Here is a 72,089-nt window from a genome sequence, read left to right as displayed (position 1 = left end):
TCAGAGATGGAAGTGGATCAACTGACTCAAAACTAGAACCCTAACCCTAACCCTAACCCTAACCCTAGAAACCCCATTCCCACATTGGGTACGGGGCCGGAACCCAAGAGGCTACCAATCATCAGCACCTATTCACACATAAACCAACACATACACTCAAGACTGAAAAGCGCATTTTCTAACACACAACAGGCCTTCCCCCCACTACAACCATTCCGACCGATCTCAGCATACAGGAGGAACCCCAATCTGAAGGATCTCCTAGTCAATGCAACATTTTCAAACAGGCCCTCTCCCCCAGTACCCACTGAAAGCCACTACTACAGACAACTGACAAACATACAGAACCCATACGCACACACCGATAGCCAAATCACACAACTGATGAACACACACAGCACTAACATAGTCTATGCAATCACCTGCGCATTATGCAGAAAAATCTATGTGGGGGAAACTGGATCGACAATTCTAACACGTCTCAAACAACATCTATATACAATCACCAATAATAAACTGTCCACACATTTAGTTACACACTTCCAAACACACCATATTATACACCTCAATATCACTGGGCTAGAAACTGTCTCTACCTGGACCATAGCCCAGAGAAAGGCCGCAGAATCCAAGTGGATAGCCAACCTTAGATCTCTGGCTCCACTTGGATTAAATGGCAAAATATAAGTAGGGAAACCATTCATACATCTCACATATTCACACACACAACCCTCCCAATAAACACCAGACTGGAAACAATAACAGAGATCACAATAGGCCAGTGCAACACAGGGTAAAAAACCACCAAAAAATAGAATTTATCATAACCCTAACCCCTAACCCCTGACCCTGACCCTAACCCCTAACCCTAATCAATCCCAACAGTTTCCTGTCTGAACCTTCCCCAATACTAACCTCTCCACACACCAGATACCTCTTACCCACCCCACTTGTCTCCAAAAATAGGGTTCCTTCAGAGCCCACTGTGAGACTCTCCCCTCTGCCTTCACCTAGACACTCTACCCCAACATCCCCAGCCACCCCCCCATTCTTGTACCAGCCAACTAGACATAATATGACAAACAGAAAAATGTATGACTGGAAAATAAAATCTCTCAAACCGATTGCCATCATTGGAGATTCAAACTTGAAAAGAATACCCTACCATCCGTACAAACACATCCAAATTGACAGTTATCCTGGAGCACAGTTCCACCACATTACTGGGGTATTGGCAAAATCTACCCCAAATCCTAACACCAAGGTGGTTGTGCTGTCTCTGGGCCTGAACAACAAAGATCAAACACAGAAACAAACACCCATAGGACAACTACAATCACTTCACAGTAAAGCAACAGTGATGTATCCCAATGCAACCATTTACTTCCCCATCATTAACTACTCTCCCCACCTGTCAGAGAAACAACAAACCATGTTGAAATATATTAATTCACACATCGCCACACACTACAACCCTCTACTAGAAATCCACCATTTAGATTTTCACACAGAGAAAGACAACATACACTGGACACCAGATACAGGGGCAAAAATACTCCAACATTGGATGGAACAGCTAAAATAGTGGGGAGGGTATGCCTATATCACAGCCCCCTCCACCAAGACACAAACATCCTTAATCTTTCATCCACATTTCACTTATCACCTTCTGAGACTCGGCTGCTGGAGAAGGGACTCACTTTTATCCCCACACCACTGCATTCTGACAATGGGGACCTCCAGAGGGACATCTACAGGTATCATAGAGCTCTGAAGCTTTTGGACCACTTTGATTATACATCTGATTACCAAACCCTACCATTCACAGCTCCATCCAGATGGGAACCAAAATCACAGACAATATCAGCACCAATTAGGAAACTCATTAAAACCAACACACACATCATCAGAGAATTCCATACCGCCACCATAACTTCACAACAGAATATCACAGTAGAAGAAAGACGAGCCATAGCTAAATTAAGGAAACACAAACATATAACCATAAAACCAGCAGACAAAGGCTCAAAGATAATTATTATGGACAACCAACAGTACCTCTTTGAAGCCCACCGCCAACTCTCTAACACACAACACTATACTTCTATCCCTGCTTCTACACAGATCCAGACACAAATAAAAATTAGACAGATAATATCAGATCTTTATAAAAATAAATACATTACATATAGACAAAAGGAATATCTAGATGGGCCAGACTTACCCAGACAGAGACTCTTCTATCTCCTCCCTAAGATACATCAAACACCAGATACCTGGACAGTCCCTTTTGAGGTCCCGAAGGGAAGACCTATTGTGTCGGACTGTGGGAGTGAGTCCTCGCCAGCAGCGGAGTTTATTGACTACTTCCTCAACCCCATTTCACAAAGGCACCCCAGCTACCTGAAGGACACATACCACTTCATAGACGCTCTTCACAACATTCCAGTCCCAGCAAATGCATACCTATTCACCATAGATATAGACTCTCTCTACACTAACATAGATATCTTGTCAGGTTTAACAGCGGTGAAATCTGCACTCCGGAGATACCCAGATCCAGACAGATCAGACTCACATCTCCTACAGCTTCTAGAACTTGGATTAAGAAACAATGACTTCACATTCAATAATAAACACTACTTACAGATTCATGGGACGGCGATGGGTAAAAAGTTTGCCCCAGCCTATGCTAATATTTATATGGCGGACTGGGAGTTGACAGCCTTAGATAAATGCCCATTGCGTCCCATGTTTTATAGACGATACCTGGATGATATCTTCGGAGTGTGGGAACATGATCTGTAACATTTCAAAACATTCATTGAAATACTCAATAACCATCATCCGACCATAACTGTTAAATATGTAATTCACCCACATACAATCAACTTCCTGGATACAACAATATTCTTTCCAGATACTGACACACACATATTCTCTTTACAAACAAAAGTATACTTTAAAGACACAGACACACATGCCTTACTTCACAAGTCCAGTTATCACCCAAAACATACATTCACTGGTATTGTAAAATCACAACTCATTCGATTCCATAGACTATGTACACAACAGAAAGACTTTCATCTAGCCACACAGACTCTTTTTAGTGCACTGAGGAAGAGGGGATATTCAAAGAGATCACTGAGGTACATTAAGGCTAATACACTGGCGGGCTTCCCCCAGAACAGATTGCCTGATCCTCCGTACCCCACCTCTAACACTAACCTTAACCTTAACCCAAACCTTAACCTTAACCCTAACCTTAACCCTAACCCTAACCTTAACCCTAACCTTAACCTTAACCTTCATAACGCTCCCATTAGAACTCTGGACCAGGTACTGACTCCTGACCTGGGCGAACAGCCCACGCCTATCCTTATCCCTTTCCCGATTCTGGGTCCGTATCCCTATCCCCCCATCCTATCCCTGTCCTCCACCCTCAGACCTTTCCCAGACCCCCTGTTCCCACTCCCCCAACAGACACAGAACCCCACATTATACCCATTATCAGCACCTTCTCTGACGTAAACAGACTCCTTCACTCCAGACTGAAAGCCGCTTTCACCCAAACACAACGCACATTTCCCCCACTTCAGGAATTCAGACCCATATCAGCTTTCCGCAGAAACCCCAATTTAAGGGATCTCTTAATTTTTGCAAAATTTTCCAATAAACCCACTCCTAAACTACCCATTGAACAACAGTATTATAGACAACTTTCACACATTCAAAATCCAAATGCACAAACCTCCAGTCCGATCTCACAACTCATGACCACTCAAAGCACTAATATTGTCTATGCCATAACATGCACACTATGCCATAACATTTATATAGGAGAAACCGGTCACACAGTCTTGACACGCCTGGAACAGCACCTCTATACAATTGGAAAAAACATATTACAAACACACCTGGTCCAACATTTTCAAACCCACCCAACAACCTCCCTCCGCATTACCGGTCTGGAGATGAAATCCACCTGGACCACAGGCCAGAGGAAAGCGGCCGAATCCAGGTGGATTTCAAAACTTAATGCTTTGGCTCCACTGGGTATGAACATGAAAGAATAATAGAAAACACTAATAGTGGGAGGGGGTGGGGACCTAATTAAGGGGGCTGGAGGGGCCACTGGAACGAGGAGGAGGTTAAAATAATAAAAAAGAAGCATTTGATTGCTGAACCTGGTGGTGTCTATTTTTGTATTTTGTGCTGAATTTTATTATATTATACATTTTAACACGACAGGTGATTCCTTCATCTTATTTACCTGATTATTTATTCAACTATTTAAAAAATAAATGTTTTTTTCTTATCTAATTGATCTGGTATGCATGTTTTAATGTGATTTTATATGAAATTTGGTTTAAGGTTAAACCTTTTACTCCCAGGTTGTTTTTGGATGATTGTCCTCCTCCTACCTTTGAACTGTTGTGGGTGGCCCCTCGGAGCTCTCAGTCTCACATGTCCTCCCACTTTCTCCGGACCGGTAAAAGGTGCAATAGGCCCGTGCAACCTAAGGTTTGATACCAGTACAAACATAAACCCTCTTAAACCTAACCCTAACCCTAACCCCTAACCCTCTAACCCTAACCCTAACCCCTGACCCCAACCCTATTTTCCTCTGAAGAAGCACGAATTGTGCGAAACGTCAGGAATTTTTTCTTCCTAAATTTTAAACAATACTCCTTTTATCTTTTTACCCTCGAACAAAAAGGTTTTGACTATGTGAATCAGAAGAGGATTATTCTATCTCACTATTCTAAAATAACACAATTTTTCCTACAAACAAAGATAAGCACATGGACTTTTGGAGGCGTCGTGGGGATGGTATGGAAGAGCTCTTTTCCGTGTGAGATATCCATTTTTCTGGGTTGCAGGGATGGTAAGACAGGTGAACAAATTGGCGGCCTTTATTAAACCCTCCTCGCCTAACCAACAGACCCTGGCAAAGGTAAAACTTAATACCAGTAGGTGGATGGAGAATAATATGCATATCTTGAGGGAGCATTATGATGGGGGAATTGCCTTATGCATTCAGAATAGCTCAACTTACAATCAAGCAGCTCTAGATAAAGCGGTGATGTGGGCAAAGGCAAGATATAAACACAAATGTACATCTTCTTCAGTAAGTACCTTAAAAAACATGCTGCAAAAACCAATTGACCCACCGGCCTCTACTAAACTGATAACTTCTCATCAGGCCCATTCCAGTTATGCGGCTGCGGTGACCAGCAAGTCACCGACTGGGAGGGTCTCAATGGGAGCCCAGGCCCACAGGGACTCTGGAATAGGCAGGAATATCCCAGGGGGCCAGAGTGACACTTCGGTAAGGGACAATATGGTTAATAAACAGGCCTTCAGTAATCCTGTAGATAAACCAATAAACCATAGCCAGACTATCAACAGCAATACCACAGGGCTTGCTGGGGGTATACAGAGAAGGGAGGTGCAGGTAGAAGTTCATGTTGGGTCTACTTCTCCTTGCAGAGTGGTTCCCTCGACGAGCTCACCTACTAACCAACTATCTCCCCTCTTGTGGGAAACCTGTCTCACCTCTCGGGAATTAGGTCCTGCAAAGAATGGCGGGACTAGCTTCAGACTTACCCCAACAACCAGGAAGAGCACGGGGATACCGAATCCCCAAATTCAGCGACCAAGAAATAATTTGGCAGAACCTAAAGTCCCAGCCTTGACCCTTCCAGCAGAGGCGTTGGAGATTACTGTGAATAATGGAAATGGTCTAAAACTACCATTGAATAATGTGGCTGTTTTGATGGATGACATGGTTTTATCCAATTCTACTACAGGTTCACAGCAAGATGACCATCAGGGTAAGGTAGCAATGGCAAATGGAAAAGACACGGGTCCTGAGACAGAACCAATACTGGAACCTGTAAAAAAGGAAAAACTATTTTATCCCACCGTCATTCCAGAACTGAAAGGAAAATAAATGATTGGAGTATTGAGATTAAAAAGCCCGTGGTTTTTATTGGGATTCCAACCTTGTGCGCATTTCTAGTTTTACTGACACTAATACACAGATAGATAGTTTTCCGGGAGCAACCTTTAGACATATTGCAGGAGTGATAGGCAAGTTGGAGAAACAGCAAAACACACAGAAGGTTGTTCTATCAGTGGGTCTTGTTAACGGCTTGAACCAGCAGTACACCACTGCAGTCAAGCAGTTGCAACAGCTACTGAATAAAGCAGGTGAAGTTTTTCCTCATGCACAGGTTTATGTTCCTATCATACATTTTTCAGATGAGCTTCTATGGGAAAAGCAGGAGGTACTGAATCAATTGAACAAGTATATTCAGAAAAATTGTAGTGAACTATTGGATCTGAATAAACTTAGATTTCACACAGTGCAGGACGATCCAATACATTGGAGACCAGATACAGCTGTAAACATTTTTAACTACTGGCTAGACCAGTTAAACTATTAAGAGGGGAAGAGTGTATTGGTATTACTCCCCAGCACTCTAATGTACTTAACTTATCGACTACTTTTAGACTTACAGCGGCAGAACAGCAACTCCTGGAGAAGGGTCTTATGTTTATCCCGACACCCACTAAGATAGATCGCATGGAGCTCAGGAGGGATCTGCATACCTATCATAGAAAATTAAAATTACTTGATCATTTTAATTATAATACTGATAACCAAAGAATACCATTTATTGGTCCATCACACGGAGCCTAGGTTAGAGGGAGTGTCAAATACGATGCAGACTTTAATTCAAAGGGACTCTACCTCTTTTAGTACATTTAGGTTTTTTATGGCAGGGAAAGATAATCTTACAAAACAAGAACGTAAATCCTTAAAATCCTTAAGTAAGAATTCCAACATAGTTATAAAACCAGCGGATAAAGGATCAAAGATTGTTATATTGGATAAAACCCAGTATCTGATCGAGGCGAAAAGGCAATTGAGTAATTCTAAACATTATAGACCACTGACTCATTCATTGCAGCAGGAGACCCAGAGACAAATGAGGCAGATTATAGGAGAACTTTATGAGAATAATTACATTACAGACAAACAAATGTTTTACCTATTTGGACCAGATATCCCACGCCCCAGACAATTTTATTTGTTGCCTAAAATCCACAAATCTCCTGAGACTTGGACCATTCCTTCTGAGGTTCCATGTGGTAGGCCGATTGTATCGGACTGTGGTTCGAATCGTATAGAATAGCGGAGTATTTAGATTATTTTACAAATCCTCTGTCACGGAAACATCAAAGCTTCATTAAAGACACCTATGAATTTGTGACAAAATTGAAAGAAATTAGTGTGCCTCAGGAAACTGTTTTTTCAATTGATATTGACTCATTGTATACCAACATTGACACCAACTTGGGTCTTAGAGCGATCAAAAACATTTTCCATAAATATCCAGACCTAGATAGACCAGATGGGGCTTTACTACAATTATTGGAACTCAGTCTAACAAGAAATGACTTTGAATTTAATTCTAATTGGTTTCTTCAAATCCATGGTACAGCTATGGGGAAGAAGTTTGCCCCGGCCTATGCCTATATTTATATGGCAGAATGGGAACAATCAACCTTCCCCAAATGTACAAAGCTTCCAATTTTGTATTTACGGTATCTAGATTATATATTTGGGTTATGGACATACTCACTTTCGGATTTTATGGAATTTGTGAAGATTCTGAATACACATCATCCGTCAATTACGATTAAACACAATGTTCAGCCGGAACGAATAGAATTTTTGGACACCGAGGTATTTTTTGTAGAGGGGAGTGATAACCTGAAGCGATTAGCAACAAAGGTTTATTTTAAACCTACGGACACCCATTCCCTCTTGCATAAATCCAGTTTTCATCCAAAACACACCTAAAAAAAAGTCGCAGCTTATTAGATTTAATAGGATTTGTACACAGGGAAACCATGTTAAGGAGGCTCTCAGACCCAGAGGATACTCAAAACGTTTCCTCCGCACTATAAGAGCAGAGGTGAACAATATGTTTGTAACGGAACCTATATATGGGGGGACTAGTAATGAGGGATGTATTATTCCATTTGTCACCACATATTCACAGTCTTCTATGAGGTTTAACTCCATAGTGAAGGATCATTTTGAGCAGACGAGGGAGGAGGTGGAGATTCTACAACAGTTCAGAGTAATATCAGCATATCGGTGAAATAAAAATGTGAAAGATGTGCTGGTACACTCTGGTTTCAGGGAGAAGCCGGGGCGGAGTGGATCACATTTTAGACAGGTAAAATACATTCAGAATAAATGGTCGGGTCTAGGGGCCCCAGTATGGGAGGTATTTCAATTGAAGACCACCAACATTGTATATGGAATTGAATGTCTACAATGTGGAAAATTGTATATTGGAGAAACTAGGAACTCCTTAGAAGCCAGACTCAAACAACATCTCTATCATATAAGTAAGGAGTCGGTTAAAACCACACTATACATCCACTTTAGATCTCATCCAGTAGCTCAGTTAAGAATAGCAGGGTTGGAATCTAACCAGGGGTGGTCGCTAAAACACAGACAGATCAAGGAGCAGTGTTGGATAAAAAAATTGGGTACTTGTAATCCTACAGGCCTCAATGAAAAGTATTAGAGACCTAAACTTTTCTAACCCTGATCTGAACACTAACCTGAACTATCCTAACCCCAGTTTACTCTAACTATAACCTCAACCCTAATCCAAAAATTAACCTTAACCTTGACTATAACCTTAATCCTAACCTTAACCCTGACCTGAACCTAAATCTCAACCTTAACCGGAGCAATCTCAATTCTAGCTCTAACTTTAATCCCAATCCTAAACCTAACCTTAACTTTGATCATAACCCTAACCCCAGTCTCAAATTTAACCACAAGCCTAATCCCTTGGTTTACCCTAACTATAACCTTAACCTTGATGGTAACCTTAATCCTAAACCAAACCCTGACCTTAACCTGAACCCTAACCTTAACCTCACCTTTAACTGGAGCAATCTCAACCCTAGCTCTAGGGTTAGGGTTAGGGTTAAAAAAGACCCTAATGATTTATGCTATACAACGTTTGACATGTTTGAACGAACGGAAATATATTTTTTCCCCTCGTTCATGACGAGAAGTCCGGCTGGCTTACATCATGTGCTAACGAGACGGAGATTTTTGGACATAAATGATGAGCTTTTTTGAACAAAACTACATTCGTTATGGACCTGTGATACCTGGAAGTGACATCTGATGAAGAGAATCAAAGGTAATGGATTATTTACATAGTATTTTCGATTTTAGATCTCCCCAACATGACGTCTAGTCTGTATCGCAACGCGTATTTTTCTGGGCGCAGTGCTCAGATTATTGCAAAGTGTGATTTCCCAGTAAGGTTATTTTTAAATCTGGCAAGTTGATTGCGTTCAAGAGATGTAAATCTATAATTCTTTAAATGACAATATAATATTTTACCAATGTTTTCTAATTTTAATTATTTAATTTGTGACGCTGACTTGACTGCCGGTTATTGGAGGGAAACGATTTCCTCAACATCAATGCCATAGTAAAACGCTGTTTTTGGATATAAATATGAACTTGATAGAACTAAAAATGCATGCATTGTCTAACATAATGTCCTAGGAGTGTCATCTGATGGAGATTGTAAAAGGTTAGTGCATCATTTTAGCTGGTTTTATGGTTTTGGTGACCCTGTCTTTGACTTGACAAAACATTACACACAACTCTTGTAAATGTACTGTCCTAACATACTCTAAATTTATGCTTTCGCCGTAAAACCTTTTTGAAATCGTAAAACGTGGTTAGATTAAGGAGATGTTTATCTTTCAAATGGTGTAAAATAGTTGTATTTTTGAAAAATTTGAATTTTGACATTTATTTGGATTCAAATTTGCCGCTCTTGAAATGCACCTGCTGTTGATGGAGTGCACCACGGGTGGCACGCTAGCGTCCCACCTAGCCCCAAGAGGTTAACCTGGATTGTAACCTTAATCCTAACCTGAACCCTGACCTTAACCTGAATCCTAACCTTAACCTCACTTTTAATTGGAGCAATCCTAACCCGAACCCTGACCTTAACCTGAACCCTAACCTTAACCTCACCTTTAACTGGAGCAATCCCAACCCTAGCTCTAACCTTATCCCCAATCCTAAACCTAACCTTAACCTTGATCATAACCTTAACCCTAACGCCAGCTTCAAACTTAACTCTAACCCTAAGCCTAACCCCTTGGTTTACCCTAACTATAACCCTAACCCTAACTTTGATTGTAACTCTGATCCTTACTCGAACCCTAACCTTAACCTCACCTGAAACTGGAGCAATCCCAACCCTAGCTTTAACCTTAACCCCAATCCTAAACCTAACCTCAACCCGGATAATAACCTCAGTCCTAATCCTAACCCCAATTACAATCCTAACCTTAACCCCACCTCAATCCCTGAACCTTGACCCCGATACCAACCCTAATTTGAACTCAAGCCTCAAATCTAACCTTAACCCTAAGCCTAACCCCCTGGGACTCAAAAAGTGGATATCAGGAATCCCACAGGCCTGAAACAAAAGTATGAGAGACTAATTTTAACCTTGACACTGACAATCTTAATCGGTACTTTAAATTATAACCCTGGCTCCATAAAGGTGTATTCTGAGGAGCCTGGGGATTAGAAAGTATGTATTGTTTGGGTAGTCTGGGGGTTTATCCTCTTAGAGGAAAATGTTACTCTTATCTGTTCTTTTTCAGGTATAAACCATAACATCTTCCTTTGGGGTATATCTCCCAATTTCCTGTAGGATTATGATGTATCAATAGGAGAAATAGAATTAGAGAACATGTGCCCGTGTATTTGGTCCTCCTGAAGGGCAATTTTCTCTTAAACCTAACCCTAACCCTAACCCAACCCTAACCCTAACCCTTATATCCTTTTATCTAACCCTAATCCTTACACCCCCTTATCTAACCCTAACCCTTATACCCCCTTATCTAACCCTAACCTTTATACCCCCTTATCTAACCCTAACCCTTATACTTCCTTATCCAACCCTAACCTTTATAAGCCCTTATCTAACTCTAACCCTTATACCCCTCATCTAACCCTAACCCCTACATCCCCTCATCTAACCCTTATATCCCCTCATCTAATCCTTATACCCCTTTATTTAACCCTAATCTTTATACCCCCTTATTTAACCCCAACTCTTATACCCCTTTATCTAAGCCTAACGTTTATACTCCCGTATCTAACCCCAATCCTCATACCCCCTTATCTAACCCTTATACCCCCTTATCTAACCCTTATATCCCCTGTCTGGCCCTAACTCTTGGAGCTGGCGTGCCGAACTCCAACCTCTGGACTTTTATGCCCATCCTAATTTCAGGCTTATTGTCTTGACCTTGGTTTTTGGCCTCTATCCCTTTGGGATTGCATTTCGGGTTGTGAACCCAGGTTTTATTTTCCGGGTAATCTTTTTATCAATCTTTTTTTCCTTTTTCCCCCTTTTTTTCCCCCCTCCCTCCCCCCCTTTTTTTCTCCCTCCTCTGTTTTTAGTAATTAAGGTATTTCATACTATGGTTTTACCATTTATTTAACGTTTTGCCTGTGCCAGTGCATATCAGATTCGTCTGTTTTTTTTCAAACCTAACCTAGCCCGCGCCTGGCATTTTATACATTATTTGGGTTTTATAAAACTTCTTAGACCTGATTGTTTTAGTGTGTTTGTTGTTTTAATTTGTTTGGAGTAGCTCACAACGATTGAACACCCACCCCAATTTGGACTGTTGATTGGAAGAGAATGAGCAGATTGATGGAGGACCAAGTAATTGACATGTTTTGGGAAGGATGTTAAAGTTTCCCAGACTAACACAGGTGTCAGTGACTACTCATTAACTGGTTTGTCGAGCAGGGCACAATGATGGAACATTAACCCTGATTAGGACTGTGGATTGGAGGAGAATGGGAAGATTGACGCAGGACTGGGCAAAACACATGTCTTTGGAGGTATGGATCCGCCCTCTCAGCTCCCTATATTAACACAGGTGTTAGTGACTACTCATTACCTCTGATGAAAGCGATTCAGCTGAAACGTCAGGTCTTTGTTTGTTCCTTGTTTTTAATTTTTTGAAAGTTCCCTTAATGGGCTCTTAAACTGTTTCAATTCCTTTTTTGGACTGAAGGATTTAAACAAAAAATTGTTTTGGAACCCTCTTTTGAACTTTTTTTGGTTCACCGACTGTTTGAATGCAACTATAATACCATTGATTCTAGCATACGACGGCATCTTGGACTACAAAACTCACTCGAGAGGAAGCTCCAGCCAGAACAAGAGGCTTGGAAAGAGACTAAGGTGAAAGAGATTTTTTTTCTTACCTCTAAATAGGGCTGATTAAATGGACAAAACTATTCCGGCCAGTGAACCAATACCAAAGAATTCTTTGGTAGGACAATATTAAGGGACTTTCAGGATTTTAAATTGTTTTTATGTTTTGTCTTTTAAAATGTTGTGATTTGTATCTTTTAAACCCCCCTTCTTTTCCCCCCTTTTTCCCTTCCCTAAACCCTCCCCCCTTTTTTTGTTTTTAACCTTTAAAAACGACTGTGGTGTGGTGGAGACTTAGTTGGGGAATATAGTGTATTAAAGCCCCCCCCTCCCTTCCTTTCTTGGTAGGAGAAATTGATGCTTCCCAGGAGAAATCGGTTTCAGCCTTTGGCCAAGCCGATAGCCCTGGGGGGGAATATACCTACTGTAGGTCTAGATAGCCCCAAAACCTCCCTTGATCTTAAACTAACGAAACAGTACTTGAAATTGTTGCAGGCCATTCACCATGCAGAAATTCTAGCAGAATTGCAAATGAAAAGGTCTTTCCCGCCTGGCATGATGAAGCAGGTGGTGAGACTTACGGCTTTTATCAAGCCTTCCTCACCCAATCCCACCGTTTTGGAGCTGGTAAGAGAGAATACGGACCACTGGATGGACACTAATATGTGCATCTTAGTGGACCACTATGATTCAGTTCTGGCAGCAGGGCTACAGGAGGTAGGGAGATTTGATACTAACTCCTTTGATCGAGCTGTTGCTTGGGCAAGGGTAAGATATAGACGTAAGTTTACCGAGTCCTCAGTGGCAACATTACAGGCTATGCTCCCAAAGGCAAATGCTAGCGAGGTAGTAGGCCCAGGCAAATTGACTATGGAGGCCTTTCCGCCCTTGTCGGGTGTCCTGTCTCCAGCCCCCAGTAATGTGGTAGGAGTGGGAAATGGTAGTGGAGCAAGTGGCTTAGTTAAGGGTGGGGTAAAAAATAGACTAAAGAGGAGAAACCCTAGGATGCCCTCAAGTATACCAGCCTTAGAGCTGGATTTAGGCCCCCGGGGGGGAAAACTATCTTGGTTATGGCTGAAACATATTCCCCTAGACCCCAAGCATTGGCTGGAGATCCATTAACAATAGAGTTGGTCCCAGGGGGGGTGGATATTGGGAAACACACACAGGTGAGGCAGGCTCTTGTTAATGGCCCTGAGAGGTTCTTATATAGCAATGTTGTCCTACAATGCAGTAATACTATTGCCTCTTTGCTTGACTCTGGCCAGGAGGGACCTGGAGCTGGAGGGGAGCGGGACCCGTGTGAGGTTGCGATTGGGAACCGAGAGGGGGGGGGAACAGATGATGATAAGTGACGACAAAATGGAACTTTTCCTGAATACGTCCTTGTCTGAGCCCCCAGGGCGGTCCCAATTTACCGCCGCTCCGGTTTCCCCGCTGTTACTCCCTTCGGGGACTTCTCCTCTTGGCCGAGGTAAGAGTTAAACAGTGGGACTTATACCAGCTGAAGCTTACACAGGAGTTTCCTCCCCTACCCCGGTGATTAATTTACCTGTTAGGAGGACGGGATCAATTAGCCTTGAACCAGTTAGGCACCCAAATTCTACCGGGAAAATTTTGGAATGGGAACTTACAATTAGAAAACCAATTGTTATAATTGGAGACTCCAATATTTCACAGATACCTGGGTTTACCGATTCTAGAGTGCAAACAGATAGCTTCCCTGGCGCTACGTTCCACCATCTAAAAGGAGTAGTAGAAAAACTAGAACAACATCCAACAGTGGAGAAGGTGGTGTTATCAGGAGGACTAAACAACTGCCTGTTGAAACAGCTGGCGTTGACCTCCTGGAAGCAACTACAACAACTGCTGAAAGTGGCAGAAAGTAAATTTCCTAATGCTAAACTCTATGTGCCCATTATTAACTACTCAGACTGGAAAAACAGCAACAGTCACTCTTGGATCAACTTAATTTGAAGGATCCTAGAGCAATGTAATTATTTACCTGAGATTAGTAAACTTAGGTTTCACACATTGCCACGGGACCCAGTACATTGGACATCTGAAACAGGAAATACCATCTTAAACTTTTGGTTGGATAATTTAAACATGTAAGGGGAGAACAGTGCTTTAATACAGCTCCACATTCAAATATTACTAATCTCTCGCACTCATATATGCTTTCTGAGATAGAAATGTATTGGAACGGGGATTGTCTTTTATCCCCACTCCCGGAATTTTAGACCGGATGGAGCTTCGTAGGGACCTACACACATATCATAGGAGGCTGAAATTGTTGGATCATTTTAATTATGATACTGACATTGCTTTTGTACCGTTTACAGATCCCTCGGTTTGGGAACCCAGAATAAAATCGATATCTCCATCCATTCAAACATTGATTAGGAAGGATCTCGAGGCATTTAGGCGCTTCCGACCGGGGCCGGTAACTGGGGGGAATATGACGCTATTGGAGTCAGACACTATTAAATTGTTGGGGTCAAACCGGAATATAGTTATTAAACCTGCAGATAAAGGATCACAGATTGTAATCATGGACAGAGTACAGTACTTATTGGAGGCCAACAGACAACTGAATAACCCGAAAGATTATGTCGCATTAGATCACTCTATTCAATCTGAGACTCAAAACATGATTAAGATGATATTGTTGGAATTGCTCGAAAAAAAGTGTATCATTCCAAAGCAATATACCTACCTTCTGGGCCCAGATGTACCAAGACCGCGACAATTCTATCTCCTCCCAAAAATCCATAAACCTTTGGAGGAGTGGTCAGTGCCCTTTCAGATTCCCAGTGGCCGCCCAATTGTTAGTGACTGTGGATCGGAATCATATCGAATTGCCGAATATATTGATTATTTCATCAATCCGCTATCACAGAAGCATGCTTCCTATGTAAAAGACACATATGATTTTGTTGGTAAACTTAAAGGTCTTGAACTACCATTGGGGCGTTTTATTTTCAATAGATATCAGCTCACTATATACAAATATTGATACCCCTTTGGGACTGCGGGCAGTTAAACAGGCCTTTGATAGGTTTCCTGACCCCCAGCGCCTGGATAAAGAAATCTTAGATTTGTTGGAGTTGAGTTTATTGAGGAATGATTTTAATTTTAATGATAAGTTTTATCTTCAGGTCCATGGCACGGCCATGGGTAAGAAGTTTGCCCCAGCCTTTGCCAACTTATATATGTGTTTTTGGGAAGAGACAGTGTTTTTTAAGTGTAAGACCCTCCCATCTTTGTATCTCAGGTATTTGGATGACATCTTTGGGATCTGGGTGAATTCTATGAGGGAGTTTGAGTGTTTCTTAGAATCCCTAAATACACATCATCCTGCAATTACAATATCCCACAATATACAAAGAGAAAAACTAAAGTTTTTAGACACTCAGATTTTCTTTGTACCTTCGGAGGGGCAGACTAAATCATTGGCTACTAAAGTCTTCTTTAAGGAGACAGATAGGCATGCTTTGTTACATAAGGCAAGTTATCATCCAAAACATACCTTCAGAGGGATAATTAAATCCCAGTTGATCCGGTTCAACAGAATTTGTACATTGGGTGAGCATGTGGAGGAGGCAACAACCATTCTTTTTGGAGCTTTGGGGCCACGGGGATATTCAAAACGTTTCCTCAGGGAGATAAAAGCAGAGGTAGGAAAATTATTTGGAAGGGAAGAGGGTTACAATAAAACAGCAGAAACACATAATCTGATACCATTTGTTGCTACATACTCTGGGAGTCTGGGTGGATTTAGCAGGACGTTGAGGTCTAACTTCCGGGAAGCGCAACAAGCGGTGGATGGGCTGTTAGATTGTAGAATAATCTCAGCATATAGGAAAAATAAAAACCTTGGGGATAAATTAGTCCACTCTGCCTTCCGGCTGAAAGAGGTACCTAATAAATTGGAAAAATATCTGGAGAGACCAAAATATATCACTAATGCCTTCTCAGGTTCGGGGTTCCCTATAAGACAGAGAATCGAATGGTCAATGGTAAACTTGATTTATGTAATTAAGTGCAAATTGTGCCAAAAGATTTATATAGGAGAAACCAAGAATGCACTACAGGCTAGACTAAAACAACACCTATACAATATGGCTAAAGGTAATAAGAGCACATTTTGGCCTACATGCAATTGATAATTTGAGTATCTTTGGTCTGGAGACAAATGGGGGCTGGTCTAGGAAACAACGACAGGGGATGGAAAGAATTTGGATTGGGCGCCTCCAAACAATAGATCCCAAGGGCCTGAATGAAAAATATTACATTTATTTACCTGATGGGAGGTGCCATCTCTGGTGGGGTTGGATGAGGTGGTTTTTTGGGGGGGACAGGATGGTGGGGGGCTGTGGGAGAACCGCTCAAGATAAATGTTCGTTTACTAAATAATTTAATTATTTATTTATTTTTATATATATCTTCGTGTGGCGTGGTTTTATCCTATTTCTTTGTATACCCCCATAGCACTTATTTTGAGTTGAAAGCACTTTGCATATTTAGTGGGGTATGTTTGTCTATTTATTTATGAAAGCACTTATTTTTATACTTAATTATGTCTCTTTTTAAATGTTTTATTTATGAATTTATATATATTTTTATATGCTTCTTCAGCACTTATGATGACACTTATTTTATTTATATACATTTTTCGTATTTTTTAGTGTGGCGTGGTTTTATTTTACTTTTTTCGCATACTTTGGAGCACTTATTTGAATTTGATAGCACTTATTTTTACACTCAGTGTGGGACGTGGATCCGTCTATTGTGGTCTTGCCTTTGTGTAGTAGCTCTTATTGTCTTGTATATGTATTTTTTACTTGTGTGTTTGTTGGGTGGTTCCCCTACTTTGGGATTCCTAGTTCTCGAAATCCTGATTCCCTATCCTAGACCCTTATATTTTACCCTAATTTTAAAATCCTAAATATCTACCCTAATTCCTAGATCCTCATGCCTAACCCTAATTTCTAGACCCTATATCTAACCCTGATCCTTGGGTTGATTTTAACTCTAACTCCAAGCCCCAGTTCTCAGGTCCCAACCCTAATTTTCCACTTTCACCTCAACCTCTGCACCTTTTTACCTAACCCTAACCCTAACCCCTACCCTAACCCTTATATCATTTTATCTAACCCTAATCCTTACACCCCCTTATCTAACCCTAACCCTTATACCCCCTTATCTAACCCTAACCTCAACCCTTTATATCCCTTTATTTAACCCTTACATCCCCTTATTTCTAACCCTAACCCTTAGACCCCCTTATCTAACCCTAACCTTTATACCTCCTTATCTAACCCTAACCTTTATACCCCCTTATCTAACCCTAACCCTTATACTTCCTTATCCAACCCTAACCTTTATAAGCCCTTATCTAACTCTAACCCTTATACCCCCTCATCTAACCCTAACCCCTACATCCCCTCATCTAACCCTTATATCCCCTCATCTAATCCTTATACCCCTTTATTTAACCCTAAACTTTATACCCCCTTATTTAGCCCCAACTCTTATACCCCTTTATCTAAGCCTAACGTTTATACTCCCGTATCTAACCCCAATCCTCATACCCCCTTATCTAACCCTAACCTTTATACCCCCTTATCTAACCCTTATATCCCCTGTCTGGCCCTAACCCTTGGAGCTGGCGTGCCGAACTCCAACCTCTGGACTTTTATGCCCATTCTAATTTCAGGCTTATTGTCTTGACCTTGGTTTTTGGCCTCTATCCCTTTGGGATTGCATTTGGGGTTGTGAACCCAGGTTTTATTTTCCGGGTAATCTTTTTATCAATCTTTTTTCCTTCCCCCCCCTTTTTTCCCCTCCCTCCCCCCTTTTTTTCTCCCTCCCCTGTTTTTAGTAATTAAGGTATTTCATACTATGGTTTTACCATTTATTTAACGTTTTGCCTGTGCCAGTGTAACCGATGCAAAATGGCTAGTTAGTTAGCGGTGGTGCGCGCTAATAGCATTTCAATCAGTGACGTCACTCGCTCTGAGACTTGAAGTAGGGTTTCCCCTTGCGTTGCAAGGGCCGTGGCCTTTGTGGCGCGATGGGTAACGATGCTTCGTGGGTGTCAGTTGTTGATGTGTGCAAGGGTCCCTGGTTTGAGCCTGGGTTGGGGCGAAGAGAGGGACGGAACCTACACTGTTACACCAGTGCATATCGGATTCGTCTGTTTTTTTCAACCCTAACCCTAACCCCCTTCTCTGACGTAAATAGACTCCTTCACTCTAGACTGAAAGCCGCTTTCACCAAAACACAACGCACACTTCCCCCACTTCAGGAATTTAGACCCATATCAGCTTTTCGCAGAAACCCCAACTTAAGGGATCTCTTAATTTTTGCAAAATTTTCCAATAAACCCACTCCTAAACTACCCATTGAACAACAGTATTATAGACCACTTCTACACATTCAAAATCCACATGCACAAACCTCCAGTCCTATCTCACAACTCATGACCACTCAAAGCACTAATATTGTCTATGCCATAACATGCACACTATGCCATAACATTTATATAGGAGAAACCGGTCACACAGTCTTGACACGCCTGAAACAGCACCTCTACACAATTGTAAAAAACATTTTACAAACACACCTGGTCCAACACTTTCAAACCCATCCAACCACCTCCCTCCGTATTACCGGTCTGGAGATGAAATCCACCTGGACCACAGGCCAGAGGAAAGCGGCCGAATCCAGGTGGATTTCAAAACTTAATACTTTGGCTCCACTGGGCATGAACATTAAGGAATGAGAGAAAACACTAATAGTGGGAGGGGGTGGGGAGCTAATTAAGAGGGCTGGAGGGGCCACTGGAACGAGGAGGAGGTTAAAATAATAAAAAAGAAGCATTTGATTGCTGAACCTGGTGGTGTCTATTTTTGTATTTTGTGCTGAATTTTATTATATTATACATTTTAACATGACATGTGATCCCTTCATCTTATTTACCTGATTATTTATTCAACTATTTAAAAAAATATATATTCTTTTTTAGTTATCTAATTGATCTGGTGGGCGTGTTTTAATGTGATTTTATATGAAATTTGGTTTAGAGTTAAACCTTTTACTCCCAGGTTGTTTTTGGATGATTGTCCTCCTCCTACCTTTGAACTGTTGTGGATGGCCCCTCGGAGCTCTGTCTCTCATGTCCTCCCACTTTCTCCGGACCGGTAAAGGGTGCAATAGGCCCGTGCAACCTAAGGTTTGATACCAGTACAAACATAAACCCTCTTAAACCTAACCCTAACCAATAGAAAACAGTATACAACCACAGACACAGTTAAGGACATCCGAGACTGTAACATTCTTTGTTTCACGGAAACATGGATCACTCAAGACACCCTATCTGAGTCGGTACAGCCACCTGGTTTCTTCACGCATCACGCCGACAGAAACAAGCATCTCTCTGGTAAGAAGAAGGGCGAGGGTGTATGCCTTATGATTAATGATACGTGGTGTGATCATAACTACATACAGGAACTCAAGTCCTTTGATTCACCTGACTTAGAATTCCTCACAATCAAATGCCGACCGCATTATCTACCTAGAGAAATCTCTTCGATCTTAATCACAGTCGTGTATATTCCCCCCCAAGCAGACACATCGACGGCCCTGAAAGAACTTCATTGGACTCTATGTAAACTGGAAACCACATATCCTGAGTCTGCATTTATTGTAGCCGGGGATTTTAACAAGGCTAATCTGAAAACAAGGCTCCCCAAATTCTATCAGCATATCGATTACCAGGGCTAGCAAAACCCTAGACCACTGTTATTCTAACTTCCGTGACGCATATAAGGCCCTCCCCCGCCCTCCCTTCGGAAAAGCTGACCATGACTCCATTTTGTTGCTTCCAGCCTATAGACAGAAACTAAAACAGGAAGCTCCCGCCCTCAGGTCTGTTCAACGCTGGTCCGACCAATCGGATTCCACGCTTCAAGATTGCTTCGATCACGTGGACTGGGATATGTTCCGCATTGCGGCGAACAATAACATTAACGAATACGCTGATTGGGTGTGCGAGTTAATTAACAAGTGCATTGGTGATGTTGTACCCACAGCGTCTATTAAAACATTCCCCAACCAGAAACTGTGGATTGATGGCAGCATTCGCGCAAAACTGAACGCGCGAACCACTGCTTTTAATCAGGGCAAGGTGACCGGAAACATGACCGAATACAAACAGTATTGCTATTCCCTCCGCAAGGCAATCAAACAAGCTAAGCGTCAGTACAGAGACAAAGTAGAGTTACAATTCAACAGCTCAGACATGAGAGGTACGTGGCAGGGTCTACAGTCAATCACTGACTACAAAGAAAACCAGCCCTGTCGCGGATCACGATGCCTTGCTCCCAGACAGACTAAACAACCTTTTTGCTCGCTTTGAGGGCAATACAGTGCCACTGACAAGGCCCACTACCAAAACCTGTGGGCTCTCCTTCACTGTAGCCAACGTGAGTAAAATATTTAAACGTGTTAACCCTCGCAAGGCTGCAGGCCCAGACGGCATTCCCGGCCATGTCCTCAGAGCATGCGCAGACCAGCTGGCTGGTATGTTTACAGACATATTCAATCAATCCTTATCCCAGTCTGCTGTCCCCACATGCTTCAAGAGGGCAACCATTGTTCCTGTTCCCAAGAAAGCTAAGGTAACTGAGCTAAATGACTACCGCCCTGTAGCACTCACTTCCATCATCATGAAGTGCTTTGAGAGACTAGTCAAGGATCATATCACCTCTACCCTACCTGACACCCTAGACCCATTCCAATTTGCTTTCCGACCCAATAGGTCCACAGACGACACAATCGCCATCACACTGCACACTGCCCTAACCCATCTGGACAAGAGGAATACCTATGTAAGAATGCTGTTCATCGATTACAGCTCAGCATTTAACACCATAGTACCCTCCAAAATCGTCATTAAGCTCGAGACCCTGGGTCTCGACCCCGCCCTGTGCAACTGGGTCCTGGACTTCCCTGACGGGCCGCCCCCAGGTGGTGAGGGTAGGTAACAACATCTCCACCCCGCTGATCCTCAACACTGGGTCCCCACAAGGGTGTGTTCTCAGCCCTCTCCTGTACTCCCTGTTCACCCACGACTGCGTGGCCATGCACGCCTCCAACTCAATCATCAAGTTTGCAGATGACACTACAGTGGTAGGCTTGATTACCAACAACGACGAGACGGCCTACAGGGAGGAGGTGAGGGCCCTCGGAGTGTGGTGTCAGGAAAATAACCTCGCACTCAATGTCAACAAAACAAAGGAGATGATCGTGGACTTCAGGAAACAGCAGAGGGAGCAGCCCCCTATCTACATCGACGGGACAGTAATGGAGAAGGTGGAAAGTTTAAGTTCCTCGGCGTACACATCACGGACAAACTGAAATGGTCCACCCACACAGACAGCATGGTGAAGAAGACGCAGCAGTGCCTCTTCAACCTCAGGAGGCTGAAGAAATTCGGCTTGTCACCAAAAACACTCACAAACTTTTACAGATGCACAATCGAGAGCATCCTGTCGGGTTATATCACCGCCTGGTACGGCAGCTGCTCCGCCCATAACCGGAAGGCTCTCCAGAGGGTAGTGAGGTCTGCACAACGCATCACCGGGGGCAAACTACCTGCCCTCCAGGACACTTACACCACCCGATGTCACAGGAAGGCCAAAAAGATCATCAAGGACAGCAACCACCCGAGCCACTGCCTGTTCACCCCGCCATCATCCAGAAGGCGAGGTCAGTACAGGTGCATCAAAGCTGGGACCGAGAGACTGAAACACAGCTTCTATCTCAAGGCCATCAGACTGTTAAACAGCCATCACTAACATTGAGTGGCTGCTACCAACATACTGACTCAACTCCAGCCACTTTAATAATGGAAAAATTGATGTAAACAATTTATCACTAGCCACTTTATATTATATAATGTTTACTTACCCTACATTGCTCATCTCATATGTATATACTGTACTCTATACCATTTACTGCATCTTGCCATCTTGATGTAATGTATCACTAGCCACTTTATAAACAATGCCGCTTTATATGTTTTCATACCCTACATTGCTCATCTCATATGTATATACTGTGCCCTGTACCATCTACTGCATCTTGCCTATGCCGTTCAGCCATCACTCATTTATATATTTTTATGTACATATTCGTATTCATTCCTTTGCACTTGCGTGTATAAAGTAGTTGTTGTGGAATTGTTAGGTTAAATTACTTGTTAGATATTACTGTATGGTCGGAACTAGAAGCACAAGCATTTCGCTACACTTGAATTAACACCTGCTAACCATGTGTATGTGACAAATACATTTGATTTGATTTGACAATAATAAAAAGACTCTATGACCAACACTACATCACAGCAAAACAACAGGACTTTCTCTACGGTACAGATACTCCACGACCTAGACTATTCTACTTACTGTTAAAAGTACACAAGGAACCAGGGACATGGACAATTCCCTTTGAAGTTCCTCCTGGCAGACTGCAATAGTGAATCCTATAACATTTCACAATACATAGATCATTATATTAACCCTCTCTCCACCAGGCACCCCAGCTTTCTCAGGGACACTTACCACTTTATGGAGAGGATTGGACCCATAGTTGTTCCCTCCCACACACACATATTCACCATAGATATTGATAGCCTGTATACTAATATAAATACAGCAAAGGAATACAAGCAATTAGAAATATCTTTAAGAGATACCCAGACAACACTAGACCGGACAAAGAAATATTACAACTATTAGAAATCAGCCTGACTAGCAATGACTTTTTATTCAACGATCACTATTACCTGCAGGTGGAGGGAACAGCTATGGGTAAAAAAATCTCACCTGCTTACGCCAATATATACATGGCTGAATGGGAGAGAGAGGCACTGGCCAAGTGTCCATATCAACCCACTTTTTACTACCTGTTTTTAGACGACATAATAGGAGTCTGGCCCCACGACATCCAATTATTCACAGACTTTATGAACATTCTCAACAGCCATCATTCATCAATTAAGGTTAAATACACAATTCATCCACAAGAAGTCAACTTCTTAGACACAACAGTGTTTTTCAGTAATAACAATCAACCACAGAAAACACTACACACTAGAGTCTACTTCAAACCAACAGACACACATGCTTTACTCCATAAACACAGTTACCATCCTAAACATACATTTAAGGGAATAATAAAAATCACAAATCATACGGTTCTACAGGATATCATCTTGCAAGCAAGACCTGGATTATGCAATAAATACACTATTCAATGCACTCAGAACAAGAGGATATTCAAAACGATTTTTAAGAACCATTAAAAACAACACATTGGCAGCCCTCTCTCCCATTCATCCAACCCTCACAGACCACATCAAACCATCCACCTCTCTTAATCTCAACCTCAATCCTACTCCTAACCTTAACCCCAATCCTACCCCTAACCTTAACCTCTCCCCAAACCCCACTCCTAACGTTAACCTTCACCATTACCCTAACCAGGGTTCTAATCCTACCCCTAACCTCACCCCAAACCTTAACCTCTCTCCAAACCCCACTCCTAACCTTAACCGTTACCATTACCCTAACCAGGGTTTTAATCCTACCCCTAACCCAAACCCTAACCTTAACCTCTCCCCAAACCCCACTCCTAACCTTAACCATCACTATTACCCTAACTAGGGTCCCCATCCTAACCTAACCCCTATCTCTCTCCTCCACCCTAATCCTGACTCCCCTATTGGGAGTGATCTGCACCAACCACTAAATCGCAACACTTCCTCTGTCTCTTCTCCTTTGTCATCAATATTCAATCAGCAGACAATTATCATTCCCCTAGTAACTACATTTTCACATAGAATCAGATCCCTACATCAATCAATCAAACACAACTTCTCTACAGCTCAGCACACTTACATAGCTCTCGGTAAAGACCTCTGTCTGTCTGTCTGTCTGTCTGTCTGTCTGTCTGTCTGTCTGTCTGTCTGTCTGTCTGTCTGTCTGTCTGTCTGTCTGTCTGTCTGTCTGTCTGTCTGTCTGTCTGTCTGTCTGTCTGTCTGTCTGTCTGTCTGTCTGTCTCGTGTTGGTGTGTGTTGGTGTGTAACCCTTATTGTGTATCAAATAAAATAAGTTGTGATAAGAACTGTACTTTATTTCAACCTGGAAGGCAGAACAGACAGAAGGTGCTTAGGCTGCATTCACATCATCTCCTGTATTCATAAATACCAGCACATGACTTGGAAAAATCCACTTGCACGCCCTTCCAACTGATAATTACTAGTGGGAAACTCGTCTATCATCTCTGAGCCTCGACTTCTCCCACATGCTGAACTCTGACATCACATACTAAGGAAATTACCTTGATAACAGCATTTTTGGAAGTTAAATGCAACAGCAAAACATTATTTATGAAAAACAATCTATTAGTATGGTATTTGAACACTAATGTTTTTGAGCATGATAGCTGTACTTTCAATACAAATTGTATTTGCCGAGTTTCCCACTTGTTATGAACGCAGCATTATCCAGTATGTATGGATGTGTGTGTGATCTTCAGCCCGTTGCCATGACGGTGATGGTGACGGTGACAGGGTCGTTGTCCTCAGCGGGTAGAGGAGGGGAGACGGGGGAGGCAGAGAGGGGGGAGGCAGCCCTAGGAGAGGACATGGACGTGACCTAGAGAAGAGAAGATTAATTTATCATCATAGAACTGATTGGATTTATTAACATGTTAAAGATCCAGTATATAACTTTTTGGGTGACGTGACCAAAATTCACATAGAAATGTGAGTTATAGATCTGACATTCTCATTGTAAGCAAGTCTAAGAAGAGGTAGATCTGTTCTATGTGCTCTATATGCTTCCTTTTCTTAAATTTGACTTGTCTTAGTTTGTGTTTGATACACCAGCTTCAAACATTATTATAGGTTATTGAAAATATATTTCACAGTTTGGGTATACAATGATATGCTCTGGATTAGAGCATCTGCTAAACGACTACAATGTAAATATTCCACACTTGTTTTGTTTTGTCTCAAACTGAAATTAGACAAACATAGAATTGTGGCAACCAATCACGGAGCGATTGCTACATATTACTACTTTAATGACATGGACCTGGGGGGAGATTACATCTCATTATGTTAATGAGACATTAGGGTACCTGGGCTAGGGGAGGGGCAATGTTCTGTAGCTCCTCCCTCTCTGTCAACTCCTCCCATCACCTCATCATCAGGCAGGTTGATGTTCTCCCTGGACCGGCTGTGCTGCCTACACACACGCACACATTATACACACATCATATACATGTATATATATATACATACAAACACACATACACTTATTATATATACATTTTATATATATATATATATATACACACACACACACACACACACACACACACATACTATATACACATGATACCCACATTTTATATATATATATATATATATATATATATATAATACACATGATACCCACATTTTATATATATATATATATATATATATATATATATAATGTATATATAATGTGGGTATCATGTGTATATAGTATGTGTATATATATATATATACCCCTCCTTAAAATGCAAATAATCTTATAACATTTTGACATGCGTTTTTCTGGATTTTTTTATTGTTATTCTGTCTCTCACTGTTCAAATAAACCTACCATTAAAATTATAGACTGATCATTTCTTTGTCAGTGGGCAAACGTACAAAATCAGCAGGGGATCAAATACTTTTTTCCCTCACTTTTTTCCCTCACCCACATTATATATATAATGTGGGTATCATGTGTATATAGTATGTGTGTGTATATATATGTATATATATACACACATATTACATACACATTATATACATTATATGTTCGTGTATATATATATATATATATACACGAACATATAATATATATACTATATACACATGATACCCACATTATATGTATATATATATATATATATATATACACGAACATATAATGTATATAATGTGTATATATATATACACAAACACACACATACACATGTTATATACACATTTTATATATATATACACACACACATATTATAGACACATTATACACACATTATATATATATATACACACACACACACACACAAGTGTTTTATACACACATTCTACATACGCATATTTTACACATGGCCTGTATGACTCCATACTCACATTCCAAACAGCATGTCATGGAGTCCTGTTTAGAAACAGGAGAGTTAAGGTCACATTAAACTGTTGTTGTTTCCTGATAACTCCTGGTCAGATATTAAACTGTTGTTGTTTCCTGATAACTCCTGGTCAGGGTCACATTAAACTGTTCTTGTAGGCCATCATTGTAAATAATAATTTGTTCTTAACTGACTTGCAAGAGCTGCAAAATCTGAATCCCTACAAATCAGCTGGGCTAGACAATCTGGACCTTCTCTTTCTAAAATGATCCGCCAAAATTGTTGCAACCCCTATTACTAGCCTATTTAACCTCTCTTTCGTATCGTCGGAGATCCCCAAAGATTGGAAAACTGCCGCGGTCATCCCCCTCTTCAAAGGAGGGGACACTCTAGATCCAAACTGTTATAGACCTATATCAATCCTGCCCTGTCTTTCTAAAATCTTTGAAAGCCAAGTTAACAAACAGATGACCGACCATTTCGAATCCCACCGTACCTTCTCCACTATGCAATCTGGTTTCAGAGCTGGTCGTGGTTGCACCTCAGCCACGCTCAAGGTCCTAAACGATATCATAACCGCCATCGATAAAAGATGGTACTGTGCAGCCGTCTTCATCGACCTGGCCAAGGCTTTCGACTCTGTCAATCACCACATTCTTATCGGCAGACTCAATAGCCTTGGCTTCTCAAATGACTGCCTCGCCTGGTTCACCAACTACTTCTCACATAGAGTTCAGTGTGTCAAATCGGAGGGCCTGATGTCCGGACCTCTGGCAGTCTCTATGGGGGTGCCACAGGGTTCAATTCTCAGGCCGAGTCTTTTCTCTGTATATATCAATGATGTCGCTCTTGCTGCTGGTGATTCTCTGATCCACCTCTAAGCAGACACCACCATTCTGTATACATCTGGCGCTTCTTTGGACACTGTGTAAACAAACCTCCAAACGAGCTTCAATGCCAATGCCACAACACTCCTTCCGTGGCCTCAAACTGCTTTTAAATGCTAGTAAAACTAAGTGCATGCTGTTCAACCGATTGGTGCCCGCACCCTCCCGCCCGACTAGCATCACTACTCTGGACGGTTCTGACTTAGATTATGTGGACAACTACAAATACCTAGGTGTCTGGTTAGACTGTAAACTCTCTTTCCAGACTAACATGAAGCATCTCCAATCCAAAATTAAATCTAGAATCGGCTTCCTATTTCGCAACAAAGCCTCCTTCACTCATGCTGCCAAATATACCCTCGTAAAACTGACCATCCTACCGATCTGTGACTTTGGTGATGTCATTTACAAAATGGCCTCCAACACTCTACTCAGCAAACTGGGTGTAGTCTTTCACAGTGCCATCCGATTTGTCACCAAAGCCCCCTATACTACCCACCTGTCACGTCCTGACCAGTAGAGGGAGTATTTGTATTGTAGTTTGGTCATGACGTGGCAGAAGGGTATTTGTTTCATATGGTTCGGGTTGTGTGTGTAGTATTAAAGGGGTGTTTGGTTTATGTATTCCGGGGTTTTAGTGTATGTTCTGGTTTTGGTTTTCTATGGTTTTCGGGTTTGTCTATTTCTTTGTTGTCTGTGTGGCTCCCGATCAGGAACAGTTGTACGTTGTTGTTCCTGATTGGGAGTCATATATTAGGAGCTTGTTTTCACCTGGGGTTTTTGTGGGTAGTTGTATTTTGCACTGCTGCGTATAGCCTGTAAAACTGTCGTCTGCCGTGCTTTGTTTTGTTGTTTTTTCGTGTTCTCTTTATTTAATAAATATAAAGATGAGCATCCACATTCCTGCTGCGTTTTGGTCATCAATACACAACGACACCCGTGACACCACCACTGCAACCTGTATGTTCTCGTTGGCTGGCCCTCACTACATATTCGTCGCCAAACCCACTGGCTCCAGGTCATCTATAAGTCTATGCTAGGTAAGGCCCCACCTTATCTCAGCTCACTGGTCACCATAGCAACACCCACCCGTAGCACGTGCTCCAGCAGTTATATTTCACTGGTCGTCCCCAAAGCCAACACTCCCCTTTGGCCGCCTTTCCTTCCAGGTCTCTGCTGCTAATGACTAGAACGAGTTGCAAAAATCACTGAATGACTGAAGCTTATATCTCCCTCTCTAACCTTAAGCATCAGCTGTCAGAGCAGCTTACCGATCACTGTACCTGTACACAGCCAATCTGTAAATAGCACACACAACTACCTCATCCCCATATTGTTGTTTATCTTTTTGCTCTTTTGCACCCCAGTATCTCTACTTGCGCATCATCATCTGCACCTCTATCACTCCAGTGTTAATGCTACATTGTAATTATTTCATCTATTTATTGCCTTGCCTCCCTAATCTTCTACATTTGCACACACTGTACATAGATTTTTCTATTGTGTTATTGACTGTACGTTTGTTTATCCCATGTGTAACTCTGTGTTGTTGTTTTTGTCGCACTGGTTTGCTTTATCTTTGCTAGGTCGCAGTTGTAAATGAGAACTTGTTCTCAAATGGCCTACCTGGTTAAATCAAGGTGAAATACATACACACTATATATACATACCTACCTGGTTAAATCAAGGTGAAATTAAAAATAAATAAAAAAAAACTTGCCAAGTTAAAAAAAGGTTAAATATTTCTGTTTTTAAATAAAAATAAATCAAACTGTAGTTGTATCCTGATAACTCCTGGTGTCACGTCCTGACCGTAGAGAGCTCTTATTTTCTATGGTAGAGTAGGTCAGGGCGTGACTGGGGGGTTGATCTAGTTTATTTATTTCTATGTGGGGTTCTAGGTTTGATTTTCTATGTTGGTGATTTGTATGATTCCCAATTAGAAGCAGCTGGTAATCGTTGTTTTTCCCACCAGTGTTTATGGGATGTTGTGTTTTGAGTTAGTGCACATAGCATCTCTGGTTCGTTGTTAGTTTATTGTTTATTTGTTTTTGTGTTTGCTTAGTTTCACTTTCTAATAAATCATGTGGAACTCAACATTCGCTGCGCCTTGGTCCGTTTCTACAAACGAACGTGACACCCAGTGAGGGTCAGCATGCCAGTTAGGATCAGGGTCAGGGTCAGAATGTTAGTCAGGGTCAGGGTCATCATGCTAGTCAGGGTCAGGGTCAGCATGCTAGTCAGGGTCAGGGTCAGAATGTTAGTCAGGGTCAGCGTCAGGATACTAGTTAGGGTCAGGGTCATCATGCTAGTCAGGGTCAGGGTTAACATGCTAGTCAGGGTCAGGGTCAGCATGCTAGTCAGGGTCAGGGTCAGCATGCTAGTCAGGGTCAGGGTCAGCATGCTAGTCAGGGTCAGGGTCATCATGCTAGTCAGGGTCAGGGTCAGAATGTTAGTCAGGGTCAGCGTCAGGATACTAGTTAGGGTCAGGGTCATCATGCTAGTCAGGGTCAGGGTTAACATGCTAGTCAGGGTCAGGGTCAGCATGCTAGTCAGGGTCAGGGTCAGCATGCTAGTCAGGGTCAGGGTCAGCATGCTAGTCAGGGTCAGGGTCATCATGCTAGTCAGGGTCAGGGTCAGCATGCTAGTCAGGGTCAGGGTCAGCATGCTAGTCAGGGTCAGGGTCATCATGCTAGTCAGGGTCAGGGTCATCATGCTAGTCAGGGTCAGGGTCAGCATGCTAGTCAGGGTCAGGGTCAGCATGCTAGTCAGGGTCAGGGTCATCATGCTAGTCAGGGTCAGGGTCATCATGCTAGTCAGGGTCAGGGTCATCATGCTAGTCAGGGTCAGGGGTCAGCATGCTAGTCAGGGTCAGGGTCAGCATGCTAGTCAGGGTCAGGGTCAGCATGCTAGTCAGGGTCAGGGTCATCATGCTAGTCAGGGTCAGGGTCATCATGCTAGTCAGGGTCAGGGTCATCATGCTAGTCAGGGTCAGGGTCATCATGCTAGTCAGGGTCAGGGTCATCATGGTAGGTATGGTCAGGGTCAGGGTCAGGGTCATCATGCTAGTCAGGGTCAGGGTCATCATGCTAGTCAGGGTCAGGGTCAGCATGCTAGTCAGGGTCAGGGTCATCATGCTAGTCAGGGTCAGGGTCATCATGCTAGTCAGGGTCAGGGTCATCATGGTAGGTATGGTCAGGGTCAGGGTCAGGGTCAGCATGCTAGTTAGGGTTGGGGTCATCATGCTAGTCAGGGTCAGGGTTAGGATGCTTGTTAGGGTCGGGGTCAGGGTCATCATGCTAGTCAGGGTCAGGGTCATCATGCTAGTCAGGGTCAGGATGCTTGTTATGGTCAGGGTCAGGATGCTAGTTAGGGTCAGGGTCAGGATGCTAGTTAGGGTCAGGGTCAGGATGCTAGTTAGGGTCAGGGTCAGGATGCTAGTTAGGGTCAGGGTCAGGATGCTTGTTATGGTCAGGGTCAGGATGCTAGTTAGGGTCAGGGTCAGTATGTTAGTTAGGGTCAGGTCCAACATGCAAGTCAGGGTCATCATGCTAGTCAGGGTCAGGGTCAGGATGCTAGTCAGGGTCAGGGTCAGGATGCTAGTTAGGGTCAGGGTCAGGATGCTAGTTAGGGTCAGGGTCAGGATGCTAGTTAGGGTCAGGGTCAGGATGCTAGTTAGGGTCAGGGTCAGGATGCTAGTTAGGGTCAGGGTCAGGATGCTAGTTAGCGTCAGTGTCTTCATGCTAGTTAGGGTCAGGGGCAGGATGCTAGTTAGGGTCAGGGGCAGGATGCTAGTTAGGGTAATCATGCTAGTTAGGGTCAGCATGCTAGTTAGGGTCAATGTCATCATGCTAGTTAGGGTCAGGGTCCTCATGCTAGTTAGGGTCAGGGTCATCAAACTAGTGTTAGGGTTTAACCAACTATTTCTTAGCGTAACCTATATAAAATAACAGAGAAGCTATGCCACAATATTAAGTATATAAACTATAGATAATTGAATACTGCTATATGCTAGAGTAAGTGGCTCATGTGATGGTGGGTCATGTGGACAGAATGCTGATGCTTTAAAACAGGGTTTCGCAAGAGCTTTTGCTGAACAACAGCAATAACAAGATAATGGTTGCAATGTAGGGGTTTTAGAGAACTGTGCATTGTGTAACAAGGTGTAGGCAGCTGACTTAGTGATAGGAGGTTGTGAAACCCATCACAAGGGGAGCATGTGAGGAACAGGTAGAGTGGAGAAACAACTGAATAAGTCAATCACTGGAAATTGAGTGGTTGCTGACTCTTGAGTGAGAACTGACACTAAGAATATAAGATCCAACGCCAGGCAACATGTGATGCGTCAAGAGGTTGGGACCAACCTGCACGCCAACGATAGGCTGGAGTAAGTCTAAACCACACCCAGTCTCTACTCTGACAGGCCCATCAAGGAGTGGGAACTACGTCTGTCAAGAAGTATTTAAAGAAGAACTTGTGATGACATTTCAGCTCTCTGTCTGCCCTGCGTGGTGTCACAGAGAGACCGTATACGAACAACATATTTACCATACACGTGTTTGCATTAATTAAAGTACAAATAAATCTGAAGTTACTATGTACTAACTATTTTGTTCTGATACCAGAAACGAACTGACGCAACTTTAACACTAGTTAGGGTCAGGGTCATCATGCTAGTTAAGGTCAGGGTCAACATGCTAGTTAAGGTCAGGGTCAACATGCTAGTTAAGGTCAGGGTCAGCATGCCAGTTAGGGTCAGGGTCATCGTGCTAGTCAGGGTCAGGGTCAGCATGCTAGTCAGGGTCAGGGTTAACATACTAGTCAGGGTCAGGGTCATCATGCTAGTCAGGGTCAGGGTCATCATGGTAGGTATGGTCAGGGTCAGGGTCAGCATGCTAGTCAGGGTCAGCTAGTTGCTAGTTGGTTCTACACCAGAGGTTAGTTAATTCCACCCCTGATTAGAGTTAGAGTTTACATTAACTGGATGATTAGATTTTACATTAACTGGATGGTTAGGGTTAGAGTTTACATTAACCTGGATGGTTAGGGTTAGAGTTTACATTAACTGGATGGTTAGAGTTTACATTAACTGGATGGTTAGGGTTAGAGTTTACATTAACTGGATGGTTAGAGAGAGTTTACATTAACTGGATGGTTAGGGTTAGAGTTTACATTAACTGGATGGTTAGGGTTAGAGTTTACATTAACTGGATGGTTAGGGTTAGAGTTTACATTAACTGGATGGTTAGGGTTAGAGTTTACATTAACTGGATGGTTAGGGTTAGAGTTTCCATTAACTGGATGGTTAGGGTTAGAGTTTACATTAACTGGATGGTTAGGGTTAGAGTTTACATTAACTGGATGGTTAGGGTTAGAGTTTACATTAACTGGATGGTTAGAGTTAGAGTTTATAGTAACTGGATGGTTAGGGTTAGAGTTTACATTAACTGGATGGTTAGGGTTAGAGTTTATATTAACTGGATGGTTAGGGTTAGAGTTTATATTAACTGGATGGTTAGAGTTTATATTAACTGGATGGTTAGGGTTAGAGTTTCCATTAACTGGATGGTTAGAGTTTATATTAACTGGATGGTTAGGGTTAGAGTTTACATTAACTGGATGGTTAGGGTTAGAGTTTACATTGTCGTGGACGAATCAGAATTAGTTGGGTAACATAGATAATTAAGATGTTTTATTAGTATAATATGCTTATTTGAGGTACTTGTCATTAGAAAGTGTCCATTGGACTCTGGTGTCTTTTCAATTGCACGTCTACCTTAGCTGGGGCTCAGACACTTGGGGCCCAGAGAGGGGAGAAGTCGGATTTGTCATCATGAGAATGTGTCTTTACCTATTCTTAAACCATGTGAAGGGATGGCGTGATTAATGGGGAACCAATGACTTCTCTCCACAATGTCTGTGAGCAAGTCACTCCCTCCTTTTCTTTATTGTGGGGAGGATTATGGCAGTAAATGGACCCTTGTATGTCCTCTCTTAGATCTCACACTTATCCTGGGATATTATATGGCCTAGAGGCTCACTCCCCCCAGTGAGCCTGTCCAGGAGTAGGGTCAAGAGGGGGTTTGCTTGAGATGGGAGTATCTAGAGTTGACAATTGATATATGCCATTGGATGAAATAGTTTTGTTCAATACCGTACCAGGGAGGGACAGTTCTAAGGGGACCAGATACTGGGCTATACCATTAATCCTGTTGACATAGTAGTTACTGTCTGCTGTGTTTTATGGATATCTGTCATGCAAAACTTAACCTTTGTGAACTGTTACTAAGTATCTGTGGTTTGTCAATGTACGTTGAAGGGGGTGTATTGTTGCTATAAAAGATCCCTGTAGCCATTGGGTAATCACCTTGTTCAATAGTTCATTCGAGAGAGTGCATTATTGGGCGTCAAGTACTTTTGCAAAAGTATCTTAAGTATTAAAGATGTAGTTTAACTCGGACTGGTGTGTTTGTAACTCCTCATTTGGTAATGCAGAAATTAGCCACCACAACATTAACTGGATGGTTAGGGTTAGAGTTTACATTAACTGGATGGTTAGAGTTTACATTAACTGGATGGTTAGAGTTTACATTAACTGGATGGTTAGAGTTTACATTAACTGGATGGTTAGAGTTTCCATTAACTGGATGGTTAGGGTTAGAGTTTACATAAACTGGATGGTTAGAGTTTACATTAACTGGATGGTTAGAGTTAGAGTTTACATTAACTGGATGGTTAGGGTTAGAGTTTACATTAACTGGATGGTTAGAGTTAGAGTTTACATTAACTGGATGGTTATGGTTAGAGTTTACATTAACTGGATGGTTAGAGTTTACATTAACTGGATGGTTAGGGTTAGAGTTTACATTAACTGGATGGTTAGAGTTAGAGTTTACATTAACTGGATGGTTAGAGTTAGAGTTTCCATTAACTGGATGGTTAGGGTTAGAGTTTACATTAACTGGATGGTTAGAGTTTACATTAACTGGATGGTTAGAGTTAGAGTTTCCATTAACTGGATGGTTAGAGTTTATATTAACTGGATGGTTAGGGTTAGAGTTTACATTAACTGGATGGTTAGGGTTAGAGTTTCCATTTACTGGATGGTTAGAGTTTCCATTAACTGGATGGTTAGAGTTTCCATTAACTGGATGGTTAGAGTTAGAGTTTACATTAACTGGATAGTTAGAGTTTCCATTAACTGGATGGTTAGGGTTAGAGTTTACATTAACTGGATGGTTAGAGTTAGAGTTTCCATTAACTGGATGGTTAGGGTTAGAGTTTCCATTAACTGGATGGTTAGGGTTAGAGTTTACATTAACTGGATGGTTAGGGTTAGAGTTTACATTAACTGGATGGTTAGAGTTAGAGTTTCCATTAACTGGATGGTTAGAGTTTCCATTAACTGGATGGTTAGAGTTTACATTAACTGGATGGTTAGGGTTAGAGTTTACATTAACTGGATGGTTAGAGTTAGAGTTTACATTAACTGGATGGTTAGAGTTTACATTAACTGGATGGTTAGAGTTTACATTAACTGGATGGTTAGATTAGAGTTTACATTAACTGGATGGTTAGAGTTTACATTAACTGGATGGTTAGATTAGAGTTTCCATTAACTGGATGGTTAGGGTTAGAGTTTACATTAACTGGATGGTTAGGGTTAGAGTTTACATTAACTGGATGGTTAGAGTTAGAGTTTACATTAACTGGATGGTTAGAGTTTACATTAACTGGATGGTTAGAGTTTATATTAACTGGATGGTTAGGGTTAGTGTTTACATTAACTGGATGGTTAGAGTTTACATTAACTGGATGGTTAGAGTTAGAGTTTATATTAACTGGATGGTTAGGGTTAGAGTTTACATTAACTGGATGGTTAGAGTTAGAGTTTATGTTAACTGGATGGTTAGGGTTAGAGTTTACATTAACTGGATGGTTAGAGTTAGAGTTTATATTAACTGGATGGTTAGGGTTAGAGTTTACATTAACTGGATGGTTAGGGTTAGAGTTTACATTAACTGGATGGTTAGGGTTAGAGTTTACATTAACTGGATGGTTAGAGTTTACATTAACTGGATGGTTAGAGTTAGAGTTTATAGTAACTGGATGGTTAGGGTTAGAGTTTACATTAACTGGATGGTTAGAGTTAGAGTTTATATTAACTGGATGGTTAGGGTTAGAGTTTACATTAACTGGATGGTTAGAGTTAGAGTTTACATTAACTGGATGGTTAGGGTTAGAGTTTCCATTAACTGGATGGTTAGAGTTAGAGTTTACATTAACTGGATGGTTAGGGTTAGAGTTTACATTAACTGGATGGTTAGGGTTAGAGTTTCCATTAACTGGATGGTTAGAGTTAGAGTTTACATTAACTGGATGGTTAGAGTTAGAGTTTACATTAACTGGATGGTTAGAGTTTACATTAACTGGATGGTTAGGGTTAGAGTTTACATTAACTGGATGGTTAGGGTTAGAGTTTACATTATAATTGAACTGTGTATAGTGTGTGTGTGTGTGTGTATGTGTGTGTGTGTGTGTGTGTAGTGAGTATGTAATGTGTGTGTGTGTGTATAGTGTGTGTGTGTGTGTAGGTGTGTGTGTGTGTGGTGCGTGAGTATGTAATGTGTGTGTGTGTGTGTGTGTGTGTGTGTGTGTGTGTGTGTGTGTGTGTGTGTGTGTGTGTACGTACGGGGGTTGTTGTTGCGGTTGCGGATTATGTACATGAAAAGCAGAATGGTTGCTATGGTAGTGATGAGCATCCCTCCAATGGCAGCTCCAATCACAGCAGGATACGCACTGAAGGGAGGGTCCGCTGCAAAATACACACACACACACACACACACACACACACACACACAGAAATGTATACCCTCTACCATTTACAGCGAGCCTGACATTAACAGGTAATTTCCGTTTGAGCCGACATCTGCAGCTTTTACGTTAATGTGATCTTTGCAAAATGCCCTTAAAATCTGCATTGTCAGCTATATAGTGACTTGCACAATAGCACAGCTAGGATGGATTATTTTGGGCACCTGAGTGGCGCAGCGGTGTAAGGCACTGCATCTCAGTGCAAGAGCGGTCACCGCAGTCACTGGTTTGAATCCAGGCTGCATCACATCTGGTCGTGAATGGAGTCTCTTAGGGTAGCGCACAATTGGTCCGGGGTAGGCTGTCGTTGTAAGTAAGAATTAGTTCTTAACTGACTTGCCTAGTTAAATATAGGTTTAAATAAAACAAGCTATGTTTTGTTGCAAAATGTGTAATATATCGTCAACATTGGGTTGTGGTGCACCATGTCCGTACAGTACATACAAATTAACTGGCTAATGTCGGCTAGGATGTTAGTGAATCAGTGATGCTTTGAGAACATTCAGAACTAATCTCTAACAGAATAGACCAAACTAACAGGTTCAGAACTAATCTCTAAACAGAATAGACAGAGCTAACAGGTTCAGAACTAATCTCTAACAGAATAGACCAAACTAACAGGTTCAGAACTAATCTCTAACAGAATAGGCCGAGCTAACAGGCTCAGAACTCATTTCTAACAGAATAGACAAAGCTAACAGGTTCAGAACTAATCTCTAACAGAATAGACAGAGCTAACAGGTTCAGAACTAATCTCTAACAGAATAGGCCGAGCTAACAGGCTCAGAACTAATTTCTAACAGAATAGACAAAGCTAACGGGTTCAGAACTAATCTCTAGCAGAATAGACAAAGCTACAACCCTTATAATATAGTGTACCCTACGCACACAACCCATGTGGAATTCCTGGTCTCTGGAAGCGTTTGGAACTGGCGATCTGTGGTCAAGAACACATAGTTTATCTCAGCCTATGCTGCTCTTCAGTCACTTTACTTTTTGGCCCTGACAGAGACACATGGATCACCCCAGAGAACACTGCTACTTCAGCTGCTCTTCCTTCATCTGACTACCATTTCTCATAATCCGAGAGCATCTTGTCGTCGCATGCTGGCACAGAGCTACTAATTTCTCTTTAGTGGAGATTTTCTCTTTTCTCCCAATCTCACCTGTCCATCTCCTCGTTTGAATACTAATATGTCACTGTCACTTGTCCACTCAAACTTAACATTATTGTCATCTATCACCCACCAGGTGCCCTTGGAGAGTTCATCAATGAGTTTGACACCTTGATAAACCAATTTCCTGAAGATGGCTCACCACTCTTCATACTTGGTAACTTCAACCTTCCGACATCTGCTTTCGATTCATTTCTTTCCAACTCCTCTCTTTCCCCTTCTTGCCACTTTTGACTTCACCCTTTCCCCTCCCACTCACAAGGCAGGCAATACGCTTGACCTCAACTTTACTAGAGGCTGTTCTCCTACTAATCTCACAGCAACCCCCCTCCAGGTCTCTGTTCTCCTACTAATCTCACTGTAACCCCCCTCCAGGTCTCTGTTCTCCTACTAACCTCACTGCAACCCCCTTCCAGGTCTCTGATCAATACTTTGTTTCCTTTTCTATTTCCATTTCCTCCAACCCTAACCACTCAGCCCCTACCCAGATGGTCATGTGACTCGCACTGTCCCCTTTCCTCTCAGCCCTCCCCTCCTGCTCCGTGGCTGAGTGACTAATTGTGATTTTACGGAACAAAAATAGAGGAAAAATAAACTTCAGGAGGACCTATCATCCTTCTACTCCCTCCACTCTAAATTCTCTTCCTCTGTATCCACTGCTAAAGCCACTTTCTATCACCCTGCATGTCAACCTTCTTCCTCTAATCCTGGGAAAATATTTTCCACCTTCTCCTCCCTTCTTAATCCTCCACCCACTCCCTCCTCCCACTCTGCGGATGACTTTGTCAACCACTGAAAAGAAAGTTGACGACATCTGCTCCTCCTTCATTCAGCCTACTGAAGCAATTGGTCCCCCTCACACAGAACTTCCCTATGCCTTAAAATCCTGCGACTAGTGAGGTCCAGCTGCCCAACAAACTGCCCTCTTGAAACCATCCCCTCCTCCCTTCAGACCATCTCTGGAGACCTTCTCGCATTTCTCACTTCCCTCATTAATTATTCCCTGACCACTGGCTGCATCCCCTCTGACTTCCACATGGCCTGAGTCACTCCCCTCCTCAAGATACCAACACTCGACTCCTCTGATGTCAAAAACTACAGACCGGTATCCCTTCTTTCTTTTCTTTCCAAAACACTTGAGTGCACTGTCCGATCAGAATGGGGATGGCTGCCATTTTATGGGCTCCTAACTAACTGAGCTATTTTGTTTGGAACTTATTTTGTACATAACATTGCTGCTTCCATCGCTTATGACCGAAAAGAGCTTCTGGACATCAGAACAGCGATTACTCACCTCAAATTGGAAAAATATTTTTTCTTTAATGAGTCTGAAGCGAAGGATATACTGCTTTCTTGAGACCAGGCCCAAATCCCTGTCATTCGCATGAAGAAAAGACAGAGAAAACGGGGGCAGAGGTTGCAGTGCCTGGTGAGAATTCGGAGGATAGTGTGTAAACCACCACTACCATCCGTACTATTGGCCAATGTGCAATCATTAGAAAATAAACCAGATGATCTACGATTAAGACTATCCTACTATCTTATGTTTCACCGAGTCGTGGCTGCACGACGACACGGATAATATAGAGCTGGCTGGGTTTTCCGTGAATCGACAGGACAGAGCAGCTACGTCTGGTAAGACGAGGGGCAGGGGTATGTGTCTATTTATCAATAACAGCTGGTGCACGATGTCTAATATTAACCTGTTTAGGATAGGGGGCAGTATTGACACGGCTGGATAAAAAACATACCCGATTTAATCTGGTTACCACTCCTACCCAGTAACTAGAATATGCATATACTTATTACATATGGATAGAAAACACCCTAAATTTTCTAAAACTGTTTGAATGGTGTCTGTGAGTATAACAGAACTCAAATGGCAGGTCAAAACCTGAGAGATTCCTTTACAGGAAGTGGCCTGTCTGACCATTTCTTGAACTTGTTTTCCATCTCTATCATTTACTAAGGATCTCTGCTCTAACGTGACACTTCCCACGTCTTCCATAGGCTCTCAGAGCCCGGGAAAAAACAGAATGTCGTCATTCCAGCCCCAGGCTGAAACACATTATCGCCTTTCTCAAGTGGCCGATCAAGGGACACTGGCTTATGCGCGTGACCCCGACCGCCCCCGCCTTTGGGATTTTTTTCCTCTGTTTGCCGAAAAGGAGATTCCCTGTCGGAATATTATCGCTTTTCTACGAGAAAAATGTCGTAAAAATTGATTTTAAACAGCGGTTGACATGCTTCGAAGTACGGTAATGGAATACTTAGAATTTTATTGTCACAAATTGCGCCATGCGCGCGACACTTCTTTACTATTTCGGATAGTGTCTGGAACGCACGAACAAAACGCCGCTATTCGGATATAACGATGGATTATTTTGGACCAAACCAACATTTGTTATTGAAGTAGCAGTCCTGGGTGTGTATTCTGACGAAGACAACAAAAGGTAATCAAACTTTTATAATAGTAAATATGTTTATGGTGAGTGCTAAACTTGCCGGGTGTCTAAATAGCGAGCCCGTGATGCCTGGGCTATGTACTTAGAATATTGCAAAATGTGCTTTCACCAAAAAGCTATTTTAAAATCGGACATATCGAGTGCATAGAGGAGGTCTGTATCTATAATTCTTAAAATAATTGTTATGCTTTTTGTGAACGTTTATCGTGAGTAATTTAGTAAAATGTTAGCGAATTCCCCGGAAGTTTGCGGGGGGTATGCTAGTTCTGAACGTCACATGCTAATGTAAAAAGCTGGTTTTTGATATAAATATGAACTTGATTGAACAAAACATGCATGTATTGTATAACATAATGTCCTAGGGTTGTCATCTGATGAAGATCATCAAAGGTGAGTGCTGCATTTAGCTGTCTTCTGGGTTTTGGTGACATTATATGCTGGCTTGAAAAATGGGTGTCTGATTATTTCTGGCTTGGTACTCTGCTGACATAATCTAATGTTTTGCTTTCGTTGTAAAGCCTTTTTGAAATCGAACAGTGTGGTTAGATTAACGAGAGTCTTATCTTTAAATGGCTGTAAAATAGTCATATGTTTGAGAAATTGAAGTAATAGGATTTTTAAGGTTTTGAAAATCGCGCCACAGGATAGCAGTGGCTGTTACGTAGGTGGGACGAATTCGTCCCGCCTAGCCTAGAGAGCTTAACCTGTTAGGGCTAGGGGGCAGCATTTGCACGTCTGGATAAAAAAAATGTACCCGATTTAATCTGGTTACTAATCCTACCCAGTAACTAGAATATGCGTATACTTATTATATATGGATAGAAAACACTCTAAAGTTTCTAAAACTGTTTGAATGGTGTCTGTGAGTATAACAGAACTCATTTGGCAGGCAAAACCCTGAGACATTTTCTGACAGGAAGTGGATACCTGATGTGTTGTATTACCTTTAAACCTATCCCATTGAAAAACACAGGGGCTGAGGAATATTTTGGCACTTCCTATTGCTTCCACTAGATGTCACCAGCCTTTACAAAGTGTTTTGAGTCTTCTGGAGGGAGATCTGACCGAACAAGAGCCATGGAACGATGATGTCCCATTAGACACCTGGCGCGCGAGTTCATGTTGGGTACCCTCGTTCCAATACGTTATAAAAGAGTATGCATTCGTCCACCTTGAATATTATTCATGTTCTGGTTAAAAAAGGCCCTAATGATTTATGCTATACAACGTTTGACATGTTTGAACGAACGTAAATATATTTTTTCCCCTCGTTCATGACGAGAAGTCCGGCTGGCTTAGATCATGTGCTAACAAGACGGAGATTTTTGGACATAAATGATGAGCTTTTTTGAACAAAACTACATTCGTTATGGACCTGTGATACCTGGAAGTGACATCTGATGAAGAGAATCAAAGGTAATGGATTATTTACATAGTATTTTCGATTTTAGATCTCCCCAACATGACGTCTAGTCTGTATCGCAACGCGTATTTTTCTGGGCGCAGTGCTCAGATTATTGCAAAGTGTGATTTCCCAGTAAGGTTATTTTTAAATCTGGCAAGTTGATTGCGTTCAAGAGATGTAAATCTATAATTCTTTAAATGACAATATAATATTTTACCAATGTTTTCTAATTTTAATTATTTAATTTGTGACGCTGACTTGACTGCCGGTTATTGGAGGAAACGATTTCCTCAACATCAATGCCATAGTAAAACGCTGTTTTTGGATATAAATATGAACTTGATAGAACTAAAAATGCATGCATTGTCTAACATAATGTCCTAGGAGTGTCATCTGATGGAGATTGTAAAAGGTTAGTGCATCATTTTAGCTGGTTTTATGGTTTTGGTGACCCTGTCTTTGACTTGACAAAACATTACACACAACTCTTGTAAATGTACTGTCCTAACATACTCTAAATTTATGCTTTCGCCGTAAAACCTTTTTGAAATCGTAAAACGTGGTTAGATTAACCTCTTGGGGCTAGGTGGGACGCTAGCGTGCCACCCGTGGTGCACTCCATCAACAGCAGGTGCATTTCAAGAGCGGCAAATTTGAATCCAAATAAATGTCAAAATTCAAATTTTTCAAAAATACAACTATTTTACACCATTTGAAAGATAAACATCTCCTTAATCTAACCACGTTTTACAATTTCAAAAAGGTTTTACGGCGAAAGCATAAATTTAGAGTTTAGCGTCCCACCTAGCCCATAGAGGTTAAGCTCGAGGCCTTAGGTCTCAACCCCGCCCTGTGCAATTGGGTGCTGGACTTTCTGACAGGCAGACCCCAGGTTGTGAAGGCAGGAAACAAAATCTTCACTTTGCTGATCCTCAACACTGGGGCCCCACAAGGGTGCGTGCTCAGCCCCCTCCTGTACTCCCTGTTCACCAATGACTGTGTGGCCATGTACGCCTCCAACTCAATCATCAAGTTTGCAGACGACACAACAGTAGTGGGCTTGATTACCAACGATGACGAGACAGACTACAGGGAGGAGGTGAGGGCCCTCGGAGTGTGGTGTAAAGAAAACAACCTCTCACTCAACATCAACAAAACAAAGGAGATGATCGTGGACTTCAGGAAACAGCAGAGGGAGCACCCCATATCCACATCAACGGGACAGCAGTGGAGAAGGTGGAAAATGTTAATTAAGTTCCTTGGCGTACACATCACGGACAAACTGAAATGGTCCACCCACACAGTGTGGTGAAGAAGGCGCAACAGCACCTCTTCAACCTCAGGAGGCTTGTCACCTAAAACCCTCACAACCTTTTACAGATGCTCAATTGAGAGCATCCTGTCAGGCTGTATCATCGTATGGTACGGCAACAGCACCGCCCACAACCACAGGGTTCTCCAGAGGGTGGTGCGGTCTGCCCAACGCATTACTGGGGGTAAACTACCTACAGTACCCGATGTCACAGGAAGGCCAAAAAAGATGATCAAGGACAACAACCATTACATAGACTTGGAATCACAGGCCACTTTAATAATGGAACACTAGCCACTTTAATAATGTTTACATATTTTGCATTACTCATCTCATTTGTATATACTGTATTCTATTCTACTGTATCTTAGTCTATGCCACTCTGACATTGTTCGCCCAAATATTTATATATTCTTAATTCCATTGCTATACTTTAGATTTGTGTGTATTGTTGTGAAATGTTTTGATATTACTGTTAGATATTACTGCACTGTTAGAGGTAAAAACACAAGCATTTCACTACACCAGCAATAACACCTGCTAAACACGTGTATGTGACAAATAACATTTGATTTGATTTGAGTGTTTATTGTGTTTTGGGTTCCCAGACCCAATAAAGTTTTTTTAACTCAAATTCTCTCTCTCTCTCTATCCCCTCTCTCCCTCTCCCTCTCTCTCTCTCGCTGTCTCCTTCTCTCTTGCTGTCTCTATCCCCCTCTCTCTCTGCCTCCCTCTCTTTCTGTCTCACACTCTCGTTGTCTCCCTCCCCCTCTGTATCCTTTCCCCCCTTTTTAATATAATAGTATATAATAATATGATAGTAGTAACAATAATGGTAGTAATAATATATCTCACTCACCTGGTGTTTCTGGGGGGGAGGGGTGTCCGAGGGTTCTGTGATTGACAGCTGTGATGCGTATCTGGTAGGTATCTGTTGGGGTCATGTTGCCCAGCGTGTGGACCCTCTCCCTGGCTTCCAATACCGCCACCTGCTTCCATGGAGAGAAACGACTCCTTTTTTCCTGTCGCTGCTCCTACAACAACAAAACTATATTAATATCTGCAATGACCAAAAAATGTCAACTTTTTTTTTTACAATTTCTAAGATTTTACAGAGCTACAGTTCATATAAGGAAATCAGTCAATTGAAATATATTCATTAGGCCCTAATCTGTGGATTTCACATGACTGGGAACACAGATATGCATCTGTTGGTCACAGATACACTACACGACCAGAAGTATGTGGACTGCTTGTCAAACATCTCATTCCAAAATCATGGGCATTAATACGGAGTTGGTCCCCCTTTGCTGCTATAACAGCATCCACTCTTCTGGGAAGACTTTCTACTAGATGTTGGAACATTGCTGAGGAGACTTGCTTCCATTCAGCCACAAGAGCATTAGTGAGTTCGGGCACTGATGTTGGGCGATTAGGCCTGGCTCACAGTCGGCGTCCCAATTCATCCCAAAGGTGTTCAATGGGATTGAGGTCAGGGCTCTGTGCAGGTCAGTCAAGTTCTTCCACACTGTTCTCAACAAACAATTTCTCTGTGGACCTCGCTTTGTGCACGGGGCCATTGTCATGCTGAAACAGGAAAGGGCCTTCTCCAAACTGTTGCCACAAGTTGGAAGCACAGAATCGTCTACAATGTCATTGTATGCTGTAGCATTAAGATTTCCTTCATTGGAACTAAGGGGCTGAGCCTGAACCATGAAAAACATCCCTAGACCATTATTCCTCCACCAAACTTTACAGTTGGCACTATGCATTTGGGCAGGTAGTGTTCTCTTGGCATCCACCATATCCAGATTTGTCTGTCGGACTGCCAGATGGTGAAGCGTGATTCATCACCGCAGAGAACACGGTTCCATTTTATACACCTTTCAGCAATGGGTGTGGCTGACATATATATATGTATATATAGTGTACCGTAAAAAAAAGGTAGGGGCATGGATCAGAAAGCCAGTCAGTATCTGGTGTGACCACCATTTGCCTTATGAAGTGTGACACATCTCCTTCGCATAGAGTTGATCAGGCTGTTGATTGTGGCCTGTGGAATGTTGTCCCACTCCTCTTCAATGGCTGTGCGATGTTGGTGGATATTGGTGGGAACTCGAACACGCTGTCATACACGTCGATCCAGAGCATCCCAAACATGCTCAATAGGAGACATGTCTTGTGAGTATGCAGCCCAACTGGACATTTTCAGCTTCCAGGAATTGTGTACAGATCCTTGTGACATGGGGCCGCGCATTATCATGGTGAAACATGAGGTGATGGAGACGGATGACAATGGGCCGCAAGATCTCGTCATGGTATCTCTCTGTACGTTCAAATTGCACTTGATAAAATGCAATTGTGTTCGTTGTCAAATCAAATCAAATGTTATTGGTCACATACATGTGATTAGCAGATGTTATTGCGGATGTAGTGAAATGCTTGTGCTTCTAGCTCCGACAGCGCAGTAATACCTAACAAGTAATATCTAACAAATTACACAACAACTACCTAATACACACAAATCTAAGTAGGAATGAAATAAGGCTATATACATATGGACGAGCAATGTCAGAGCGGAACGGACTAAGGTACAGTAGAAAAGTATAGAAAACAGTATATAAATATGAGATGAGTAATGCAAGATATGTAAACATTATTAACCTGTTATGGCTAGGGGGCAGTATTTTCACAGCCGGATAAAAAACGTACCCGATTTAATCTGATTATTACTCCTGCCCAGAAACTAGAATATGCATATAATTATTAGCTTTGGATAGAAAACACTCCAAAGTTTCTAAAACTGTTTGAATGGTGTCTGTGAGTATAACAGAACTCATTTGGCAGGTCAAAACCTGAGAAGATTCCATGCAGGAAGTGCCCTGTCTGACAATTTCTTGCCCTTCTTGATTATCTCTATCCATTACAGAGGAACTCTGCTGTTACGTGACACTTCCTACGGCTCCCATGGGCTCTCAGAAGGCGGCAAAAAGCTGAATCGTGGCTTTGCAGGCTCTGGTTGAAAAAAAGTAGCGCGTTTGGGTAGTGGCTGGTTACAGTACTGTGAGACTCAGGCTCGTGCCCGCGTCGACAGAATGCTTTGTTTTCTTTCGTCTGTTTACCTAAACGCAGATACCCGTTCGGAATATTATCGCTTTTTTATGAGAAAAATTGCATAAAAATTGATTTTAAACAGCGGTTGACATTCTTCGAAGTACGTTTATGGAATATTTAGAAATCTTTTGTCACGAATTGCGCCATGCTCGTGACCCTTATTTACACTTCGGATAGTGTCTTGAACGCAACGCACAAAACGCCGCTATTTGGATATAACGATGGATTATTTTGGACCAAACCAACATTTGTTATTGAAGTAGCAGTCCTGGGAGTGCATTCTGACGAAGACAACAAAGGTAACCCTAACCCTAACCCTAACCCAAACTTTTGTAATAGTAAATCGGAGTTTGGTCAGGGCTAAACTTGGTCGGTGTCTAAATGGCTAGCCGTGATGGCTGGGCTATCTACTGAGAATATTGCAAAATGTGCTTTCACCGAAAAGCTATTTTAAAATCGGACATATCGAGTGCATAGAGGAGTTCTGTATCTATAATTCTTAAAATAAATGTTATGCTTTTTGTGAACGTTTATCGTGAGTAATTTAGTAAATTCACCGGAAGTTTGCGGGGGGTATGCTAGTTCTGAACGTCACATGCTAATGTAAAAAAGCTGGTTTTTGATATAAATATGAACTTGATTGAACAAAACATGCATGCATTGTATAACATAATGTCCTAGGGTTGTCATCTGATGAAGATCATCAAAGGTTAGTGCTGCATTTAGCTGTGGTTTGGGTTTATGTGACATTATATGCTAGCTTGAAAAATGGGTGTCTGATTATTTCTGGCTGGGTACTCTGCTGACATAATCTAATGTTTTGCTTTCGTTGTAAAGCCTTTTGAAATCGGACAGTGTGGTTAGATTAATGAGAGTCTTGTCTTTAAAATGCTGTAAAATAGTCATATGTTTGAAAAATTGAAGTTTTCGGATTTTAGAGGAGTTTGTATTTCGCGCCACGCCCATCATTGGATATTGGAGCAGGTGTTCCGCTAGCGGAACGTCTAGATGTAAGAGGTTAAAGTGATTAGTGTTCCATTCCTTAAAGTGGCCAGTGATTCCTAGTCTATGCCTATAGGCAGCAGCCTCTAATGTGCTAGTTATGGCTGTTTAACAGTCTGACGGCATTGAGATAAAAGATAAAAGCCGTTTTTCAGTCTCTCAGTCCCAGCTTTGATGCACCTGTACTGACCTCGCCTTCTGGATGATAGCGGGGTGAACAGGCAGTGGCACCAGTAATGTGTTGGGCAGACCGCACTACCCTCTGGAGAGCCCTGCGGTTGTGGGCGGTGCTGTTGCCGTACCAGGTGGTGATACAGCCCGACAGGATGCTCTCAATTGTGCATCTGTAAAAGTTTGTAAGGGTTTTAAATGACAAGCCACATTTCTTCAGCCTCTTGAGGTTGAAGAGGCGCTGTTGCGCCTTCTTCACCACACTGTGTGGGTGGACCATTTCAGTTTATCTGTGATGTGTTCGCCAAGGAACTTAAAATGTTCCACCTTCTCCACTGCTGTCCCATCGATGTGGATAGGGGGCTGCTCCCTCTGCTGTTTCCTGAAGTCCACGATCATCTCCTTTGTTTTGTTGATGTTGAGTGAGAGGTTGTTTTTATGACACTGCACTCCGAGTGCCCTCACATCCTCCCTGTAGGCCGTCTCGTCATCGTTGGTAATCAAGTCCACTACTGTTGTGTCGTCTGCAAACTTGATGATTGAGTTGGAGGCATGCATGGCCACGCAGTCATGGGTGAACAGGGAGTACAGGAGGGGGCTGAGCACGCACCCTTGTGGGGCCCCAGTGTTGAGGATCAGCAAAGTGAAGATTTTGTTTCCTGCCTTCACAACCTGATAGAATTTAGGTAGCCTTGTTCTCAAATTTGCTTTGTTAAAATCCCCAGCTACTATAAATGCAGCCTCTGGATATATGGTTTCCAGTTTACATAGAGTCCAGTGAAGTTCCTTGAGGGCCGTTGTGGTATCTGCTTGAGGAGGGATATACACGGCTGTGACAATAACCAACGAGAATTCTCTTGGACAAGATGCACCTGTGTAATGATCATGCTGTTTAACCAGCTTCTTGATACACCCCACCTGTCAGGTGGATGGATTATCTTGGCAAATGAGAAATTCTCACAAAAAGGGATGTAAACACGTTTGTGCACAGAATTTGAGAGAAATAAGCTTTTTGTGCGTAGATAGAAAACAACTATCATGATATATACTAGATAGAACACAACTATCATGGTATCTACTAGATAGAACACAACTATCATGGTATCTACTAGATAGAACACAACTATCATGGTATCTACTAGATAGAACACAACTATCATGGTATCTACTAGATAGAACACAACTATCATGGTATCTACTAGATAGAACACAACTATCATGGTATCTACTGGATAGAACACAACTATCATGGTATCTACTGGATAGAACACAACTATCATGGTATCTACTAGATAGAACACAACTATCATGGTATCTACTAGATAGAACACAACTATCATGGTATCTACTAGATAGAACACAACTATCATGGTATCTACTGGATAGAACACAACTATCATGGTATCTACTGGATAGAACACAACTATCATGGTATCTACTAGATAGAACACATCTATCATGGTATCTACTAGATAGAACACAACTATCATGGTATCTACTGGATAGAACACATCTATCATGGTATCTACTAGATAGAACACATCTATCAGGGTATCTACTGGATAGAACACAACTATCATGGTATCTACTAGATAGAACACAACTATCATGGTATCTACTGGATAGAACACATCTATCATGGTATCTACTAGATAGAACACATCTATCATGGTATCTACTAGATAGAACACAACTATCATGGTATCTACTAGATAGAACACAACTATCATGGTATCTACTAGATAGAACCCAACTATCATGGTATCTACTGGATAGAACACCACTATCATGGTATCTACTAGATAGAACACAACTATCATGGTATCTACTGGATAGAACACCACTATCATGGTATCTACTAGATAGAACACAACTATCAGGGTATCTACTAGATAGAACACAACTATCATGGTATCTACTAGATAGAACACAACTATCATGGTATCTACTGGATAGAACACAACTATCAGGGTATCTACTAGATAGAACACAACTATCATGGTATCTACTGGATAGAACACAACTATCATGGTATCTACTGGATAGAACACAACTATCATGGTATCTACTGGATAGAACACAACTATCATGGTATCTACTGGATAGAACACAACTATCATGGTATCTACTGGATAGAACACAACTATCATGGTATCTACTGGATAGAACCCAACTATCATGGTATCTACTAGATAGAACACAACTATCATGGTATCTACTGGATAGAACACAACTATCATGGTATCTACTGGATAGAACACAACTATCATGGTATCTACTGGATAGAACACCACTATCATGGTATCTACTAGATAGAACACATCTATCATGGTATCTACTAGATAGAACACATGTCACGGGTGTCGTAGGAAAGAGAGGACCAAGGCGCAGCGGGTTGCATGTTCATCATAATATTTAATAATAAGTAGTGAACACGAAAAACACAAGAAAACAAAGAACGACAGACCGACAGTTTCACAGGCTAAATAAATAACAGCAGTGCGAAATACAACTACCCACAAAATACAAACAAAACCCATTCCTATATATAGGACTCTCAATCAAAGGCAACTACAAACACCTGCCTCCAATTGAGAGTCCAACACCCAATACCTAACATAGAAATACTAAACTAGAGATAACATAGAAATACAGAAAAACATAGAACATAACCCAAACCCGGAAATAATAAAACAAACACCCTTCTAATCAAACCACCACCCCGAACCAACCAAAACAAATACCCTCTGCCACGTCCTGACCAAACAATAATACAAATCATACCTAAATACTGATCAGGACGTAACAACACAACTATCATGGTATCTGCTGGAACAACAAACTTAATTATTCCATGCAGAATAACAGAATTGTATTATTCTGTGTGTTCTCTGGCCCCCCAACTCTGTTCTCTGCCCCCCCCAACTCTCTTTCTGGCTCACCTCTTGGTCAGCAGGATCTGTACCAGCCTCCTCTCTCTCCTTCTCTTTTTCCTCCTCTCCTCTCCTCCTCCCTGGTGCCTCCTCTAGTCTGCGCTCAAGTATGAACCCAGTCAGCCCTCCTCCCTCTCCTCCTTCTCCCTCTCCCTCCATCTGCCACTCCAGCTCCACCTCTCTGCGCTGCCGACTGCTGTAAACCAGCCTTACCAGGGTCACATTGGGAGGCATGGGGTATCCTGAGAGGGGGAGAGGGCAGGGAGACAGAGAGGATGGGGGAGGGGGGGGTCAGAGAAAGAGAAGGGGATGAGAGGAGGAGGTACAGTAGAACAGTAATGAAATAGCCATTCAGTTCATCAGAAAACCAATTTGTTTTGTTTTGTGGGTGTACAGACTAAAGCTTTATTGATCTTATTCTTGACTAATAGCGTAACAGGCATATTACTCTTGACCAACAGTGTAACAGGGATCTTACTCTTGACCAGTAGCGTAACAGGGATCTTACTCTTGACCAATAGCGTAACAGGGATCTCAGTCCCTCCCACGGCGTTGCTAGCGGAGCACCAGTATTGGCCGCTGTCTGTTGTTCCATCCGTCTCTAAGACCGTCAGGTTGGTCCATGCAGCTGCGCGACGCAGCACATACTTCCTGGTTGTGGCCAGGGCTTCCTGGACTTCCTGTCAAACAACCAATCACCTTTTAACTCTACACGTTACTTCCTGTGAATCAACCAATCACATTTTAACTCTACTTGTCACAGGTAGTTCTGCAGTTAATTAAACAAAATATACAGCAGATATCTATGTTTCTTCACATTCTTCACATTTTCATAACCTTTTTGTATTTTGCATTTATTATGGATCCCCATTAGCTGCTGCCAAAGCAGCAGCTACTCTTCCTGGGCTCCAGCAAAAATAAGGCTTAAATTAAAGATGTGGCAAATAGGAGTGGCAATATCGTCTGCTATTATCCTCAGTAATTTTCCAAATTGTCAGACACGGGTGGCTTGTCATTATTGATAGATAACAATATTTTTCCACCTCTTCCTCACTGACTTTATGGAATTCAAAAGTACAATTCTTGTCTTTTATAATTTGGCCAGATATACTTGGATGTGTAGTGTCAGCGTTTGTTGCTGGCATGTCATCCCTAAGTTTGCTTGTCTTGCAAATGAAAAAGTCACTAAAGTAGTTTGCAATATCAGTGGCTTTGTGATGAATGAGCATCTGATTCAATGAATGAAGGAGCCAAGTTGGCTTTTTTTTCCAGGAATTTCATTTAAGATGCTCCAAAACGTTTTACTATCATTCTTTATATAATTTATTTGTTTCATAGTGTAGTTTCTTTTTATTTTTATTTAGTTTAGTCACATGTTTCTTAATTTGCAGTATGTTTGCCAATCAGATGGGCTGCTAGACTTAATTGCCATACCTTTTGCATTATCCCTCTCAAACATACAATTTTAAAATTCCTCATCAATCCACGGGGATTTAATGGGGATTTAACAGTTTTTGCAGTAATTTTGTTAATGGGTCCATGCTTATTAGTATCCATATACTTCTCTGTTGGTATCACATACGTTATCAAGCATTTCACACATATTATCCAGATACTGACTGTTAGCACTTGGTGGTCTATAGCAGCTTCCCACCAGAATGGGCTTTAGGTGAGGCAGATGAACCTGTAGCCATATTACTTCAACAATATTTAACATTAGATCGTCTCTAAGCTTGACAGGAATGTGGTTCTGAATATAGACAGCAACACCGCCTCCGTTGGCATTTCTGTCTTTTCTATAGATGTTATAACCATGTATTGCTACCACTGTATCATCAAAGGTATTATCTAAGTGAGATTCATAGATAGTCAGAATATGAATGTAATCTGTTATACGAAAGTTATTTACTTCATGGACCTTGTTTCTTAGGCAACAAATGTTAATATGGGCTATTTTTTAGCATTTTTCTGGGTTGCTTGATTGTTTCTAATGCTTTACTGGGAGGCTTATCTGCAGGTTCTGCAGGTTACCACCTGCAGAACCACTCCTTTATTGGGGGTGTCTTGCTAATTGCCTATAATTTCCACCTGTTGTCTATTTCATTTGCACAACAGCATGTGAAATTTATTGTCAATCAGTGTTGCTTCCTAAGTGGACAGTTTGATTTCACAGAAGTGTGATTGACTTGGAGTTACATTGTGTTGTTTAAGTGTTCCCTTTATTTTTTGAGCAGTATATATACAAAGTATGTGGACATCCCTTCAAATGAGTGGAATCGTCAATTTCAGCCACACCTGTTGCTGACAGTTGTATAAAATCGAGCACACAGCCATGCATTCTCCATAGATGAACATTGGCAGGTGTCACGTCCTGACCCTTGTAAGATGTCATTTTCTATAGTAGAGTAGATCAGGGCGTGAACAGGGGGTGTTTTTGGGTGGTTTTCTTGTTATCTGTTTCTATGTTGTTATTCTAGATTTCTATTTCTATGTTGGGGTTGTTGGGATGATCTCCAATTAGAGGCAGCCGGTTCTCGTTGTCTCTAATTGGAGATCATATTTATGTAGGGGGTTTTTCCATTTGTGGTTGTGGGTTGTTAAATTTTTTGTGTTATTTTCTCTCCGTCACGGTTTGTTGTTTTGTTTTTACAAGTATTTTGGTGTATTGCAAACGTTTCACGGGATAAATAAATATGTGGAACTACAGCCATGTTGCGCGTTGGTCCGATCCTTTGAACAGCCGTGACAGCAGGAGAATAGCCTTATGGAAGAGCTCAGTGACTTTCACCGTGACACTGTCATAGGACGCCACCTTTCTAACAAGTGAGTTCGTCAAATTTCTGCCCTGCTAAAGCTGCTCCGGTCAACAGCATGTGCTGTTATTTTGAAGTGGAATCGTCTAGGAGCAACAACGGCTCAGCCTCGAAGTAGTAGGCCACACAAGCTCACAGAACGGGACTGCTGTGTGCTGAAGTGCGTAGTGCGTAAAAACCATCTGTGCTTGATTGCAACACTCGCTTCCGAGCTATAAAATGCCTCTGGAAGCAACGTCAGCACAATAACTGTTCGTCGGGAGCCGCCATTGGACTCTGTCGCACTGGAAACTGGTTCTCTTGAGTGATGAATCACGCTTCACCATTTGCCAGTCTGACAACAAATCTGGTTTTGTGGATGCCAGAAGAACGCTACCTGCCCCAATGCATAGTGCCAACTATAAAGTTTGGTGTGTCTGGGGGTGTTATTCATGGTTCTGGCTAGGCCCCTTATTTCCTTTCTCCTATAGAGCTCAATTTGTATGGAATGGTCTGCCTATCCATGTGAGAGATGCAGACTCGGTCTCAGTCTCGACCTTTAAGTCTTTATTTAAGATTCATCTCTTCAGTAGGTCCTATGATTAAGTATAGTCTGGTCCAGGAGTGTGAAGGTGAACGGAAAGGCACTGGATCAACGAACCGCCCTTGCTGTCTCTGCCTGGCCGGTTTTCTCTCTCCACTGGGATACTCTGACTCAAACCCTATTACAGGGGCTGAGTCACTGGCTTACTGGTGCTCTTCCATGCCGTCCTTAGGTGGGGTGCATCACTTGAGTGGGTTGAGTCATTTACGTGATCTTCCTGTCCGGGTTGGCGCCCCCCTTGGGTTGTGCCGTGGAGGAGATATTCATGTGCTATACTCGACCTTGTCTCAGGATGGTAAGTTGGTGGTTGAAGATATCCCTCTAGTGGTGTGGGGGCTGTGCTTTGGCAAAGTGGGTGGGGTTATATCCTGCCTGTTTGGCCCTGTCCGGGGGTATTGTCGGATGGGGCCACAGTGTCTCCCAACCCCTCCTGTCTCAGCGTCCAGTATTTATGCTGCAGTAGTTTGTGTCAGGGGGCTAGGGTCAGTCTGTTACATCTGGAGTATTTCTCCTGTCTTATCCGGTGTCCTGTGTGATTCTAAGTATGCTCTCTCTAATTCTCTCTCTAATTCTCTCTCTCTTTCTCTCTTTTTCTCTCTTTCTTTCTCTTTCTTTCTCTCTCCCTCTCTCTCTCTCTCTCTCTCTCTCTCTCTCTCTCTCTCTCTCTCTCTCTCTCTCTCTCTCTCTCTCTCTCTAAAAGGACCTGAGCCCTAGGACCACACCTCAGGACTACCTGGCCTGATGACTCCTTGCTGTCCCCAGTCCACCTGGTCGTGCTGCTGCTCCAGTTTCAACTGTTCTGCCTGCGGCTATGGAACCCTGACCTGTTCACCGGACGTGCTACCTGTCCCAGACCTGCTGTTTTCAACTCTCTAGAGACAGCAGGAGCGGTAGAGATACTCTGAATGATCAGCTATGAAAAGCCAACTAACATTTACTCCTGAGGTGCTGACCTATTGCACCCTCGACAACCACTGTGATTATTATTATTTGACCCTGCTGGTCATCTATGAACATTTGAACATCTTGGCCATGTTCTGTTATAATCGCTACCTGGCACAGCCTGAAGAGGACTGGCCACCCCTCATAGCCTGGTTCCTCTCTAGGTTTCTTCCTAGGTTCTGGCCTGGAGTTTTTCATAGCTACCGTGCTTCTACACCTGCATTGCTTGCTGTTTGGGGTTTAAGGCTGGGTATCTGTACAGCATTTTGTGACATCAGCTGACGTAAGAAGGGCTTTGTGGTATCCCAGGAGGTCTACCCAGGGGGATGGTAATAGAGGGGAGGTACGTGAGGCGATGTTGGCTCCCTCTGCTGGGAATACGGGAGCTGGGCACCCCGACACGGACAGCTAAGTGGAGGTAATTAGAGGAAAGTGCCAACCAGCCGTAAATAAAAGGAGCCCGATGGCAGTCTTCAAAGTACTGTACAGTAACCTGGCCTAGATTAGCAGCAGGTCATTGGCACCAGATTCAGAGGGGGCAGGGCATGTACCTGTATGACTTCCTGTCTGCGGTTGTTGAACCAGATGATCTGATTGACCGGGGGATAGTTAGCTTGCAGGATACAGGTGAGCTGGACATCACTGCCCTCGAACACAGACACCACACTACGCTGGGTCAACAAGACTGGAGCCTCTACACACACACACACACACACACACACACACACACACACACACACACACACACACACACACACACACACACACACACACCGGACACGGAGAGAGAGAGAGAGAGAGAGAGTCAATCACTGTTTTTTAATATACAGACACCATGTGAACCCGGCACATGTCTATCCAACTGTTAGTTAAACCCAGTACATGTCTATTAGACTGTTAGTTAAACCCAGTACATGTCTATTAGACTGTTAGTTAAACCCAGTACATGTCTATTATACTGTTAGTTAAACCCAGTAGATTTTGATTTATTTTACTAGGCAAGTCAGTTAAGAACAAATTCTTATTTTCAATGGCGGCCTAGGAACAGTGAGTTAACTGCCTCATTCAGGGGCAGAACGACAGAGGTCAGGCGATATTGCTGAATATAAACAGTGTAGTTATTCCCTCCGCAAAGCAATCAAACAAGCAAAATGCCGGTACAGGGAAAAGGTGGATTTGCAGTTTAACGGCTCAGACACGAGACATATGTGGCAGGGTTTACAGGAAGTCACGGACTACAAAAACAAAACCAGCCACGCCACGGATACCGACGTCAAGCTTCCAGATAAACTAAGCACCTTCTTTGCCCACTTTGAGGATAATACAGTGCCACCGTCGCGACTCGCTAACAAAGTCTGCGCCACCCCCCCCCCCTTCTCCATGGCTGATGTGAGTAAAACATTTAAACATGTTAACCCTCGCAGGGCTGCTGGCGCAGACGGCATCCCTAGCCGTGTCCTCAGAGCATGCGCAGACCAGCTGACTGGTGTGTTTAGAGACATATTTAATCACTCCCTATCCTAGTCTGTTGTCCCCAGATGCTTCAAGATGGCTACCATACTTCCTGCACCCAAGAAGGCAAAGATAACTGAACTAAATGACTACCGCCCGTAGCACTCACTACTGTCATCATTAAGTGCTTTGAGAGACTAGTCAAGGATCATATCACCTCCATCTTACCGGCCACCCTAGACCCCCTTCAGTTTGCTTACCGCCCCAATAGGTCCACAGATGACGCAATCACCATCACACTGCACACTGCCCTTTCCCATCTGGACAAAAATAATACCTATGTAAGAATGCTGTTCATTGACTACAGCTCAGCATTCAACACCATAGTACCCTCCAAGCTCATCATCATCAAGCTGGAGGCCCTGGGTCTCAACCCCACCCTCTGCAACTGGGTCCTGGACTTTCTGACGGGCCGCCCCCAGGTGGTGAAGGTAGGAAACAACATCTCCACTTCGCTGACCCTCAACACTGGGGCCCCACAAGGGTGCATGCTCAGCCCTCTCCTGTACTCCCTGTTCACCCACGACTGCGTGGCCATGCACGCCTCCAACTCAATTATCAAGTTTGCAGACGACACAACAGCAGTGGGCTTGATTACCAACAACGATGAGACTGCCTACAGGGAGGATGTGAGGGCACTTGGAGTGTTGTGTCAGGAAAACAACCTCTCACTCAACGTCAACAAAACAAAGGAGATGATCGTGGACTTCAGGAAACAGCAGAGGGAGCACCCCCCTATCCACATCAAAGGGTCAGCAGTGGAGAGGTGGAAAGTTTTAAGTTAGGGTTAGAAGATGCACAATCGAGAGCATCCTGTCGGGCTGTATCACAGCCTGGTATGGCAACTGCAACCACCCGAGCCACTGCCTGTTCACCCCGCTATCATCCAGAAGGCGAGGTCAGTACAGGTGCATCAAAGCTGGGATCTGAGAGACTGAAAAACAGCTTCTATCTCCAGGCCATCAGACTCTTAAACAGCCATCACTAACTCAGAGTGGCTGCTGCCCAATATTGAGACCTGATCACTGGACACTTTAATACATGGATCACGAGTCACTTTAAACAATTCCACTCTAAATAATACCACTTCAATAATGTTTACATATGTTACATTACTCATATCACATGCATATACTGTATTGAGACCCAATCACTGGACACTTTAATACATGGATCACTAGTCACTTTAAACAATGCCACTTTAAATAATGCCACTTTAACAATGTTTACATATCTTACATTACTCATATAAAATATACTGTATTTTATACCATCTACTGCACCTTGCCTATGCCGCTCAGTCATCGCTCATCCATATATTCATATGTACATATTCTCCTTCACCCCTTTAGATGTGTGTGTATTAGGTAGTCGTTGAGAATTGTTAGATTAGTTGTTAGATATTACTGCACTGTCGGAACTAGAAGCGCAAGAATTTCGCTACACTCGCATTAACACCTGCTAACCATGTGTATGTGACCAATACAATTTGATTTGATTTTGAAACAGGGTATTATTATATATTTTTTACTATCCCAAATGCTAGCCCAAACTTAACGAGTTGGAATTCATTTCATAACTGTTGATTCTGTTTTAACCCTATTGCAAACCTGTAACCATGTGGACAGAATACAGTCCAAAATAGGTTGAAAATAGATGTTTGTCCATGATTCGTCAAAAATTGACCTGAAACCGTAAGACCTTGTTGGTTTGTGTGTATGTGCTTACCCAGTCTAAGGCTGCAGGTCCTGGTGCGTGTGTCCAGGGGGTGTTTGGCGTAGCAGGTGTAGGCCTGTCCATTCTGGGTGGAGTTAGAACGAAGTACCAGGATGTTGGAGGTCTCCACTTCTTGGCCCCTTCCCTCTCCTTTAGGCCCCTCCCACCACACCACAGCCCTGGGAGACCCACCTACAAGAACAGTATTATTATAATTATATGTATTGTTGTTGTGGTGGTGGTTGTTGTGGCTGTTACTGTTGTTGTAGTTACCTTCCCAGGAGCAGGACAGCAGCAGGTATTGGTTCTTACCGGTGGCATAAGCAGAACACACTGGCTCACCATAAGGAGACCCTGAGAGAGAGAGAGAGAGAGGGAGGGGCAAGTTAGGGGCAGCGTTGTGTGTGTGTGTGTGTGTGTGTGTGTGTGTGTGTGTGTGTGTGTGTGTGTGTGACTTACAGGCCCGTGCAGTGCATTGTGTGGAGGTGTTGAGAGCAGGGTGTATCCCAAGGCAGGTGAACAGAGAGTTGTTAGAGGTCTGGGATCCAGACTGCAGTACGGAAACATTGTTGGCTGGCCACACCCCTTCACCCCCAAGCCACGCCCCTCCCTGTTACAATAACAACCAGAACAACAATCATTTAACTTGTTAGGAGCCTTTTTGCGTGTGTTTGTGCGTGTGTGTGTGCATGTGTGTGTGTGCGTGTGTATACGTGTGTGTGTGTGTGTGTGTGTGTGTACCTGTGCCAGAAGGTTTGTGGTCCAGCGTAGTGAAGGGGGGGGCAGGCCCCCTGGCCATGAACAGGTCAGGTTGAGGGAGGAGTAGTTCATTGCTGGCAGAACAGAGCAGGAGGGGGAACCATCTGGAGGAACTGGGGGACAACATACAGCGCAACACTGTGTTGACTGTGTTGTTATTGACTATGTGTTTGTGTGTGTGAGGCGAGACCATATGGAGAGGAGAGAGAGAAGCATCAGAAAGTATCACTAAAATGTTTTCAGAAAACTTCCTTTTGCTAAACAAAGACAAATCTATGGCCCATAGAGATAAACTGATTCTCTGGCACTATTGCACAATAGCCTGGCCTAGACAGTCAGTCAAAATCTCTGGCACTATTGCAACCCAGCAGGCTAAAAACCTAGGTGTGATTTTAGACTCACACATCTCTAATGTGACAAAATCAGCTTTTTACCATTTAAGAACTGGATTGAAACTTTAATAGTAAAGTTGTGGGGCTTGCTAAAGCTCTTTAAATGTATTTTTGTAGTAGTGAAAGAAGTTTAAAAAGTTGTACTTTAATTATATTATTTGAATAGTATAATAATGTATAATTCCCATCTATATTCAATAGTGGTCAGTAGTAGTGTGGTTATGGTCAGTAGTAGGATGTGTGGTCAGACCTTGTGTGGTTGTGGTTCAGTAGTTGTGGTCAGTAGTTGTGGTTCAGTAGTTGTGGTTCAGTAGTTGTGGTCAGTAGTTGTGGTTAGTAGTTGTGGTTAGTAGTTGTGGTCAGTAGTTGTGTGGTTCAGTAGTTGTGGTTCAGTAGTTGTGTGGTCAGTAGTTGTGTTGTTGTGGTCAGTAGTTGTGGTCAGTAGTTGTGGTCAGTAGTTGTGTGGTTGTGGTTCAGTAGTTGTGTGGTCAGTAGTTGTGTTGTTGTGGTCAGTAGTTGTGGTCAGTAGTTGTGGTCAGTAGTTGTGTGGTCAGTAGTTGTGGTCAGTAGTTGTGGTCAGTAGTTGTGGTCAGTAGTTGTGTGGTTGTGGTTCAGTAGTTGTGTGGTCAGTAGTTGTGTTGTTGTGGTCAGTAGTTGTGGTTCAGTAGTTGTGGTCAGTAGTTGTGTGGTCAGTAGTTGTGGTCAGTAGTTGTGGTCAGTAGTTGTGTGGTCAGTAGTTGTGTGGTCAGTAGTTGTGTGGTCAGTAGTTGTGTGGTCAGTAGTTGTGGTCAGTAGTTGTGTGGTCAGTAGTTGTGTGGTTCAGGAGTTGAGTGGTTCAGTAGTTGTGGTCAGTACTTGTGTGGTCAGTAGTTGTGTGGTCAGTAGTTGTGTGGTTCAGGAGTTGAGTACACTGTAGTTCTCCGGTTAGAAATTATGTGGTTGTGGTCAGTATTTATTTGGTTGTGGTCAGAAGTTGTGGTCAGCAGTTGAGTGGTTTTGGTCACTAGATGTGGTAGTGGTCACTAGATGTGGTAGTGGTCACTAGATGTGGTAGTGGTCACTAGATGTGGTAGTGGTCACTAGATGGGGGAAGCAGTTATGTGGTTGTGGTCAGAAGTTATGTGGTTGTTATCAGTCGTAGTGTGGTAGTGGTCACTAGATGTGGTCAGATGTTGTCTGGTTTTGGTCACTAGTTGTGTGGTTGTGGTCAGTAGTTGTGTGGTTGTGGTCTGTAGTTGTGTGGTTCAGTTGTTGTGTGGTCAATATTTGTGTGGTTATGATCAGTAATTGTGGTCACTCTTCATCCTCATCATATTTATTGCCCTCTATATCTTTGACATAGCAACTGTCACAAGGGTCGTCGAAGGAGGACCAAGGCGCAGCGTGTAAAGTGCTCATATTTCCTTTATTTATGACGACACTTAAACAAAATAACAAAAAACGACAGCCAACAGTTCCGTCAGGTAAATCAACAAAACGGAAAACCCAAAAACACAAAGGAAAAACAGGCTGCCTAAGTATGGCTTCCAATCAGAGACAACAAAAGACACCTGCCTCTGATTGGAAACCATACCCGGCCAAAACATAGAAAACAAAACATAGAAATAGAAATCTAGAAAAACCCACATAGAAACAGAAAACCCAAAATACATACAAAACAAACCACCTGTCACGCCCTGACCACTCAAATGACCTCTTCCAAGGGTCAGGACGTGACAGCAACGACTCCATTTGGACTGCTCAATGATGACACAGAGAGCGGTTAGTAGACATCACCATACCACTTGTTGTCACTCTAAGCTCCAAGAAACAGCTGCAACCTTTTATTTGTAGAAGGTATTCCTAATCCACTCTATCCAGTCAGAGAGATACAGCCCACCCTTCTCTATAGAAACTGTCAAACTAGCAAGTTAAGTTATTTAGAGCATGTCTAGTAATGTAGTTCGCATTACAAATCTTCCCTTCATCCTTCCAGGTCCTCCAGACTGGGAAAGTATTCAACATCTTAGAGCTAGCTGTTTGGTCTGAAACAGATTGACAAATCATGGGAATATGAAGGGCTATTAAGACATTCATTCCCGCGTGTCAAGCGTTGCTATTCAACAGTAGCATTGGCAACACTGCTCCCTTTTGGCTAAAGCAGTAAGTTTGTTCTTTAATATTAACTACGTACTGCACTCTGACCCACAAAATGTCTTTGCTAGAATCATGATAGTTACGTTGGACAAAGGAAGGAAAGTGAACTTCAAAACATGAGGTTTTATTGGAATTTGCAGCTTTTGTTAGTAAATAATTCATCTGCTAGCTTCTTACATAACTTACTGCAGCTAGAAAGAGATCAGTTGATGGGTTACTAAAACAGCTCTATCTACAGATTGGTAGAGGGTATTCCTAATCCGCTTTCATATTTGACAAGCAGAGTAGGGGAGGATGTCATACCTTCTATGTTTTTGTCTGACTTATTGGGGGAGAGGTCAAAATGGCAGTTTGCAAAAAAAGTTACAAAAAATGTTGATGCGGTTACTAAAACAGCTTTAACTTTTTAGAGACGCTCTGCACGTTGGAGTTTCTAGTTTAGAAGGTGTAGGAGGACTAGTGTGGTAAAGAATAAACTACTACTACTAATAATAATAATAGGAAGAAGTATGTTGAAGATTAAAGCTTTTGCTGAGCAAGCCCCACAATAATAATAATACAGTGCATTCGGAAAGTATTCAGACCCCTTGACTTTTCCACATTTTGTTACATTACAGCCTTATTCTCAAATAGATTAAATTGTTTTTTCCCCCCTCATAAATCTACACACAATACCCCATAATGACAAAGCAAAAACAGGTTTTTGAAAATGTATTAAAAAAAACCTGAAATATCCCATTTACATTAGAATTCAGACCATTATGCAGTACTTTGTTGAAGCACTGTGTGGCAGCGATTACAGCCTTGAATCTTCTTGGGTATGATGCAACAAGCTTGGTACACCTGTACTTGGGGAGTTTCTCCCATTCTTCTCTGCAGATCCTCTCAAGCTCTGTCAGCTTGGATGGGGAGCGTCGCTGCACAGCTATTTTCAGGTCTCTCCGGAGATGCTCAATCGGGTTGAAGTCTGGGGTCTGGCTGGGCCATTCAGAGACTTCTGCGTTGTCTTGGCTGTGTGCTTAGGGTTGTTGTCCTGTTGGAAGGTGAATCTTCACCCCAGTCTGAAGTCTTGAGCACTCTGGAGGTTTTTATCAACGATCACTCTGTACTTTGCTCCATTCATCTTTCCCTCGATCCTGACTAGTCCCCAGTCCCTGCCGCTGAAAAACATCCCACAGCATGATGCTGCCACCACCATGCTTCACCTTAGGGATGGTGCCAGGTTTCCTCCAGACATGACGCTTTGCATTCAGGCCAAAGAGTTCAATCTTGGTTTCATCAGACCAGAGAATCTTTTTTCTCATGGTCTGAGTCCTTTAGGTTCCTTTTAGCAAACGCCAATCGGGCTGCCCTGTGCCTTTTACAGAGGAGTGGCTTCCATCTGGCCACTCTACCATAAAGGCCTGATTGGTGGAGTGCTGCAGAGATGGTTGTCCTTCAGGAAGGTTCTCCCATCTCCACAGAGGAACTCTGGAGCTCTGTCAGAGTGACCATCGGGTTCTTGGTCACCTCCCTGTCCAAAGCCCTTCTCCCCAGATTGCTCAGTTTGGCCGGGCGGCCAGCTCCAGGAAGTCTTCGTGGTTTCAAACTTCTCCATTTAAGAATGATGGAGGCCACTGTGTTCTTGTGGACCTTCAATGCTGCAGAAATGTTTTGGTACCCTTCCCCAGATCTGTGCCTCAACACAATCCTGTCTCGGAGCTCTGCGGACAATTCCTTTGATCCCATGGCTCGATTTTTGCTCTGACATGCAAAGTCAACAACTTTACATAGACAGCTGTGTGCCTTTCCAAATCATGTCCAATCAACTGAATTTACCACAGGTGGACTCCAATCAAGTTGTAGAAACATCTCAAGGATGATCGATGGAAACAGAATGCAGCTGAGCTCAATTTTTAGTCTCATAGCAAAGGGTCTGAATACTTATGTAAATAAGGTATTTCTGTTTTACATTTTTATAAATTTGCAAACATTTCTAAAAACCTCGTTTTGCTTTGTCATTATGGGGTATTGTGGATAGATTGATGAGGAAAACAATTAATTTAATACATTTTAGAATAAGGTTGTAACGTAACAAAATGTGGAAAAAGTCAAGGGGTCTGAATACTTTCTGAATGCACCGTAAGTATGTCAAAGATTGAAGCTGGGGCTTTCGCTGCGCAAGCCCCACAAATATTGCAAAAGTCTGTTTCTCAGCCGGGCCAACACTTAGAGACTAATGCATGCTTTTATAACTAGCAGGCTTGACTACTGCAATGCTTTGTTCTCTGGTCTTCCCAAAAAACATTAGCCAACTACAATTAATTCAGAATACAGCAGCACGTGTGCTCGCAAAGATCAGAAGGAGACAACACACATAAAAAGTCCCTGCATTGGTTGCCTGTTAGTTTTAGAATTGATTTTGAAAGCATTACGTGGCCTTGCACCTGAATACATGCCTGACATGCTGTTAAGATATGTGCCTGGTTGGTCCCTCATATCCTCTGGCACCTGAATACATGTTTGACATGCTGTTAAGATATGTGCCTGGTTGGTCCCTCATATCCTCTGGCACCTGAATACATGCCTGACATGCTGTTAAGATATGTGACCCGTTTCAAGAGGCTAGGCGTATGTCGCATGTCACTACTTCACAGGAGAGGCACTTGAAAGTTTAATTTTTTATTTATATCAAAATGCATTTTTTGGTCAGAAATGCCTTCTGAAACATGTTCACTTTCATGTGTCTTAATAACAGTCTTGTGTGCCATCTCTAAATATGAATACAATTGTTGAATTACGACCCTACTGTAGTTGGTTTAACCACGAAAAATACAGGAACCTTCCCGCTAGCCATGATTGGTTGAGATAATGGATGGGCTGGACATGCTGAGAGATGAGTTCGGATTGGTCTGCCATGTAGCATGACTCTGTCTATAACATAGACATCTCCGGATTACATCTTGAAACTAAGGGTAACCATCGCATCCGTGACAGAGAGGGAGAAGCGTTCATCCATGTATATGGGTAAAAGTCCAGATAACTACATTTTCCAATATTATACGTTACTAATTTAGTCAGAGTCATTTTCATTGCAAGAGCGTACTGTAAACTAGCTAGCGAAATTTGGCTTGCTGGCTCGCTAGCTAATGTTATGTGTATAATCTGTGTAGTAATATTATTTGTATCTCAAAAATCCATTTGCATTGCTAGTTATAGCCTAATGTTAGCTATCTAGCTAACATTGAACCTAGTTGGTTAGCTATAGCTACCTGCAGATTCATGCATGGTGCAAGGTTAGAATGAGTAGGCATTATGGTTAATTGTTTAGCTAGATAGCTAACTATCTAAACAAAAGACTCCACTGTGCAAGTTACCATTTCCTTCTATGGTTTACACCTTCTTTATCCTCTGCATGTGACAAATAAACTTTGATTTTATTTGATATAGTGTGTGTTTACCAGAGATGGTAATGTGAAGAACACCATGACCTGCACCAAAGTCAGATTAGGATGTAGGTCAAGGTTAAGTGTATTTTTACTTCTACTTTTTACTACTACTTTCATCACTTTTAGTCTTGAAATCGGATTGTTTACTACACTATCGATTTCACTTTGTTTTGCACATGGCCTCACATGTGAATCCTTAAAAAGAGGGGTGGGGCTAAGGCTTAAGAGGGTGTGAATGATGCTGAATGGGTGGAGACAAAGAAGAGCTCTGCAGTTGGTATACCAACATTTTCATGGGACATTTTCTCAAAAGCGAGGGTTACAAGTTTATCAACTTTCAAAGCAGAATTACTTTTCCATGATTACTCAACTACATGGTATAATATAACATTTTGGATCCCTGAGTCTCTACTTTTATCCAATGTAAAAAACACAATTTCAAATTTTGCTACATAGGACTGAATCTACGTGGTGGGTCACATATGTGCCCAGTTGGTCCTTCAAATCATCTGGCACTGGCCTTTTAGTTGTTCCAAAGGTCAAAACTAAAACGTTTGGTGAGGCTGCCTTCAGCCACTAAGAAGGATCTTAAAAACACCTTTTAAGCTGTGCTGTTACATATGGTGTTTTTAGACATACAATCTATTTGATTAAAATCTCCCCATTTCATAGGTGTATCTTATTTTTATTTATTTGTATTAATCTCAGATAGACAGTTAGTATTTAATTATTGTTTTACTATTTTATTTGATCTAATTTTGTTTTACAATTTTGTTTTGCCTCCTAGTTTTTATCTTTTATTATTTTATGTGTTTAAGCACTTTGAAATGCATCACATTTAAGGTTCGACAGATGGGGATCAGGGGTTAGAGGTCAGGGTTTAGAAGTCAGAGGTTACTCACAGAAGACGGTGAGGCTGATGGTCTTGCGAGTGCGGGTGTTGAGGTATGTGTTCTGAGCCAGACAGGCATAGGTACCTGTGTTCATCCGCAGAATCCAAGGGATAGTGAACTGGGATCCCGTGTACACCTGGCTGGATTAGAACCAATATATTAAACAGCTGGCTGGGATTGGAATCAATATATGAAACAATTGACTGGATTAGAACAAATATATAAAACACCTGGCTGGATAAGAACCAATTTATAAAACACCTGGCTGGGATTAGAACCAATATATAAAACACCTGGCTGGATTAGAACCAATATAAAACACCTGGCTGGATTAGAACCAATATATAAAACACCTGGCTGGATTAGAACCAATATATAAACACCTGGCTGGATTAGAACCAATATATAAAACACCTGGCTGGATTAGAACCAATATATAAAACACCTGGCTGGGATTGGAACCAATTTATAAAACACCTGGCTGGGATTAGAAGCAATATATAAAACACATGGCTGGATTATAACCAACAAAAAACACCTGTCTGGAATTCGAACCAATAAATAACTACAGAGGTTGTTGCTGCCAAAGGAGGGTCAACCTGTTATTAAATCCAGGCATTCATATACTTTTTCCAACCTGCACTGTGAATGTTTACACGGTGTGTTCAATAAAGACATAAAAAATATACTTGTTTGTGTGTTATTAGTTTAAGCAGACTGGGTTTGTCTATTTTTGTTCAAATGTTATGACCAATTTATGCAGAAATCCAGGTAATTCTAAAGGGTTCACATACTTTTTCTTCCCACTGTATATCTAATGTGGGTGCTTTGGTGTTTGGACCCCAGGAAGAGTGGCAGCAGCTAATGGGGATCCCTAATAAATACAAATACATAAAACACATGACTGGGATTATAACCAAAATATAAAACACCTGGCTGGATTAGAACAAATATATAAAACACATGACTGGGATTAGAACCAATATATAAAACACCTGACTGGGATTAGAACCAATATATAAAACACATGACTGGGATTAGCCTCTTACATCTAGACGTTCCGCTAGCGGAACACCTGCAATTGCGGAACACCTGCACCTGCAATATAAAACACCTTGCAATTGGCTCAGAACAGGGCGGCACGACTGGCCCTTGGATGTATACAGAGAGCAAACAGTAATAATATGCATGTCAATCTCTCCTGGTTCAAAGTGGAGGAGAGATTGACTTCATCACTGCTTGTATTTGTGAGAGGTGTTGACATGTTGAAAGCACCGAGCTGTCTGTTTAAACGACTAGCACACAGCTCAGACACCCATGCATACCCCACAAGACATGCCACCAGAGGTCTCTTCACAGTCCCCAAGTACAGAACAGACTATGGGACGCACACAGTACTACATAGATCCATCACTACATAGAACTCTATTCCACATCAGATAACTGATGCAAGCAGTAGATTCAGATTTAAAAAACAGATAAAAATACACCTTTTGGAACAGCGGGGACTGGGAAGCAACACAAACATAGGCACAGACACATGCATACACACACATGATAACATAAACACTATACACACATTCACATGGATTTTGTGTTGTAGATATGTGGTAGTGGAGTAGGGGCCTGAGGGCACACACTTACTGTGTTGTGAAATCTGTTTTTAAAATTCTATAACTGCCTTAATTTTGTCGGACCCCAGGAAGAGTAGCTGCTGCCTTGATAAATACAAGTACAAACTGCAGCTATAGCTGTGGCAAATGACATCATAAAAGCACTTGATAAAAAGCAAGTTCTCTGTTTGTTGATTTATCAAAGATATTTGATTCAGTTGACCATTAATTTTTGCTAGCTAGACTCAGTAACACTGGTCTCAATGAAGGGGAAGTAAATTGGTTTGGGAAATATATTTTTGACAAAACACAAAGTATATATATTGACAATCGCAAGTCTAGCTTTCTTGAGATTAATAGAGGTGTGACCCAGGTTTCTATTTTAGCTCCTGTTTTTTTTCTCAATTTGTATTATTGATTTGGGAAATGGGATGCAACAAGCAAAGTTGCATCTACATGCAGATGATACAGTCATATATTCATGTGCTCCTTCTCTGGTTCAGGCTGTTGAAGAGCTCCACAATGCTTTTCAGTCAGTGCAGGCCTCCCCTCAAACTGGTCTTGAATGTACAAAAATCTAAATTCATGACATTTACCAGAGCTCGCACTCTGCCAGAGAAGGTTAGCATTGTCACATCTGGTGGCTTGTCCATTGAAAAAGTGTCATCCTACAAATACTGAGGAAAATAAGAACAAACCAAAATGTATTTTTGATACTGTCGCAAAACTAACTAAAAAGCAGCATTCCCCAAAAGAGGATGGCTTTCACTTCAGCAGTGATAAATTCATGAACTTCTTTGAGGAAAAGATCATGATCATTAGAAAGCAAATTACAGACTCCTCTTTAAATCTGGGTATTCCTCCAAAGCTCATTTGTCCTGAGTCTACACAACTCTGCCAGGACCTATGATCAAGGGAGACACTCAAGATTTTTAGGACTATATCTATTGACACATTGATGAAATAAATCATGGCCTCTAAGCCTTCCAGCTGCATACTGGACCCTATTCCATCTAAACTACTGAAAGAGCTGCTTCCTGTGCTTGGCCCTCCTATGTTGAACATAATAAACGGCTCTCTATCCACCGGATGTGTACCAAACACACTAAAAGTGGCAGTAATAAAGCCTCTCTTGAAAAACCTTGACCCAGAAAATATAAAAACCTATCGGCCTATATAGAATCTCCCATTCCTCCCCCCAAAAATTGAAAAAGCTGTTGCGCAGAAACTCACTGCCTTCCTGAAGACAAACAATGTATATGAAACGCTTCAGTCTGGTTTTAGACCCCATCATAGCACTGAGACTGCAGTTGTGAAGGTGGCAAATTACATTTTAATAGCGTCAGACCGAGGCTCTGCATCTGTCCTCGTGCTCCTAGATCTTAGTGCTGCTTTTGATACCATCGATCACCAAATTCTTTTGGAGAGATTGGAAACCCAAATTGGTCTACATGGACAAGTTCTGGCCTGGTTTAGATCTTATCTGTCGGAAAGATATCAGTTTGTCTCTGTGGATGGTTTGTCCTCTGACAAATCAACTATACATTTTGGTGTTCCTCAAGGTTCTGTTTTAGGACCATTATTGTTTTCACCATATATTTTACCTCTTGGTGATGTCATTCGGAAACAATGTTAACTTTCACTGCTATGCGGATGACACACAGCTGTACGTTTTGATGAAACATGGTGAAGCCCCAAAATTGCCCTCCCTGGAAGCCTGTGTTTCAGACATAAGGAAGGGGATGGCTGCAAATGTTCTACTTTTCAAATTTGGACAAAACAGAGATGCTTGTTCTAGGTCCCAAGAAACAAAGAGATCTTCTGTTGAATCTGACAATTAATCTTGATGGTTGTACAGTTGTCTCAAATAAAACTGTGAAGGACCTCGGCGTTACTCTGGACCCTGGTCTCTCTTTTGACAAACATATCAAGACTGTTTCAAGGACAGCTTTTTTCCATCTACATAACATTGCAAAAATGAGAAACTTTCTGTCCAAAAATGATGCAGAAAAATGTATCCATGCTTTTGTCACTTCTAGTTTAGACTACTGCACTGCTATACTTTACGGCTACCCGAATAAAGCACTAAATAAACTTCAGTTAGTGCTAAACACGGCTGCTAGAATTTTGACTAGAAACAAAAAATGTGATCATATTACTCCAGTGCTAGTCTCTCTACACTGGCTTCATGTTAAGGCAAGGGCTGCTTTTAAGGTTTTACTGCTAACCTACAAAGCATTACATGGGCTTAATCCTACCTATCTTTCCGATTTGGTCCTGCCGTACATACCTACACGTACTCTACGGTCACAAGACGCAGGCCTCCTTACTGTCCCTAGAATTTCTAAGCAAACAGCTGGAGGCAGGGCTTTCTCCCATAGAATGGTCTACCTATGGAATGGTCTGCCTACCCATGTGAGAGACGCAGACTCGGTCTCAACCTTTAAGTCTTCATTGAAGACTCATCTCTTCAGTAGGTCCTATGATTGAGTGTAGTCTGGCCCAGGAGTGTGAAGGTGAACGGAAAGGCACTGGAGCAACAAACCGCCCTTGCTGTCTCTGCCTTGCCGGTTCCCCTCTCTCCACTGGGATTCTCTGCCTCTAATCCTATTACAGGGGCTGAGTCACTGGCTTACTGGTGCTCTTCCATGCCGTCCCTAGGAGGGGTGCGTCACTTGAGTGGGTTGAGTCACTAACGTGATCTTCCTGTCCGGGTTGGCGCGCCCCCTTGGGTTGTGCCGTGGCGGAGATCTTTGTGGGCTATACTCGGCCTTGTCTCAGGATGGTAAGGTGGTGGTTGAAGATATCCCTCTAGTGGTGTGGGGGCTGTGCTTGGCAAAGTGGGTGTGGTTATATCCTGCCTGTTTGGCCCTGTCCGGGGGTATAGTCGGACGGGGCCACAGTGTCTCCCGACCCCTCCTGTCTCAGCCTCCAGTATTTATGCTGCAGTAGTTTATGTGTCGGGGGGCTAGGGTCAGTCTGTTACATCTGGAGTATTTCTCCTGTCTTCTCCGGTGTCCTGTGTGAATTTAAATATGCTCTTTCTAATTCTCTCTCTCTTTTTATCTCTCTCTCTTTCTCTCTTTCTCTCTTTCTCTCTTTCTCTCTCTCAGAGGACCTGAGCCCTAGGACCGTGCCTCAGGACTACCTGGCCTGATGACTCCTTGCTGTCCCCAGTCCACCTGGTCGTGCTGCTGCTCCAGTTTCAACTGTTCTGCCTGCGGCAATGGAACCCTGACCTGTTCACCGGACGTGCTACCTATCCCAGACCTGCTGTTTTCAACTCTCTAGAGACAGCAGGAGCGGTAGAGATACTCTGAATGATCGGCTATGAAAAGCCAACTGACATTTACTCCTGAGGTGCTGACTTGTTGCACCCTCGACAACCACTGTGATTGTTATTATTTGACCCTGCTGGTCATCTATGAACATTTGAACATCTTGGCCATATGCTGTTATAATCAGTAATCAGTAGAGGACTGGCCACCCCTCATAGCCTGTTTCCTCTCTAGGTTTCTTCCTAGGTTTTTGGCCTTTCTAGGGAGTTTTTCCTAGGGAGTTTTTCCTAGCCAGCATGCATCTACACCTGCCTTCCTTGCTGTTTGGGATTTTAGGCTGGGTTTCTGTCCAGCACTTTGTGACATCGGCTGATGTAAGAAGGGCTTTATGAATAAATTTGATTGATTGATTGATCGATTGATTGATAGATAGGTATATGGTTAGATGAGAAGTTGTCCTTTAAAGTTCATATATATAATCTTGTGAGGAAGCTTAATTTGAAATTGGGTTTTTATTTTCGTATTAAGGCTTGCTTCCAGCTTATGGCTTGAAAGAAGCTTGTTCAGGCCATTTTTCTCTCTGTAATTGATTATGGTGACTTGTTGTTACAGAGACTGGACTCTGTTTATCATGCATCCTTGCACTTTACTGCAAATGCCAAGTCACTCACCCACCATTGCACCTTGTACCAAATGGTGGGTTGGACCTCACTTTATATGCGCAGAAAGCTACATGTGTATGTGTTCATCTACAAAGCTCTGTTAAGGCCTCTAAGAGACTGCATGTCAGTGCAAAAGGTGTCACTGCAGTACCTGGTTTGAATCCAGGCTGCGTCACATCTGGCTCTGATTGGGAGTCCCATATGTGGTGCACAATTGGCCCAGTGTCGTTTGGATGGGGTACGCCGTCATTGTAACTAAGAATTTCTTCTTAATAAAGATCTGTCCCTTTTTTTCAATGTTCGCCTAAATTACATACCCAAATCTAACAGCCTGTAGCTCAGGCCTTGGTTGGTAAGGTAAGAATTACAGACTACAAAGGGAAGCACAGCAGCGAGCCGCCCAGTGACACGAGCCTACCAGATGAGCTAAATCACTTCTATGCTCGCTTCGAGGCAAGCAACACTGAGGCATGCATGAGAGCTGTTCCGGACGACTGTGTGATCACACTCTCCGTAGCCGACGTGAGTAAGACCTTTAAACAGGTCAACATACACAATGCTGTGGAGCCAGACAAATTACCAGGATGTGTGCTCCGGGCATGTGCTGACCAACTGGCAGGTGTCTTCACTGACATTTTCAACATGTACCTGATTAAGTCTGTAATACCAACATGTTTCAAGCAGACCACCATAGTCCCTGTGCCTAAGAACACAAAGGTAACCTGCCTAAATGACTACAGACCCGTAGCACTCACGTCCGTAGCCATGAAGTGCTTTGAAAGGTTGGTAATGGCTCACATCAACACCATTATCCCAGAAACCCTAGACCCACTCCAATTTGCATACCGCCCAAACAGATCCACAGACAAATTTGTAGACGTCCACAAGTCTGGTTCAACCTTGGGAGCAATTTTAAAATGCCTGAAAGTACCACATTCATCTGTACAAACAATAGTACACAAGTAAAAACACCATGGGACCACGCAGCCGTCATACCGCTCAGGAAGGAGATGCATTCCATTTCCTAGAGATTACGTACCTTGGTGCGAAAAGTGAAAATCAATCTCAGAACAACAGCAAAGGACCTTGCGAATATGCTGGAGGAAACAGGTACAAAAGTATCAATATCCACAGTAAAACAAGTCCTATATCGACATAACCTGAAAGGCCACTCAGCAAGGAAGAAGCCACTGCTCCAAAACTGCCATAAAAAAGCCAGACTATGGTTTGCAACTGCACATGGGGACAAAGATCGTACTTTTTGGAGAAATGTCCTCTGGTCTGATGAAACAAAAATAGAACTGTTTGGCCATAATGACCATCATTATGTTTGGAGGAAAAAGGGGGACGCTTGCAAGCCGAAGAACACCATCCCAACCGTGAAGCATGGGGGTGGCAGCATCATGTTGTGGGGGTGCTTTGCTGCAGGAGGGTCTGGTGCTCTTCACAATATTGATGGCATC

General features: G+C 42.4%; 1 protein-coding gene across 1 annotated transcript; it reads right to left on the bottom strand.

Moving 5' to 3' along the window:
- Positions 1-24,503: 24,503 nt before the first annotated feature.
- On the bottom strand, positions 24,504-65,221 carry LOC106563963 (V-set and immunoglobulin domain-containing protein 10-like 2). Its single transcript, XM_045714348.1, has 13 exons — positions 65,083-65,221; positions 58,207-58,337; positions 57,925-58,075; positions 57,739-57,819; positions 57,478-57,657; positions 54,789-54,931; positions 50,408-50,579; positions 49,909-50,141; positions 43,539-43,713; positions 36,141-36,263; positions 26,566-26,590; positions 25,536-25,642; positions 24,504-25,048 (listed from the first exon to the last, which is right to left on the bottom strand). The coding sequence occupies exons 1-13, from the start codon at positions 65,165-65,167 to the stop codon at positions 25,026-25,028; spliced, it is 1,629 nt and encodes a 542-aa protein (XP_045570304.1). The 5' UTR covers positions 65,168-65,221; the 3' UTR covers positions 24,504-25,025.
- Between the last annotated feature and the right edge of the window lie 6,868 nt (positions 65,222-72,089).

The sequence above is a fragment of the Salmo salar genome, chromosome ssa03 (genome assembly GCF_905237065.1).
Source record: "Salmo salar chromosome ssa03, Ssal_v3.1, whole genome shotgun sequence".
NCBI lineage: Eukaryota > Metazoa > Chordata > Actinopteri > Salmoniformes > Salmonidae > Salmo > Salmo salar.
Note: the sequence above shows the minus strand (reverse complement) of the source record. Positions and strands in the feature narration are given on the sequence as shown.

Coding starts and splice junctions, on each gene's coding strand:
- LOC106563963 (XM_045714348.1), bottom strand. CDS start 65,167: ATGAACACAGGTACCTATGCCTGTCTGGCTCAGAACACATACCTCAAC. Junction 43,714..49,908: donor CAGATCCTGCTGACCAAGAG/GTGAGCCAGAAA, acceptor TTGTTGTTGTAG/GAGCAGCGACAGGAAAAAAG. Junction 25,049..25,535: donor TTGCCCCTCCCCTAGCCCAG/GTACCCTAATGT, acceptor TCTCTTCTCTAG/GTCACGTCCATGTCCTCTCC.